General features: G+C 50.8%; 1 protein-coding gene across 1 annotated transcript; it reads right to left on the bottom strand.

Moving 5' to 3' along the window:
• Nucleotides 1-26,461: 26,461 nt before the first annotated feature.
• On the bottom strand, nucleotides 26,462-44,276 carry LOC115651602 (chemokine-like protein TAFA-5). The gene is made up of 4 exons (XM_030562685.1): nucleotides 43,913-44,276; nucleotides 35,928-36,080; nucleotides 34,285-34,412; nucleotides 26,462-28,916 (listed from the first exon to the last, which is right to left on the bottom strand). The coding sequence occupies exons 1-4, from the start codon at nucleotides 44,007-44,009 to the stop codon at nucleotides 28,908-28,910; spliced, it is 387 nt and encodes a 128-aa protein (XP_030418545.1). The 5' UTR covers nucleotides 44,010-44,276; the 3' UTR covers nucleotides 26,462-28,907.
• Nucleotides 44,277-61,992: the final 17,716 nt, after the last annotated feature.

Below are 61,992 nucleotides of genomic sequence, written 5' to 3'. Positions count from 1 at the left end.
CTCTGGGCAGATGGCACACACCCTCACTCCAACTGCTGCCCAGAGCGGAGGGGAAGCCAGTAAAATGAACATAAGACCGGTCATGCTGGGTCACACCAGTGGTCCATCTAGCCCAATAACCTGTCTTCCCACAGTGCTAGATGCTTCAGAGGGAATGAACAGAACAGGGGCAATTTATGGAGTGATCCATCCTGTTGTCCAGTCCCATCTCTGGTTCAAATAGATTGACTGTGATTGTGACACTCCCCACCCTCGTCCACTGCTGAGCCTGCAAAGTATCAGCAGGAGTGGGAGTAGAGGGGGAAGGGGATGCCCTGGATGGGAAGGGCTGGTGGGTTTGTTAGCTGCTTCCTGTGGCACTCGCAACTTTCCAGTCCAGACGTCAGGCAGCGCCAACAGGCAGTGTGTGACTAACTTACCCACTGCTTGCTTTAATCCATCATCAGCAAAGCATCGGCTTGGGTGCAAGTGAAAAATTACTTCATTTTAATTAAGACTGCACAATTAATTTGCAGGCCCCCTGCCAGGGGGAGGGATCAGCTTGTGCCACTGATGGTGCCATTGGCTCGCAGCACAGACTGCAGCAAGGGGAGGTGTACGGTGTGTGTGGCCAGCAGAGATATGAGCAGAGAGAGGGATACTGGGGGAAGAAGAAAGGGGCCTATGGGGAGAGGGGCAAGAAAGACAGGGGAAGGGAGAGGGAGGGAAAAACAGAAAGAGGGCTGAAGAGGAGAAAGGCTGAGCAATCTAGACAGGGCTGGGGAAAGACATGGGTGGGAAGGCAGGATGATAATCCACAGCACTTCCCCAGCCCCTCTCACCTCAAAGCACTACACTCATGGGGAAACTGAGGCATTGACTTGCCAGAGGTCACCCAGCCAGTCAGCAGAGGAGACAGGAATGGAACCCAGGAGTCTTGCATCTTCCCTGCAACATGTGCTCACTACTCAACCAGGCTGCTAATCTAACTTGAAGTGAGAGGAGTGGGAATGAGGAAGGAAATGGAGGGTGGGGGCAAGGCCCAGGCCTCTTTGCTGGCTGCAGTGTGCCTGGCGTACTGTCGGTGCTATAGAGATGGCAGCAAGGGTGGGGAAGAGGAGACAGAGAGGACAGGGAGGAGAGGCAGGAATTTCCTCTGGGCTGGGGCTGGCACGCAGCCTCTCCCAGTATTGCCTCGGAGGGAGCATTGCCCAGTACGATGGGTGGGAGTGCAGAGTCCCTCCAGGGAACCCCAGCAGGCGAGGGCAGAGACATGTGCGTCTCCCCTCCCAGTCCCTCCCTTTGCTCTCCATTCCCCTCCCCGGCCCACCTCAGCCACACGTGGGCTGGGGCTTGAGCCTTTTGGCCATCTTGGAGGCTGAAACCCCAAGTGAAAATCAGGAGGTGGGGAGGGGATGTGACTCTGCAGAAGCCAGGAGACAGCTTGAAATGAATCTCCATGTGGCCTGAACTCACCCTGTCTCATGTGACAGCTGGAGACAGAAGGGAAAGATGGACAGACAGACAAACCATGCCTGAGAGATGTGTTTCCATCCCCCGTCGCTCCTCCCTGGCTGATTAGCAGTGAAATAGCTTTTACTGGTTGCACTATCATTACATGCTGTCATGGGAAAAGTTGCATAGCAGGACCCTGAACACAAACACACAACCAGCTATTGCACACGTCCGCTGAGTTATTGTATCTCATCTCTCCCTCTTCCCCTTCAGCCTGTTTGTCTCATCCCTCGGTTCTGCCTTGGCAACTAACTTGTAAGCTGTGTGGGGCAGAGGCTGTCCCTTTGTTTGTACAGCACCGCGCGCACGAATCCCCACCTGGTTCGCCTCTTGGCACCACCATGGTAGAATCATGCAGAGGAAATGGCAGCTAGAAAAAGAAGAGGCTGTAACTGGAATCACTTTGTTGCTGTGGGGCCAACCAGGGCTCATGAACAGCATTTGGTCCTGCTGGCACTGCGGTAAATGAAGAAAAACTCCCCTGGACTTCACGGCCTGCAGGCTGGGGCTAACACACGGCGAATTACTTTGCTTAACCTTATTGACACAGACAGGCGATGCACTGGGCTGATCGCAAGTGTAGCATCAGAGTAACCGTTGCATATTCCCTCTCCTAGAGGACCTGAAGGGGGGTGAGTTAGTTGGTCTAACAGGCCTTTTCTATCTCTGCCCCCAAGCTCCTCTCTGTCACCTGAAACATGAGCCTCTCCTGGAGATACAGCACTTGCTCTCAGAGCACCTCTATCACCGCACAGGTCAGACATACGGCTTGATTGTGCTCCTGGTGGAATCAATGTGAGTGTTGTTGCTGACCGTGAGGATCTAATGTCATGGTGGAGCGCGTTCATATCTTTGTTTTCCTTCCCCTTCCCCAGCAGGGGCTCTCAGAGTCCCGTCCAAAGGAGGGCACCCCCCACCCCTGTCTCCTGTCCCATAGCAGCCGTTGTTCCTGGCATGCCCAAGGCCTAGGGTCTGACTGCCAGACAACGGAGCTCCCACTGACTCTGCACCTTGGCCTATGGGTCTCAGGTGAGGCTCCGAAAACTGGGGCCTAGTTTCTCCTCTCACTCCTACCAGTGATCAGCCAGGGTAACTCCACTGAAGCCAGGGGGCCTGATTCTCCATTACCCTGCACCCTCCATTGTGGGCAAAGTGGGCGTATGAGGCTGCTCTTCAGATCTGGCTTTCCTGTCCTCTTGGCGCTGGCTTTGTGCTGTGTAAATGGCCGTGCGAGGCACAGGGCAGAGGGGAGTCAGGGCCAAACTATTTGTAAAACGGGTGTGACTGAGATCAGAACCAAGCCTGTGCTTCGCGCTCCCTCTCGTCTGTTGCAAAACACGTTGTGATGGACTAAAGCAGAGACACATGAGCGACCGGGGAGCACACTGAATGTTGGCCATAAAACCTCACCTCCCATCTGGCATGAGGGGTGGGTAGAGGAAAGAGTAGGGGGCTGGGCCACCCAGTGCTTTCCCAATAAGGCTGCTGACACCCTGTCTCCAGCTGCTTGGAGTCCTGTTTTCCACGCTGTCCTTTCCAGCCTCCTCCTCTCCAATAACTAAGAAACCACAGTGCAGGCTCTGGAGTGATTTATTCCCCCAGCTTTGCCCTTAGCCTCTCTTCCCACTGCATCTCCTAGCCAGCCAGCCCTCTGCTGCTTAGACAATGAGCATCAAGTGACTGCTGCCGCTCATTCAAAGTAGCAGAGGCCCCGTGCCCCAGGCAGGGACCAGGGGACTGAGAAGACAGGCAGCCAAAGATGAGAGCCTTATCTGGCATGGAGGAGCAGGCTGACAGGCAAAGGCAGAGTGGAAACTGCAGGGGGCGGGGAGTTTGTACTCAGGACCACTCTACAGTAGGGTTTGTCCTAATATTGTGACACAAGCAAATTACCTGGAGCCTGAGATTAATTGTTTAAATGGAAAATCAATGGGCACAGCCATCATCTCTGTTCCAGCGTGTGTCTTCCATGAGAGAGGAACAGAAACCTCTCGTTGCTTCATTTCACCAGCAATAAAAAAACCTGCAGCTCATCAGCTTTGTCCTTGGCCTGTAAGTGACAGGGAGAACAGGCTGTGGGCAAGATTTCAGGACTCCCTTGGCTGCATTCGTCCGTTAGGGCTCACCGCTCCCCCCAATCCATAGAAGCTTTCCCCTATCCCTGTGGGGAATAAGAGAGAGCCCAGTCACGGTCTGTCTGCTGGATTGGAACCCATGATTTTCAGCTTTGGCTGCTGCCACTTGAGGTGAAGGAGTATGTCCATTAGCAGGTAGCAGTAGCAGGCTGTTATTCTGTGGGTGGGCCAGCCACCAGTGGGGAAGGCGACAAAAGTGGTACACCATCACTCAGTGCTTTGCTCTAGCTTCCTTTCCTTGACTCTGTCAACCAGAAGGCTCTGCTAGGCACACAGACTCAATTGCCTTAACATTTTTCTACTCCCTGGCTCCCTAGCACCAGGAAAACCCCCTTATCCCATCCAAAACCCTGAACTCCTCTTGAACCGCAAAATGTTCATGACTTTCGAGAGAACTCCTGGGTTCAGCTCCTAACTCTCTCTGCAATATTGGGCAAGTCCTTTCACCCCATGCTTCGGTTTCCCCTTCTGTAGAAGGGGAACAATACAGTAATATGTGCCTGGATGTCTCTCAAAGGTGCTGTGAGGATTAATGAATTCACATTCGTCCCAAAGTGCGAGTATTATTCACACACTGAACTTCCAGCCGGCCGCTGTCTGCTCAAGGTAATAATCTCTGGCTAACTTGCTTGATACTGGGTATTATGAAGTGGAGGGGCTGACCTTCTGATATTTCTTAGCAGTAAATGTCTTCAGACACTACAGCAGGGGTAGGCAACCTATGGCACAGGTGCCGAAGGTGGCACATGAGCTGATTTTCAGTGGCACTCACACTGCCCGGATCCTGGCCACCCATCCGGGGAGATCTCCATTTTAATTTACTTTTAAATGAAGCTTCTTAAACATTAAAAAAAACCTCGTTTACTTTACATATAACAATAGTTTAGTTATATATTTATTGACTTATAGAAAGAGACCTTCTAAAAACATTAAAATGTATTACCGGCACGCGAAACCTTAAGTTAGAGTGAATAAATGAAGATTTGGCACAGCACTTCTGAAAGGTTGCCGACTCCTGCAGTAGAGCTATATGAGAGCAGGCAGTGGCAATGTTATTGGCTCATTCCTGCAAGGAAGTGTTGCACCTGACCCAATCATTTGGTACTTTCAGGAATAACCTCACAGCAATGCTTTCCATTGCTCTGATGTCACAGAATCACACTGAATGCTGTCCAACACTATGATGTCAGAGTATCATCCAATCAGTGTGGCTCCCTGTCCTGATGTCATCTAACAGCCCCCATCTCAGAGTCACCTGCAGGGCTACTGTCTCTTTGTCAAGGGATAGTTGGTTTTTAGACAATAACCTGGCCAACCCTGGGTGTTTCTGAACGTGTGGCTGGTGATGCCCCCAGCTGTTGTGAGCTCTGACTATGGGCTCACCACTGAATTTGCACTCCATCAGAGGGTCCCTGGGTTCCAAGACCCCTGTGCAGGGAGCCAAGAGCATGGTCCAGGGTGATGCTTCTGGCAGCGAGGAGAGGAGAGTGGTGAGTGTGTGAGGAGGGTGGGAGAGGAGACCGAGGTCTCTTTTAAACGCATGATTAGTTTTTCTTTAGCGTAGCTCAGCCTTTGATAGATGGTGTTACACTGCGAAATGTCCTGTAATTACTCAGTGGGACAGTGGGGATTCATCAGGCACTGATCAATATTCACAGCATCCAATCAAATGAAATCCCTCCTCCCTCATCTGCTCAGCTCCCGGCACTCAGGGAACAGAGGCAGTAAAGAGAGGATCTATGCACTGCTCTGCTCGCAAACCACTGCTCACTGACACACTGCACACAACTCCACAACTGCGCACACACAGCACACACAGTTCCACCACAGCACTCTAGATGAGGCCTCATAAATGTTGAATAAAGGGGAATGATCACGTCCCTCGATCTGCTGGCAATGCCCGTACTTATACAGCCCAAAATATCATTAGCCTTTTTGGCAACAAGGGCACACTGTTGACTCATATCCAGCTTCTCACCAGCACAGCACACTCAGCTCCACCGCTATGCACACACAGCTCCACAAGTGTGCGCACATGCTCACCAACACAGCACACACAGCTCTGCAACCACATACACACAGCACACACATCTGCGCACAAAGCACACACAGCTCCACAACTGCACACACAGGTCCACATGCACACAGCTCACATAGCTCCACCACTGCACACACACGACTGTAAACACACACTCACTGACATGCAGCACACACAGACTCACAACGACACACATCCCTCTCTAGGCTTCAGAGCCCAAGCTCCAGCCGAGGCTGCAACTTCAAAGCGCTGTCCACACAGCTATTTTTAGAGCCCTCGTTCGAGCCCTGCTAGCCCGATTTTATTGACCCAGGCTAGGTGGCTTGCTGCTGTTGGTGCATAGATGTACTGAAGGATTTCCAGGGATTAGGCAGCTGGACAGCAGGTGTCAGGATGGAGTGTTAGACACGAGACCCTAAGACGGGGGCAGTGGCTGAGCTCTGTTCAAGCTTGAGGAGGCTTAAAACACCTGGGATTCAGAGGCTGGCTTCTCACAGCCATCTGGGGCACCTGGCCAGATCTACGGCTGGAGTCTTCCAAGAGCCTTCCTGCTGTCCTGGAACCTATAGAGGAGGCCACAGCCGTGACGAGCCAGAGCTGGGTGTGCTCCTGCTCTTTGCCCGCTGCATGGAAGAGTGCCTGGTGTGGGCACAGAGTCTATGCTGAGGCAGCATATTGCCTTGCCAGGAAGGAGGAGGGCCCTGGCCATGAAGAGACTAGGGAGGAAACGTCCTACAAGCACCAGGCTGGCTTTTGTCCAGGTCCGACAAGGACACCTGGAATGTCCTGGAGAAAGCTGCCAAGCACAAGTCAGAAATGAAGATGAGTGGGAAAGAGAGGGAAAGTGGGAGTCTTTTCTCTCTCTGTCAGGGGGAGGTGGAGAAAGCTGGACTCTTTCCAATTTTTCCACATCCTCTTGTAGTGTGGGGCCCAAAACCGGACACAGTACTCCAGATATGGCCTCATCAATGTCGAATAGAGGGGAATGATCACGTCCCTCAATCTGCTGGCAATGCCCCTACTTATACAGCCCAAAATACCATTAGCCTTCTTGGCAACAACTGCACACTGTTGACTCATATCCAGCTTCTCGTCCACTGTAACCCCTAGGTCCTTTTCTGCAGAACTGCTTCCTAGCCATTCGGTCCCTAGTCTGTAACAGTGAATGGGATTCTTCCGTCCTAAGTACAGGACTCTGCACTTGTCCTTGTTGAACCTCATCAGGTTTCTTTTGGCCCAATCCTCTAATTTGTCTAGGTCCCTCTGTATCCTAGTCCTACCCTCCAGCGTATCTACCACTCCTCCCAGTTTAGTGTCATCTGCAAACTTGTTGAGAGTGCAGTCCACACCATCCTCCAGATCATTAATGAAGATATTAAACAAAACCTGCCCCAGGACCGACCCTGGAGGCACTCCGCTTGAAACCGGCTGCCAGCTAGACATGGAGCCGTTGATCACTACCCGTTGAGCCCGACGATCTAGCCAGCTTTCTATCCACCTTATAGTCCATTCATCCAGCCCATACTTCTTTAACTTGCTGGCAAGAATACTGTGAGACCATGTCAAAAGCTTTGCTAAAGTCAAAGAATAACACATCCACCGCTTTCCCCTCATCCCCAGACCCAGTTATCTCCTCATAGAAGGCAATTAGGTTAGTCAGGCATGACTTGCCCTTGGTGAATCCATGCTGACTGTTCCTGATCACTTTCCTCTCCTCTAAGTGCTTCAGTGGGGGAAATTGATGTGCAGCTATGGCAGTGTTATCTCCTGCAAGGTGATGCACCTGTGGGAGTGGCCAACAAGGAGCATGGCCCTTTCATGCAATATCTTAGCTGCATGCTCTTGAGTGCTTATTCCAAGAGTGGTTTTAGTGGCTGTTGGGGCTGTAATCCCTAATTGAAGGATGCATTGATTAAATGCTAATGTGCCACCGAGGCTGTCAAGTAATTAGGGCTCAGCATTGATAAACTTTATTTAAAAACGAAAAAGGGTTTTAAAAACCCTAATGTGAATAGAAACTTTTTTTCTTATTTTGCACTTTCAGTAGAAAGCGTTGGATAGATTTTCTTTTCTTTCTTTCTTTTTTTAAATTCTAAACATTTTGCACCATTTGCAAATCAGGAACCAGAGATCAGTCTCTGACAAGCAAGAGCCGAAACCACCTGCAAACACACAGCTAAACACATAGGTCTTCTTTCCCTGGCCCAGCTGAGTGAAATGCAAAGGAAAAGCAAACAGCAGAGATGGAGAAAAGTCGACTTGGTTTTTAACACATCCTTCCATTTTCAATAACCGGAGGTGTTTTTCTTTAAAGTAAACCTATGAACTTAGCCTTGTCAGTATCTCTTCAATAATAATAATAATTCATAGATCTCAAAGCACTTTAACAAAGGAAGGTCAATATCATTATCTCCATTGTACAGATGGGGAAACCGAGGCTCAGAAGGAGGTAGCGACTTGCCCGAGGCTACATCATTATAATTCTTATTACAATAGTACCAAATGTGTTCATGGCCTGTCATGCAGGGTGCTGTATGCACACATAGTAAGAAAGAGTTGATGCCTTGAAGAGTTTACAATCTAAATAGGCAAGACAGGCAAATGATGAGAGAGGAAACTGAATCACAGAGAAGAGAAGTGACTTGCCCAAGGTCACCCAGCAGGTCGGTGACAGAGCTGGAAACTGAACCCAGGTCTTCCGATTCTCATTCCAGCATGTGATCCATTTGACTCTTTAAGTAATCGATAGTCAAAGAACTGATGGATGACCTTCTTCTGCAGACTCCACTAGGGTACGTCTACACTACAGCCACTACCATGGCAGTAACAGCACTGTAGTGCTGCAATACTGCAGTATAGACGCTTAGTTCCTACATTGACAGAAAGGGTTTTTCTGTCCCTGTAGTTAATCCACCTTTCTGAGAGGCGGTAGCTAGGCCAGCAGAGAATTCTTCCATCAACCTTCCCGTGTCTACACAGAGGGTTAGGTCAACTTAACTATGTCAAAGAGGGCATGAAATTTTTCACAGCCCTGAGCCATGGATCCTGGTTGAACTAATTTTTACATGTAGATCTGGCTTGTGTTAGGACCCCCTGTCTCTCTGAAAGCTCATAGAGGGAGCTGGGATGGAAACTGTGACTTTTTGATCTCCAGACTAGAAGTGATGGGAGCGACATAAAATTCCATGTGGTTTTCTTAGTTGTGACTCTTTGACTGAGCTGATTTTGAATGACACCGAGACCCACAGCACAGCAGTTGAGGAAACAGCAAACCAAACACAGCAATTTATGTGTGTCCATACGTGGGCGTGTGTGTGTGTCATGTACTTGCATGTCTTTAAGTGTGTCCTTGAGTATTTTGTGTGTGTGTGTGCCTTTGAGTGAGTGTGTGTGTGCGCGCTTTGGGGAGAAGTGAGTGCCTGGATTTGCATGTGTGGGTGTTTGCATGCCTGTGACTGCACTTCCAAATGTGTGTGTGAGATGTGTATCCATTGATGCCTGAGCATGTATATTTGTATCTGTGTGTGTGTGTGTGACACAGAGTACCCAGACAGGTATATTATTACACCTGTGTCCAATCATCTTCTTAGTATTACACCAAATGGGGTGGAGGGTGTGGGATCTCTGCTAAAAGCTCTGAACTTGCTGATCATCATGGTTATTGCGAGAGGTTTGTACAGGAAATAATTTGAGAGTTTGATAAAATGTAGAATTGTAGGTTTCAAAATGGTGGAAGTGAACCTACTCCCCTGAGGCAAGGCGGGTCTCAGGGCTCAGTCAGTCAGCACTGAGAACAAGGGACATCCCTTGAGCCAGCCCTTTGTTTTCTCTCTGGCTCACATGGAGATTTGAGCATTTTACAAGGACAAACGAGATCTTTCACTAGGGGACAGTGAGGCAAATAAGTCTAGGCTATTGACTTCACTTTATATTTTTCTTGGACTTGCAATCCTATGTTCCCAAACCCTTCTACTTGCTTTTAGTTGAATCTCTATCTCAAGCTCTGTTAAATAAACTACAGTTTGGTTTGCTATAGACACACCTAATGCCTTGTGCTAAGGAGAGTTTTGAACGGAGGTGAACCCAGGGAACTGGGGTGTTGTGCTTCCACGGAGGCAGCGGATAGACTACTTTATGGGTTTCCAGAAGATAAGGGACTGGGCATTAGAGGGTAACAAAGTGGGGTGTGTAAATTGCTAGCCTGTATTGGGAAAGAGTGGGGATTGGGGAGCCAGGAGTGGAGCCCCTGTGTTGCCAGTGGCTGGGGAAAGTTTCCTGATGGGCACAAGCTGGGGTCCCTCTGGCTGTGAGCCGGTGCGGACACTGAGCATAATCCCGAAAAGTGCCACAGTGTGTACGACTGGGGCAGCGCATGCAACTTGTGTGTGTTCATGAGGGTGAGAGGAAGAGGCTGGGAATTAGCAGCTAGTTTCCTCTGCTAGCAACTGGAGCGGCTGGATGGATAAGCGGGGATATTTGGGGCGACACATGCATATGATAAATGCATGTCCCTCCCTGGGCTCACGCAGCGTTATGAATCATTTCCCAGGCGCTGCTGTCTGCAGGAGGCTTGCACCAGGAGATGTACTTGGGGCTGGTGTTTAAAAGGTATTTAGGGAAGGTTTTACTGTCTGACTAGCAGGAGGTTTGCACGTGCTGCTTTATAACATTTCTCTCGGGAAGATGTGGGGTGGGGTGACGGCAAAGGAGCTGGAGGGAAAGGGAAATCCTGGGTGGGAGAAAGAGAGAATTCTGAGAGGAGGAGGGAATGGTGATAGAGGGAGCAGCCATCAACAGAGCGAGGATGAAAGTGTGACACATGTCTCTTCTTTCTCTGCTTCCCCCCCCATTGCTCAGTGCTCACATTGTGGGTCTCCACTGCAGTCTAGCCCACTGTTTCTTTCCCTCTCTCTCTCTCTCTGTCATACGCTCACATTGCATGGACAAACACACACCCCGACACACACACAGGCCTGGACTGCGACCAAATGGCTGCCCTCCCCATTTGTTACATTTGTCAATATCTTATTTTGCTTGCATTCGTAGCCCATTTCACTACGTTGATGCACGATTTGCATGCACCATTTCTCCCTGTTTGTAATATTGCAGCTGGGCTCTCACTTCACTTCACTTCGTTCTTATATCTCACTGACTGGCAACGTCCCGCCCCGTTGACCTGCAAGGGCCCGGCTGACAATGCTCTAGGAGATTTGAGGAAAAAGTAGCTCTCAGAAAGTCTAGAAGATTCCACGAGATTCTAGAAAGGTCCAGAACATTCTAGGAGGTGAGTGACAAATGACTCCACATATGGGATACCTGAAACATGTCACTTCAGACGTTCTCTTTTCCCTTTTGTCGCTAATGAGAAAAGCAGCCCCCTGAGCCTGGCGCTCCCCCAAGCCTGGCACCCCAGGCGGTCACCTGGGTCACCTGCCGATAAATCTGGGCCTGTATGCACATGAATGCACACACACACACACACACACTGCACGTTCACTCTGTCTTGCACACACCCAGCGTAATGCCCATACTTGCCCTCTTTGGAAGGGCTGTGAAGGTGGGGCTGGTGCCAGGCTCTGTGTCTTGCTACACAGACCACCCAAGCCTGCCAGCAGCACCAGCTGGAGTGTCACACAGGTGTCATCAAAGGCAGGGGAAAGATGATTCTTGTTTCACACAATCATTAACCTTTCTTTCTTGCCAAGGAAAGCTGCTCAGGGGAGGCAGGGCCACCTCAGGCTGTGCCTGAGACCAGGGCTTCTGTACTGTGTGAGCCCAGCTTAGCTGCTGCCAGGGACTTCAGCATCCTCTAGGCAAACACAACTGAAAGCGCCTGTGGGCTCGCCGCCTTTCATGTGGAGCCGAGTACCTGGGGAGGCTTGTTCTCTGTAGACAACTAGCCCCAAGAAGAGATCCCCATCTCAGCTCCTGGCTAGGGGAGCTGAAACCACTGGCAGGCTGAACAGAGAGCCTCAAACAGCCCCACGGAGCTGGGGGAGTGAAATATTACACCCATCACTTTCTCTCCCTTTCTGTCTCTCCCCTTCATCCTCTCTCCACTTCCCTTTCTCTCGCCATCTCCGTCCTTCTTTCCTTTTACCCAGCACGTCTCTGTTCTTCCCTTTCTCTTTGTCTCCCCCACTGCAAAAAACCCCTCCCTCTCTCTCCGTATTACCTACCCTTTCCCCCCACCCCCTCTGGAAATAACTGGGCCTAGATTTTCCAAAGGGAGCGCAGAAATTCTATCCCAGGGGTGGGCAAACTACGGCCCAGGGGATGCATCCAGCCCTTCAGATATTTTAATCCGGCCCTCAAGCTCCTGATGGGGAGCGGGGTCTGGGGCTTGCCCCACTCCATGTGTGCTGTGACTCTGCACAGCTCCCAGAAGCAGCGGCATGTCCTCCATCCAGTTCCTACACATAGGGGCAGCCAGGGGGTTCCGCATGCTGACCCTGCTCCAAGCGCCATCCCTGCAGCTCCCAAAGGCCAGAAACCATGGCCAATGGGAGCTGCAGGGACAGCATCTATGGATTGAGTAGTGTGCAGACGTGCTTGGTCACGCCTCCATGTAGGAGCTGAAGCGAGGATACATCACTGCTTCCAGGAGCTACTTGAGGTAAGCGCCACCTGGAGCCTGCACTCCTGACCCCCTTCTGCCCTCCAAACCCCTCCATCCCAGCCTGGAGCACTCTCTTGCACCCCCAACCCCTTATCCCCAGCCCCACCCCAGAGCTCACACCCCCAGCCTGAGCCACCCCCACCCCCCCAGCACCCAAACCCTCTGCCTCAGCCCAGAGTTCCCTCCTGGCGGGTCCCGGAGCGAGTGAAGGACCCGCCGCAGAATTACCACCGACGACCCAGAGCATGGAAGGACCCCCTGCCGCTGAATTGCTGCCCTCACAAATCCTGGCGCCCACGGTCACCTAAATGGAAGTGCCAGCCCTGCTCCTGCACCCTGAACTCCACATTTCCGGTCCCATCCCAGAGCCCACACCCTGAGCCGGAGCCCTCACCCCCTCCCACACTCCAACCCCCAATTTCATGAGCGTTCATGTCCCGCCATACAATTTCCATAACCAGATGTGGCCCTTGGTCCAAAAAGTTTGCCCAACCCCATTCTATCCCATTTAGGCACCTAAACAAGTGGCCAGATTTGCAGAAGGGCTCAACTTGGCAGTGGGTGCTGAGCCTGTGAAAATGGAGCCCTGAGCTCTTTAGAAATCTCTCCTAGCCCTGCAGCCCTTTTTGAAATCACTAGGGCTCAGCAAGTATCATAAAGTCTGACGCTTCGGTGGGGACTTTCCCCCTCGCTGCCCATCACTTAGCGATGGGTGGGTTTTCCACCGAGTCCCATAGCTGCTTTGCCCGGCATGATTGTCCTGGATAGAGGGGACTCCTCACCCTGTCCTTTGGCTATGCATCTTCGGGGCTGGCTGAGAGCCAGTTTGCCCACTGACAGCTCCCTGCCAAAGCCAAGCAGAGGGGATTATGCAGAATGCCCTTCAAGGTTAGCTTGTTTCTCAATTCTGTTCCCTGAAATGAGAAACCTGCTGAAAGTTTGAGACATCTGAAATAAGTTTCCAGCGCATTACAGTCCCTTATTACTGCTGTTTGTTTCTGAGACCAGGGGGATTTTCTGCGCCACTGAGCTGAGAAATTCTATCGTTCTTGCAAAAATAGGTTGAAACAGAGGCCCGCTAAGGTACAGGGGAACAATTAGGATGACCTTGAAGGCCCAGAGAGATCTTCTCATTGAGTGGGAGAGACACCTCCATTAGGGCTGCTTTGTCTGATTGGGGAAAGAGCCAGGGAGGGAAGTTTGAGGTGTCAGAGAGGGACTGAGAGAGGGCTAGGAAAAGGGAAACCCAAAGGGTGTGAGAGAAAAGCGGGTAAAAGCTAGTGGGGTAATGAGAGCCCCATTGAAAGCAAAGATAACATTGAGTAGGAGAGAAATGGGGGTGGGAGGAATGGAAAGAAACAAAATGACAATCACAAAGGCAAATTGAAGTGCGAGAAAGCGATCAGCAACATGAATGGCACCTGCACGCAATAAAGCCAGTGACTCATGCTGCAAGCTATTCACCATGGGACTGTACTCTGACTTCCCTGTGAGTGGTGTGCATGGGGGCTCGAAGGTAACCAGGAGAGGTGGTCCCCTGGAGTATCTGCATTGTCGACAGCTCTGACCCTGGGCAGCGTCTGGGGGATATTTGTGTGCGGCTCAGTCTCTGCCTTATGCGCACACGCTGCCTCCTCTCGTTCACACTAGAGCTGAGCGAAGAACTGATCTTTCAATTCAGCAGCTGAGTCGAAAAATCAGAAAGAGGAAAAAATCAGTTTGTCTCATGCCAAAACAGAATGTTGTTGGGGATTTTGGGGCTGAAAAGCAGAAGAAATGTGGTGCAGGTTGAATAAAATGATACCTTGGAACAGCATATTGAACTGTTTCCACCTTTTTTTTTAATGGCCTCTCTTTTTATTTAGCTGAAACTATTCAACAAATTTGACCTGAATTCACAAATACTTTCAGTTGCCTCAAAACTGCACTTTTCAGCCATTTCTGATTTGCCAATTTTTCCCCTCAGTTGTGCTGCACGGACACTCTGTTCCCAGCCACTCGCTTGGTCTCCCTCAGGGAGTGTGTCTGCACTGCACACTAAGCCGGGGTTTGTGGGACCTGAGCTTGTGGACTCAGTGGGTACAGTGGGCTTGCGGGGCTTGGGCTGCAGGGCTATGAAACTGCAAAGTGAGGAGAGTCTCAGAGCCTGGGATCCAGCCCAATCCCAAATGTCTACACTGCTGTTTTTAGCCCTGTAGCCCAAGATTCAGAGCTGCAGGGTTTTTTTTACAGTGTCGACATACCCAGTGTTTCCAAGCACATGCTTGAGTGTCCACACTGCACTATAAACCTGCATTTACAATTGCTGCACACTGCACTTCTCAGACCTTCTGACTCGGATCTATGGCTTGAACTGTGTCTACACTGCAAAGTGAAAGGGCGTCAACCTGAGTCATGGCAGGACTCAGACTCTGATCTGCCCCTGCCCAGCAGGAGCCTAGGACTGGGGTCCTGAGTGCTGGCTGACCCAAGTCAGACTGATTGGGGTGTGGATGGAAGCAGGGCTTAGGCTCAAACCCGAGTCAGAGCCATGGCTTAGTGCACAGTGCAGACATATACCTTGTCTCCCACAGCTTCTTTCCAAAGGGGCCCATGCACTGTCCTCCCCACCACCCCCCATAGCTCCAACCTCCTGCCCATGATGGTCTCCCATCTCGCAAGCCCCCCCAGCTCAGCACCATGACTGCCGCCCTCCAAGTACTTCGTGTCCCTTCATGTTGCGTTTGTTTCCCTCTCCGCCTGGCCCAGCGCCATGGTTTGAATTCAGAGGCCTGTCTGGCTTTTGCAGGACCCTGCACTGCAGTGGATCTTCCTGAGTTTCAGGATCTGGATCCCCAGAGCAACAGAGATTTGCATGGCAGCCAGGGCCGGTGACTCTCCAGCTTGTTTGAGAGTCAGGAGGTGTTGTCTCCTATTGGCTGCCCTCCAGCATGTGCTGGCTGCCAGAGAAGTGAGAGCAACTCTCTCGGGGGCTGTTAATTCCGAGGGTACAAAGTGGATAACCAGGCAATCAGTTGGTGAAGTGAGATCTTTCCACTTCACTTGCAGCATCTCCAGGCTGTAAAAAGACAAGCATCAAGGGGAACTTGTGTGTGTGTATGCACTGAGGGTGGGGACGCCCCCCTCTTGCTTTCACATGTTAGAAGGGGCTGAGAACAGGTGTTAATGGAGCAAGACACCGAGCAGCCTCAGATAGATGCACCTGTGTTTAATAAGGATTCTCAGCCAGTGATGGAGCATGCAGAGTCATCTCGAAATCCCTCCTTTTGGCTCATAGAGCTCGGATTCTCCAAGATGCCTGGGCCCAACCCTGCAGCTCCTCCAGCACAATAACAATCAGAGGCTAAGGAGATGGTGTGGTGATAAAAGGATGATTATGGCTACAGGAGATTGTGAGGATCATTGAGAGCATGATGATAGACCAGCGAGCACGGTCACTCGGATAGGGTGATGACGGTCTGGGAAACAAGGCAGTGGGATCATAGGCAAAGAACCACGGCTCAGGAGTCAGGACTCCTGGGTTCTGTTTTTGCTCTAACGCTGACTTGCTGTGTGACCAAGGCAGGATATATGCTTTTTACCTGAGCTAGTGTCCAGCCAGGAATCCGTACGCTTGTAAGTGTGCCACTGTTTCTTTAATGCCCACAAGTGAGCTGTCCACCTCATCTGAGTGATGGAGCCTCTAGCAGCGTGACACGGCCCTGGGAGCTGGGCTTGGTGCACTGTGGCCTGAATCACTAACACCTGTGAGGATCTAGGAGCCTACAACTGGAGCTGGTAGAGCTGTCCGTGAGCCAGCATCCACACCGCCCGCCATAAATCCTGGGAGACTAACCACCACAGGAAGTGCTGCCCAGAGAAGACCGGGTTGGCAGCATGCCCCGTGCCCCTGTTTGGTGCAGGACAGTGCACGACTGACGCATGGAAGGTGTTCCAGGAAGCTGTCTGTGCAACCTGGCAGTACCTGACCTGCTGCTGCTACAGCTGACCCTGCTCTGAACTCCGACTCTGTTCTTCAGCTCAGATGCCTGGCTTTTGACTTTTACTTCTGCTTCTCACCCTTGGCTTGACTCCTGGCTCTGGCTTTGGCCCTTGCTCCAAACCTACTCCTGCTCTAACCACTAGGCATAACTCCTGGTCTTATCCGCTAAGCCAGATTGCCCGCATCCTGGTCATGACAAACACCAAGTGTAGGACCTTTGGGCTTTCTCATGAGGTCTCCAATCCAAGTACTGACCCAGCAAAGAGAAGAGACTGATCTTGTGTAGACCATATGTAAGGGTTCACATAATTTGTAAGGCATTCAGATATAGATACCCGTCCATGCAAGATCAGATTGGGATCAGGCTATCTGACTTTGCATATGGGTCACTCATTTCATTCTAAGCACAATCTGGTCACCCAACCATTTTATATCAATGGATTTTTGTAAAAGTTTGTCTAGCAGACCAGCCTTCTCTTAAAAGCGCAATATATAATTTTTTTTCATCCCAAATTTATAGATAATCAGGTCCCTGCCTGTCTGAAGCAAACAATAAGTCTGTTCTATAAGACAATCAGAAAGCAGCTCCTTAATACAGTGCAGCGAGCAGCTGTCAGTCTCTGTTCCCACGTCTATCAGGGCAAAATGTTTATCTGGCATTTGGTGTAAAAGAAATAAAGGATTGTAACAGAACATTGTCATTGGATCAACACAACTGAAAATGTGTAGTAGCAAGGGACCATTGTCCTGAGACCTAGTTCTAATCCACTGGCATTACCTCTTAATGCATCCTTAGCACCTGTTGGACTGTAAAGCCCTCTCTTCCCACTCTTCCCACCTAGCCAGCTAGAAACTTCTGCTGACCAATCAGCTTTTATCATGTATTGATCAGAATTTGTCTTACTAGAATTAATATTATCCAAGCTGGCTTAGAACAGTGGTGTTGATCTGTTGTGTATGCAGGCATCCGGCCCCAGGGTGGAACACGGTGTCTGTTTAACAACAAATGGCAATGCTATGCAACAGCCTTAGGACAGGGAGGTTGTACCAAGCTGAAATTAAGGAAGGAAAAAATGCATTGCCCTATCTATATTCCTCTGCGCACATATGGTACAAGAACTAGCAGATGCTTGAAGTTACATGCTTTGCCGAATCAGGGCCACTGTGACCTTTACCTCTGTGCAGAGGCCCACCACAAGGCTAATATGCACCATTTAATTCTCACTTAAGCCCTCAAAATAGCAGTGTAGAGCATTTGTGCTGGACAGCTGGTAAAATCCACAATACACAGACTGCAAGTTGGTTGGGACCATATTCTGCTATGTGTGTGTACAGCACTTAGCACATAGCAGCCTGGATCTGAGCCTGCAGATGCCACGGTAGGATCAATAAATCATGTCTATGTCACAGGCTGGCTGACCCCTTTAACAGGCGATGGGCCTCAGCCCCCTCCCGGAACAGTGGTGGTGACCTGCAGTGGATGTGCCGTGTTCTTTGTCCTGCCGGAAGACAAAAGGGATTTCCTGTGCATGAAGCACTACTTGGCTGAGCTGGAGGAGAAGATTCTTGGATTGGAGGGGCAAGCTGAGTGGCTACTAAGAATCAGAGAAGGTGAGGAGTTCCCAGACAGGCAGGTTGAGGAAAACACCAGGTTCAAGGAAGAATGGAGCTGGCCACAAAGGAATTGGTGAGAGAGAAAGTCAGAGAAGAGGTCTGGCAGTTCATAACCACCAGACGCGGGAGATCAGGGAGGCATTCTACATGGCTGTAGCCATTTGAGGCTGGGCAGGTGGTAGGCACCAGAGAGAAGAGAAGCAGGAGGAACTCCACACAGCTAAAAGTTTTAAATTGGTACCAGGTTCTCAACATGGAAATGACTGAAGATACATTGCAAGATCCAGCAGATCCAAGGGAACAGATTGATGTACAGGACATGTGTGCAGTGGCAGCTCAGTGTAACCTATTAGAAAGTCAAGCTGACCCGCAAAGAGTTCTCCAACTGTCTGAGGAAGACAGAGGATCCTTGTGGGAGATTCAATGCTCCGAAGAAATGAAAGAACATTCTGCAAGGGACAGGTGGACAACAGGACAGGGTGCTGCCTTCCTGGAACCAAGACATGAGAAATCACTCTGGGATTGGCTAGGCTCTGAAATCGATGGGCAAGGATCCATTGGTGATGGTTCCTATTGGCATTAATGACACTGCATTGTGGGATATCTCCCAGGTAGTAGAAGATATTGGGGAACTCAGAAGCATGCTGTAGAAGAAGAATGTCCAATAATTATTTTCTGAGATCCTTCCTGTCCCACGAGCAAAGGAACACAGAAGGCAGACGATTCTGGAAGTGGGAACTGTTGGCTAAGTGTGTGGTGTAGCGTGAAGGGCTCTGGTGTTTTGGAACATTGGTCCCCTTCTATGGGAAGAGGGGGCCATATAGTTTGGATGGCCTCCACCTCAGTAGGAGGGGGACGAATCTCCTTGGGGACAGGCTGGCTAGAGTAGTCAGGAGTGCAGGGGATAAATGAATAGCAAAAGAGGAAGGCAAAAGGAGGGAAGATATGAGCAATCTGGATCACTTGGTAAACTGGATTCAAGCAAACACTATGCGTATACGGCTAAATGTAACTGTGTGCATCTGGGAACTAAGAGTGTAGGCCTTACTTACAGAGCGGGGGATTCTATCCTGGGAAGCAGTGACTCTGAAACAGATTTGGGGGTTGCGGTGAATGATCTGCTGAACACGAGCTCCCGGTGTGATGCTGTGGCCAAAAGAGCTAATGCGATCCTGGGATGCATAAATGGGAATTTTGAGTAGGAGTACAGAGGTTATTTTACCTCTGGATTTGGCACTGGTGCGACCACTGCTGGAATCCTTTGTCCAGTTCAGGTGCCCACAATTCAAGAAGGTGTGATTAGTTGGAGAGGGTGCAGAGAAGAGCCATAAGAATGATGAAAGGATTAGAAAATCTGCCTTATAGTGAGAGACTCAAAGAACTCAGTCTATTATCTTAACAAAGGAGAAGGTTAAGGGGTGACTTGATTACTGTCTATAAGTACTTACACGGGGAACAAATATTTATTAATGGGCTTTTCAATCTAGCAGAGAAAGGTCTAACATGATCTGATGGCTGGAGGCTGAAACTAGACAAATTCAGACTGGAAATAAGGCATAAGTTTTTAACAGTCAGAGTAATCAACCACTGGCACAATTTACGGAGAGTTGTGGGGGATTCTCCAGCCTGACCATTTTTTAAATCAAGTGGGATGTTTTTCTAACAGCTCAGCTCTAGGAATATTTTGGGGGAAGTTCTCTGGCCTGGGCTATGCCGGAGGTCAAACTGGGTCGTCACAGTGGTTCCTCTTGGCCTTGGAATCCACGAATCTATGAGCCTGTGATAAGATACTTTCCCCAGGTGGGAAAAAATTATTTTGGCCATGTGACAGGAAAGTCATGTGACAACTCAGGCCAGGCCTCAGGAATATAAGGGAGAGGCCTGAGAGCCTCCTGAGGGAGTTTGAACCAAGTAATTGCCAAGTAGTCAGGGCTGAGAGTGCAGGAACCTGGGAAGTAGCAGCTGGCTGGAGGAAGCGCCTGTAGGTGAGTGCTGCACGGAGCAGGGCTGGCTTCTGAAGTGATGAAGGGACTGTTGGGGTTGTAACCCAACTCTGGGAAGGAGGGCTGGGGGCTCCTGGTTCAGGGAAAGGCTGGTGGTGGATGCTCCCTGGATTAGGGGGAAGTGTTGGAGCCTGGAGGGCCAATGTCTGGATGGGGTGAATGAATTGGATCCCCCTCCAGAAGGGGAATGTTCTAGAGTGATATGGACTGAGTGGAGTTCCTGGGGGGGTTCTGTGTGAGGGGGAAACTGAGGCAGGGTGCTGCAACGCCACCCCAACCCCCAAGGAGGTGCTTGGGAGGCAGTGACCTGTTCCTATTTCAATATAGTCAAAGAGGTCTATGTGACTTAGGTGCCCAACTCCCATTGAAAGTCAATGTGAGTTGGGCACCTAGGAGGTAGGACTTTCAAAAGTGCCTGAGGCCCAGACCCACAAAGGTATTTAGGCTCCTAACTTCCAGTGATTTCAGTGGATGTTATCTTTGTGCATCTGGGCCATAAGTGATGTAGGGGCACTAATATTTCAACGGGACTTGTGCTCCTAAGTCATTTTTCAAAATCCCACCCCTAGCTCCCAGCGGAGATCAGGTGAATCTGGAGTCAGGCGGTCTCTAGGAAATACTGTAAAGCCTTCCTCTTTCACAAAACCTTTCCCATCATCAGCATGACACAACACCCCCTCCCCCACACTGACACCTGCTTCTACCCTGAAACCTCTACCAAAAAAATAAATAAATGGCAAGTTGATGATAAAATCTTGAAAACCAAACAAGCCCCATCTGAAGCGCAGTTTTGACCCCCGAAAAGGACCAGTGTCAGTGTCTCCACAAAGTGCACACATGACTTCACTATTGCTATTGATTTCAGATGGCAGGATAAAGCAGCTAGCTAGCTGGGTGTGTATGTGGCTAGATAGATGCATAAACTCATTTAGGAATCTTTGAAATCCCACTTTGGCTCCAGTCACCTATACTGTAACTGGACTCTTCCCTAGAAGGAGAAGAGAGTGATGAAAGTTGTCAAGTGATAGGAAAAGCCAGAGTGATTGATAAGCTACTTCACAGTTGAAAGATACTTTGTGGGCTGTGGGAGAGTTTGCTTCACAGCTTGTGTATTTAACTCTGCCTGTTTACTTTGTAACTGATCAGAAAAGAAATGAAATTGTCATGCTGATATATTTTAATTGGTCCATTAGAATTGCTAAATAAAATAAATTTTCCCTGGCAGATGCACCCACTGGAGCGTGAACTTTCATTTCTCATTCTTGGTTTGAGCAATGCAAAATTATTTCTCCTGCCTTCCAAGAAGATTTCAATTAAAATTCAATGTCTGATGCTGTCTCCATCCACATATGCTGCCTTTTGCTGTGTGTGATGGTTCAGAGATAGGTCTGTACCAGCTGGGGCTGAGACAGTCTGGTGGGAATGGGAACGTGGCATGCTAGATCAGCAACTTGGGCCCTGGAAGCTGCCTATTAGATAAAGGAAAGTTGATTGTGGTTAGAGTCTACAGTGGAAGGTGGGTGACTTATGAATTAAGTGGATGTGGTTTGTGGGATGGCTTGCACAAAAGTGGTTGGGATCAAATAATTTAAAAGAAAAACCTTTCCTGAATCTGTGATTATAAGTTAGACAGAGATGTGTTAAGCATCTGAATTAGGTACCTAGGGCTTGCCATATCAGATCAGATGTGAAGTCCAATATACTTTAGCTGCGTACACATAAGAAGATACTTTAGCACTGATAGAAAAGCTAATATGTATCTAGATGTGCAATGTTATGTGTCGGGGGGGTGAAGCGAGGGGGTGCCTTCCTGATCCCTAAAGACAATCAGTTTATGGCATGAAGCATGAGAACTGATTTTAGTTTTTATGCAGCTACAGAACAGAACTGTGAAACCATTGCAGGACTGATCTACAATTATCTGTATTCAGACTTTGCAAATCTGTTTTTTAGACTGTAAGCTTTCAGGGGACATGGACAGTTTGCTTACGTGCATGTGCAAAGACTAGCATAGTAGGGCTTCAGTCCTTGACTAGGCCTCTCGGGACCGTCACCAGGACCTCTAACCATAATAATATTTGTGTTCAGGTCTTACATCCCCTCAGTGGTGGTTGCATCTTTCAGGCTTGATGGGAATAATTGAAAACTCTGTCAGTTTATCTATATTCCTGTTTAATCCAGGATGATGATTTACCCACCCAAACCAAACACACATCTGAAATGAGAATGCAGATGGGGTTGCATCTGCTCTGTAGGATAAACCTGTGCACAGATAACCTGGGATGCATGGTAACTCTGTGTGTGAGAGTGCTTCAGCATTGCCTTGCTGCTTGCAGTTAGTGGTGAGCACGATTTGCCACTCGTGTCTGTTTACCGCCTAACCTGCGCCTCACCTTATGGCGTCACTTGCTTTCTGGTGCGTGGCGTTAGGCACCGCTGGTAATCAGCTGCCTCCAACCCCTCCGGGAAGCCAACAGCTGTGAGATGCAGCGGTGTGCTGACATCAGGAGGTGCTTAACATGCTGCCAATGAACAGCTGGCACGCACGTTTTAACAGAGCTCCTCGTTCCCCGTCAGCTGCTGGCTGGAAGCTTGGCAGCTCTGGAGAGGTGCCAGCACATGAGGAGAAGGAGAGCCAGAAGCTTTTGGGGGATGACAGCCAACAAGCCAAGAGAACTTGCATTGCCAAAGCACAAGGGATGAGAATGCCAAAGCAATGCCCAAATAAGAGAATCAGCGGTGCCAAAGCAGTAAAGCTGGCAGTGCCGAGACCGGATTGCTGGCAGTGCCAAAGCAGGAGAGTTAGCAGAGCCAAGACAGGCAAGCTGGCACAGCCAGGAGGCAGTGTTGTTCTCACCAGTGCACAGGCATTGTTCTTAATTCCATAAAAAGCATCTAGTAAAGTCCCAATCAGTCCTGCTACGGTTGTTGCAATGCAATTTTTCTGCCTCAGTGGCTCAAAGCAAAATAGGTTTCATGCTGTCTCTGGCGTTCCTTTCTGAGGGAGAACAATACTGAATGGAAGGCAGGGCTTGGCACAAGGGATGTTTAGTGGGCCGGGTGGCAAAGATGAGACTTAACTTTTGAGCCCACCAAATGAGTCCACTCAACTTGACAGTCTGGGCTACTCCCTTTAGTGAGAGATGAGTGACAGAGCAAGCTTCTACCACACAGCCCCCAACTCTGGTTTGGAGGGATCACCTCAATCTCCATGGCCCTTTAACTCCTAGGTTCCTGTCGTGCAAAATATGGAGTCACAGCCCATCATAAAGAAATCGGCAACAAAGTATAGAAACAAAGAGGATTCCACCTAGCTTGAGTACCAGCTTTCTCTGCTTTGTTTACCAGGGGCTGCGCCCTGGCTGGAATTCAGTACAACACAGAGACACCTAATGGCTGAATAACATACTGCAAGTAAATATATATTCGGGGCCATCTCCCAATGTTACCCACTTGTGCCAATTGTGGGTATGTGCCCCTGCCCCGTAAGAACAAGAGCGAGAGGCCTTTAGCTCATTTCACAGTATTAGAAGGTTAGGGCTTTCAGCACTCCCTACCTGGGCAACAGCTACCCAGGTAAACTGCAAGAACCGTGTACCTTATTACCAATCACTTGAGTCTTCCGTGCTGTCACCCCCAATTCATTCTGACCCTCAACGCTGCTTTAGCTGATTTCTTTAGGGTAATTGACATTGTGATCTATGGGTGGGGAGTGGAAGAAGAAAAGGTAAAAAGACCTGTAATAAATATTTCAATCCTCTAATTTTAATCTGGAGCACTAATGGAATATATAATCAGCTGTTTTTTTATGGTGCATAATATTCACCGGTTCAGGGAAATACATAACTGTGGTGATATTGGCTTCCTTTATGATTCCTGGCTGGTGCAGGAAGTTGTATTGGTGATGTGATAGCAGGGGGTTTAAGCCGGTTTCTGACTCTGTACTGAGTTGATGCCCCCTGCATGATGTCAGGGGGGTCTGTGTTGTTGGAGGTGGCCTCTTTTGGATGTTACACATTATAAGAGCACTACTGGTCATTAATAATTCCAGGCAGGGGGCATAAATTCTTGCGTCTTGACCAAATTACCTTCAACGGGGTAATTACAATCTGCCTTCCTAAAACTTCCCCTGTCCTTTTCAGTTGGGTGGAACAATCTTCACTTCCTCTTCCTGCGTAATAGCGCTGTGCGGTATTGTCAAACAGCTCCACCCCAGAGGTGGCTGCATTTCAGAGGTTGATGATTCCCATATGATTCTCTATTTATGAAAATACTTTGGGCTCTTCCTGGACACAAGGCATTGTTGCCATTCTGTGGAGTGCTTTGTGATTAGTTGGATCAGGGGCTAGTTGGGAAATATTTAGTTCAGAGATGCTAAATAAATAAATGTTTAAACTCTTGTAAGATGATCATGGAGATGAGCATGATTTAAGTCTTAGACAGACTAGGAAGGTAACTGTGTATTAAATTCCGTGATGACATTTTTGGATGAAATGGTTACATTTTAAAAAAGCATGTTTTTTTTAAACAAAGTAATGAAAATACAACTCCTTGGGTTACTCCACGGCTGAAAGGCATCCCTAATAATAACTGCACCTCATCAGGAAAGGCAAGATAGGAAACTGTGTAACCCAGTGGGTAGAGCACCTACGTAGCTCTCCAGAGAGCCGGGCTCTGTTCCTGGCTCTGCTGTGTAGCCTCTAACAAGCTAGTTACCGCTCTGTGTCTTCGCTTTTCTCATCTGTGAAATGAGTGAAAGATACTCTTCAAAATGCTTTGCAAAGGAGAGAAGCACTACGAAGTTAGGAACGTCTTTGTAACTCAAATAGCTTCATTGCCAACTGGTCCTCCCCAATCAAAGAGGGGTGGCAGCCCAGTTCCTAGCAAACAAATGTGTACGTTGCACATCCCAGCTCCGGGCTGGCACTAATTGGTGTAGCAATTACCATAATGGTGCTGTCTGTGCAATACTGTGGTGGCCATATCTCTCTCAGACTGTGAACTCTTTGGGGGCAGGGACAGCACCTAGCACAGTGGGACTCCTGGCCCATGACTATGATGATATAAATAATTGTATGGCAGCCTCAGCGGAGAAGCTGAGGACAAAGGAGAGCCTGATCCAAAGCTTGGAGCCAAGGGGGAGAGTCCCAGTGACCTTAGGCTTTGGCTCAGCCCCAGCATGGGCCTGGAGACCAGCTGAGACTGCTTTTCCAGATGAGGGACACTGCTCTCCTACCAGTCTGTGTTTTATGGATAATTAAAGGCTTCTTGTCTGAACTGCTCTGTGCCTGGGCTGCAAATTGCCTCTCTTGGTTTGAAGCTGCTTCTCTAACAGACCCTCACGTAGAACCACCCCTCACGGTGCCGGGATAATGACAGAGACTGTTGTAGGGGGAAATCCAATCAATGGTAATTAGGTGGAGACAGGAATTAGTGCCTTGAAGACTGACTCTCTGAACTCTGGTTGCAGTGGAGGTTGGGGGAGGGCGATGAAGCCCTGTAGAACAAGGCAGGTATTTAAATGCCGCTGGCTAGCTGCCCACCCAGCTCCCTTGGTGGCTTGCCCAGTCAGAGGAGAGTTCATTGTGCACCTGAAGCACATCACAAAGAGGAGGGGGCAGCTTCTGTTAACCCTGCCACTGGCCTGGGAGCTATTGAAGGACCATGCTTGCTGCTTCCCATCCCCAGCCGCATGTGTTCATTCACAGGCAGCAGCCTAGCACAGAAGGAAGAGGCGGTGTTTACGGCTTTGTAAGGGGACTCGAGGCTTTACTCCCAGTCCTGCCATCCAGATGGGAGAGGGGGAGGGGGACAGGACCTTGGATGTGTACAATAGGGGCAGGTTCTCAAGAGCTCAGCTGCCACAGTTGACACTGGATTTTCCAAAAAGCTCAGCTACCATTGTGAGGCTTATGGATGGATTTTCATCATAGCTGTGCACTCTTCTGCAAACCTGGCTCTTGGTCTCTCTGGGCCTGTCTTTCCCCCTCTACATGGGGAGCATAACTTCCTACCTATCTTGGTGGGAAGTCAGAGGGATAAATTCATTAATGGGGGAGGTTGCTTGGATATTGCAGCGGAGGTGGGGCTATAGAAAAGCCTAGCCCTAGCCCACTCCCTCAAGCTCAGCCGCCGGAAAACACAGCCCTGTACCTAAGTGAGGTGAAGGGGAGAAGAGGGCTTTTGAACCTCCGAGCAGCTGCCGCAGTTCTCTGGCCAGTGCCTTCTGTTCAGCTTGGTGGGCTCTGCCCACAAAGTCCAGAAAACCAGAGCCAGCCACTGAAATAGGAGGTGGTGGCTGCAGGATATTGGAAGGCCGTGAAGCCTGAAGCAGTGGGTTCCCTGTAGGGCTTCTTCTTCACTCTGCCTATTTGTGGAGGGATTGCAGGATCAGGGCCAGGACCTCTCATGGCGCTGATTCCTTCTAAGATGTGCCTGTTATGTAGCAGCCTGCCAAGCCATTGCCAAGAGCTCCCAGGAGGTAATCTCCTCTTCCCCCAGCCTGCCCTCGCTGCGGCAGTGGGGATGGGGGCAAACCATCACCAGGGAAACAAGAGTCTGCCCAGAAGGGGCCTCTTTGATTAATAAAGTTAGAATTTTATTTCCTTACATTGTTGACATCACAAGTTTTTTGGAAACTTATTACAGTGGAAAAAAATCCATGGATCAGAATCCCACTCACAATGAGATGGTGGGAGAAGAGAAGGACCCCTGTTAATATTTTCAAGATGATGGAGTGGGGCTTGCTAAGGACGGGGATCTTCCCCTTAGCAGCAGCCAGCTCTTTATGCCACGTGAGAGAGGACTGGGCCAGGTCACCCCTGGGCTGCAGGGAATGAAAAGTGGAACCCAGCCCATGGCCCAGCCTGCAATCCCCAACTACAAAGCCACTCTTGGAACCAGGATAGGAAAATGCTGTAAATCACCAGCCAGCTGCCTGTTGACTCTCAGTATTGGGGGCACAGAGTGAGACCCCTCTTGGACAATGCTGCCCCACTATCTAGCATTCAGAGATGCCCCAGCAGCAGGGATCAAGGCTATCCTAGTTTAAATCAGTGCCTCAAGGACTCCTGCAGACTTTGATCCATGTTGGTCTTGCTCAGTCTCCCCTTGGCCTGCTCTCTGCCTTCTGCCATGCTGTCCTCTTGAATTGCAAGTGACCTTTCCTATGGGCCTCCTTCTTCCCATGCAGACCTGGCTGTTCTGCAGGGCCCGTCTACACTAGTGACCAGATGTATTTCATGTGTGTTGATGGCTCTGTACCTGTTGGTACCTTGCAGAAGGACATGCAAGGCTCTGATATCCAAACTTGTCCACAGCTGGGGGATGTCTGCACCCACAGCTTTGGCTCAGGTGCCTCTCTAAGGATAAGCTCTTCAGGGCATGGACCTTCTCTTCTTCAGCTGTGTAGTTCTGACCACCATAGAGTGCTCTATACAGCAGAAAAGGCCTGATCCTGAGAGGTGCCAAGCAACTTCAGCTCCCGTTAGCTTCAGAGTGGGTTGTAGGCACTCAGCACCTCTCAGGCCTTGTCAGACAAGGATTTGGAAGGTGTTAACAGCCTGGTGTGGTCAAGGCAGTGTGCTTTTAATATGTTTTACACTGGTGCCTTGACCCAGGCTTTAACATGAGCCATGCAACGTGTGTTAAAAGGCACTCTGCCTTGTCTGCACCCAGGCCGTGAAACCAGTTAGCCAACGCCTCCTAAATCCTGGTCTAGACAAGGCTGCAACATCGAGCCCGTGAGTGCTTCCCCAGCACCCTGGCCGGCTCCCCTGACCTTCCTCTACTGTCCACTGTGGATCAGACCAGTGTGCGGCAAACAACCCAGCAGCTCAGGGTCTCAGCACGTCCTCACTCCACCCTCTCTCCCCCCTCCTGCCCATGCACATGGCGAATACCTCCCCAGACTATACTCCACCAACAAGAACTGACCCCCGCCACCCTCTGGGAATCTCTAGCCAAGGTTTCATAGCAGGAGACGTCAGCGGGAAGGTGGAGGGCAGCTCGTGGGACCCCAATTCGGAACATGTATTCTCCTCCCAAGAGCGATGCTTGCCCAGTCAAGGCCCCAAAACACCACCATGGGACCAATCAAAACAAATGAACATGCTCAATTGAAAGATTATTTTTCCCCACCCACCCAGTGATGAATTGACTGCAAGTGGGTGACAGGCTGAGAATTTATCCGTAGGAATAATTGGGCCATTTGTTCTGAGATGCGGAATAAACCTGGGGAAATTGTGAGCTGCTGATGGACAAGTGGCAAATGGAAAGGAAAGAGAAACTCATCGAATCAGTGTTTCCCTATGGAACAACTCAGCAGCCTGTGGGGAACCTGTGCTGCTGAGTGTGGGGTGGGGGCTTGGTTCAGACAACCCCACAACCTCAGGGGACTCTCTAAAGGGCTGAAGGTGAACCAGTGGGGTAGAGATGAAACGACCTTAGCACCTTCTCTCCGTGCTGTCCCCTCTGCATCCTCTCACTCTCTGGAGATTGGGTGAGGGGAGAAATACAAAGAGAGTTTGCTTCCAGGTGGTGGAGAGACATTCCCTAACTTCAGCTCCGTTGTGGTTAAACGTCAGTCTGTGTCCATCTCTCCTTGGGTCTCACAGGCTGGGCTGCTCCCTAGTGAGCCAGCCGCAGCAAATATGCCCACTCTTTAACCCTCTGGGTGCCAAGGGGCTGCTCCCTCTGTTCACAATGAAAAGATTTGCAGAAAGATGCATTTCAGTTAAAACCCCTCTGGATGACAGAAATCCATTAGATAGGGATAAACCCAACACGTCTTTCCAGCTGTTTTGCATCATTCCAGCCGGCAACAGAGCGACACCCCCTGTCCAGGAGGTTCTGTGTCCAGTGTGTGGGCTGCAGAGCAGAGACTTGCCAGGCCCTGCTGCAAGGAGACCGACCCACGGGGATGCAGACAGAGGGGCTGGCCCCTTACCCCAGGGCGGCGGTATTTGTACTGCTGCGGCAGCCAAGAGTGGAGGCACCAGGCTCGGGCTGTCAGCTGCTGCTGTCAGGAGACCTGGGGAAATAAAGCACACAGGGAACCTGTGAATCCCTCCCTCCTTCTCTGCCTCCTCCAACAGCCCTGAGTTCTTTTGGGCAGGTCGGGTCCCTGGACAGGGGTTTGTGCACCCAGATACCCATCTGCTGCCTCCTGCCAGGGGCATCCCCACTCTTCAATTAGCCCCTGCGCCCCACTGGAGCATCACCTTCATGCTGTTAGCTTGACCCAGCTAGGGACACTGTGGAAAGGCCTTTTGCAACCCTGGGATGGCAGGGAGAGCCTGGTGCACAATAGCTCTGCCCCCTCCGAGAAGGAAGGGACCCCAAATGGCGGATATCAGCAGAGCACGGGAGGGCAGGGTGGGTGCCAGCATACAAGGACGGGGGTGAAGGCTGCAGGGTCCAAATGGGGGATCAGAGGGGGACCACTGAGCAGAGAGCCCTGGACAATGTGTGTGTGGAGTTCGAATGCCTGTGTCTAGCCATAGGGCAGGTGCCACGAGGCAAGCTCGCCCCGCTTCTCTGCCAAGGCGTCTCTGCCCTGGCCTGGCGGGATGAGAGGGGAGGTTGGCCTCCCTGCCCGGTCAGTCCTTGGCCTCGCTGTGGGCAGCTCCTGGGTCATGCCACTTAGCACTGGCTGTATATAGGATGGAGCCCAGGCACCTCTGGAGAGCAAAGTCCTACATCTTTGGAACAATGTGGCCAAGTGGCAAGGCAAGCATCCCTCATGCTGCCCTAACCGTGACATGGCAACCCCACCTCCAGAGATGGGAGTTAGGTCAGTCTCCATCCAGTCAGTCCCGGCACCTCTGCCAAGATCTGTCAGTTGGTGCCAGTATGACAGGTGTGTCCACTAGGAACTAGAGTGAGACCCATCAGCTTATTGCACATGATCTTCTGATGGCAATGGCTTTTGGTCACTCACTCTCTGCACTGGAAATGAATACCAGTCCCTGAGCCATCATCTTAGCTCCCCGTTTCTTCAAACAGTTGTGGACGACGTCATGCTCTTGGAAGCAAAGGTCTAGCGAGGAGTCTGGCTGCGCTATACAATCAGCTCTGTGCAGAGTCGCCCGGACAGACCAGCCAATGTAGCTCTCTCCTGCCCTACAGTCTCACCTGCTATCTAAGTCGGGGCCTCCCCTGAGCTGGGGCTGCCAGCTGACCCTCTCTGCCTGGTGGTATTGCACACAAATGTCTCCTGCAGATTAAGCCGGGAGCAGCAAATCAGTTTCACATGGGAATGAAGTGGTGATTTATCTCAGGTCCCCAAGAGCTGGCTGGTGCTTTACCCTGGTTGTCCTCTGAGAAACTTGTCTTTCAAGGCCCTGATCTCCTTGCTGAACTGAGACCCAGCCAACTCATCACACAGTCCACAGCTTGTGCCACAGTAGGGGCTCCCGCTCCTCCCACAGGAATGAACTCTGAATCTCAAGGGGATCAATAAGGAAGGCCCTCCTGACAGCCCCAGGACAAGAGGCATAGAGTTGGGGGAGAGAGGTGGGTTGTGCCTCCCAGAGAGAGGTTGCAGGTGTGTCTGTTTACTGTGATCCATTTGCTCTGGTGGGGAGGTTTCTCCACTCCAGAAGGCACGTACAGTTCTACGTTTCTCCCAACTCCTGGGGAAAAATGTGTGGATTCCACACCGTTGCCCAGTGCATCTGAATATTGAATTATGCAAAACAGGGCTGTGCAAATGGGGCAGGAGGGCAGTTCTGAGAGGCTGTCTGATTAAATATGAATGCGCCGCTCTTTCCCTTGGTCCCACTCCCAGCATCCCAGGGCGGATTTATCTTTCCTTCGCTGCCTGGAAATGGCACGCAGTTGGCTGTTGTTCTCTGGAACGGTCAGGATCCTTCTACGCTGCACGCCAGCCTTTTGCACCGGAGAGAGACATGCAGGGAAATCAGGCTGAGTCAGAGGGATGGAAGGATGGGATCCCAGCCCAGCAGAGCCCCAATATTCTAGACGAGGTCTGGGCTCCCCAGAAGTGAGCCACCGCCATGGACAAGAGTCCTGACATTACAGACAGGGCTCCATCCATACCCTCTCCACCCAGACTTCTCTACAGGTCCCAGTCTCTCAGAACCAGCTTCAATCCTAAAACCAAACCAGTTACAAACTGGAGAAAAGACCTCTGATCCAAACCCAGGAACTCAGCCTTCTACAGAGACTCAGTCCCAACCATGCAGATAATGCCCTGACAATACAAAGAGTCCCATCCTTTTTAGACAGGACTCCATGGTCATAGGGGCATAGGCCTGGAAGGGATCTCCTGGGTCAAGTCCCCTGCTATCATCAGGGCTGGCGCTGGCAGCCCAGCTCTGCAAGGCAAAGCCTGGGCAGGGACACACAGAACCCCGACAGGACATCAGCTCTGGGATACAGTGTTCCTGAGGCTGCAGATCAGGACCTGACCATGTTAATTAGATTTGTGATTTTGCACATCATTTGACGGTGGAACTCACTACCACATGATGTCACTGAGGCTAAGAATTTAGCAGGCTAAGAATTTAACAAAGGGATTGGACAGTTACATGGATACCATGAATATCAAGATTTAGCATACAGTAGTTATTGCTAACAAATGTTTTGGAAGGGCTAACCTCATGCTTCATGGCTTCAACTGATCTCTCTTAAGGGATCAGGAGGAAACATAATGCAGACTTTCCCCTTAGCCGCCCATTGCAGGGTTCTTGCACCTTCCTTTGAAGCAGCAGGTGCTCGTCACTGTTGGCAACAGGATACTGGGCTAGATGGGGCCCCTAGTCTGACCCAGTGTGGCTGTGCCTATGTAACTAAACAGGAAACTAAACTGTACTTCAGAGTACTGAGATCAGCCCTTCACATGGGCACCTCATTCTAAACCAGCCAGAGAGCCACATTTCTGCAAAGGCTCCGTCCAGCCCTAATTCCATCCTGTGCAGCAGAGGGTCCCTCCCACTGAGCCTTGAGACAAACCTGATAATGTGGAGATGGCTAGCGGCCAGGACAGCCGTATTCACACGGCTGCCTGCTTGCGAGACAAATAGCTGTGGCCTGGTGAGGTCTGTCTCCCCTGTGCTGCGGGGAGCGTAATTTGCTCTTTTCCAAATCTTAATGTCTCTGACATTAATAAAATATCCCGCTGCACTTCTGAGGCTCCCGCCAGCAGCATCCAGCTCCCCATTCATTGTTATTCACTTGCTGAGCTGACTGCAGAGCAGACTCCTGGGCCGTGCGCAGAGGGAAGCCACACAGCTGCTTCTGGATTCGAGGGCTCCTTCAGAGGATGCTGCCAGAGGAGCATGTCACTTTGACAGCAAGATGCACAGACCCTCCTCCACCTGCATCCCCTCAGCCCTCCCCACAGCAGAGACCAGGGCTCCAAGTCTCCCTCCGGCTGTCTGTGAAGGGAAAGGCCGAGCAGCCTGACTGAGATGGGCCCCAGCTCAAACCCTGGATCTAGACATCCCCAGATTTTCAGGAGATGCCTGGAGTCTGAACCTGGTTCCAGATCTGAACCTCACAGCTGGCCCCCATATCTATAACAGACCAAAACAGAACCACCAATCTCAACATCCCCAATACATGGGGTCAGAAAGGGATCCAAATCTCGATCCAGGTTTTACAGCTCGGGCTTGTCCACTCCCCACCAGCCTATAAAATATCCCCCAAGTTCCTGTGGGCATTAGGAAAAGCATGTACCTGTTGGAAGCTGGCTCCCTTCCCCACCTCTGCGGCACTGCTGCTGTACCATGCCCTACAGCACCCCCTGCTGGGAATGGCAGGGACTGGAATAGTTGGCAGCTCCCCCACAGTCAGTGATCTTGCCTCCTTTTTTACAGTTCCCATGCTGGGAGAGGCTGGCACTAAACCAGCCGGGAACCAGTCTGCAGGTTTCAGATGTTTAAAATGACAGCATGTGTTGGCTGTGTACAGGTCTAGTCCAGGCTGCAGCCTGTGGCATGGTGGGGGAGCCTGGCAGGCAGTCCTAGTGGAGAAGAGGACCTCTCCTTAGGGAAGACAGAAGAGAGCAGGTGCCAGAGCCTGCTGCCTGTATTCCCTACACTAGAAACAAAGCCATGACGCATGTGTACTTGGACAAGGCAGAACCGAACTGGGTCCACTCTATGATGATGCAGGGCCAGGGCTTGTACCAAAGGGACACCTCCTGTTTATCCCATCCCTGGGGAAAAGACAGAGCTGAGTGGAGTCTGTGAGCGGGGGTTGGCAGGTGGGCACTAGACCTTTTCCTCTCCCTGGGTGATGGAGCTGGGTCCAAGAGCAGGGCCTGCAGGATCTACTATTCTCTCCCTGGGTTAGCAAAGCTGATTCCCTTAGGTGTCAGCAGCTGCCTCCCTGTGCTCTCAGGGCAAGCGGAAGGAAAGTACCTCGTGCTGGGATTTCATTGCAATTTTCCATCAAAGCCCACTTCAGCCAGAGGTCTGTATTTCTTGGGGCCGTTTCTCCCATCGGGGTCTGTGCACATTGTGTGGAGCAACCACAGTGCTCTGCCTGCCTGTCTGGAATAAGAGACAGCAAGCTCCCTTTCCCGCCATGCAAATATTCCCCCTTCCCTCCCTATACCTAAAGACTTGACCTTCCCCATACACATGTGCCTACTAGGAAAGGGATGGTCTTGTGGTTAATATCCAGGCCTAGGAGGCAGGGAGATCTTAGCTCTCATTCTGACTCTCCCACTGAATCCGTGTGCGCAAGTCACTTCCCCGCTCTGTGCCTCAGTTTCTCCATCACTCTAAGATGGGATAACAACTAGGCAGACCTGTCCCACCTCTCATAGGCTCATCTGCAAGGTGCCTAGGCCCAGATCCTTAGGCTCCTAAATAGCTTTAACTCCCATTAAAATCACTGGGAGTTAGGTTCCTAAATATTTTTGAGGATCCAGGCCCTAGATAATATGGTTCTTTTTAAGCCACTCTCATGATCTTCGGGCACTTGCCTCATGATCTTTGAATGCTTGGGGTTGACTGTGCAGGAAGAGGCCTGGTAATGCCCATCCCCACTAAAGCTATGATAAGGCAATGGGAGTGAAACCAGTTTCTCCAGCAAAGGAGCATCCAGCCCTATGGAGACATGTTTATAGCCTTTCCTTATTGCCTGTCCCGATTGGTTCCAGGAATAGCTCTCTGGGCAGAGCAGCTCAGGTTTTACTGGCAGTGCTCCCAAATGCATGAGCTGAGGGGTGGGGGGGTGTCCTCACTCAGCCATGGAGACAGACACACACCCAGGTGATTCACCTTCGTTCCCAGCTAACACCAATCCCCCTCTCTCCAGATACCTTCAGACCAGGACACCCTCCACCCCCACCCCCCCCCGCACCCCCGGCTGCTTCCTTCTCCCATCTCAGTCGGGTTGGTTGCAAGGAGGCAGGAGTTACTTACTGTGACAGTTTTTATTCGTCCCAGTCGTCTAGTGCAGCTCCAGCCTGAACGATTTATTAACAAAGTGCACTGCTCTCCTTCGTCACAAGGCTCCATCCCGCACCACTGCTTACTGGCAATGAGCTGAGCTGCCAGAGAGAGCGGGGCAGGGAACAGAGCATGGGGAGGGAAGGGAGAAATTATAAGGTTTATGAAAGAGGGTAGGGTACAAAGAGGAAAAAGATGGGTGTATATAGGGATGGATAGAAAGGGGTGTGTGTGTGTGTGTATAATATATAGGAGAGACAGATGTGTTTGGGGATGGATGGAGAGACAGATGTGTATATAGAGGTGAATGGATAGATGGGTATATATAGAAATGGAGAGACGTATGGGAATGGATAAATAGATTGGTGTATGTATAGCAATGGATGGATACATAAATGGATGTATATAGGGATGGATGGATAGAAAGGTGTATATATAGGGATGGAGAGACAGATGTATATAGGGATGGATGGATAGATGTTTATATAGAGAGACAGATGGGTATATATAGACATGGAGAGACAGATATGTAGGGGGATGGATAGATAGATGGGTGTGTATAGGGAAAGAAAGATGGGTGTATATAAGGATGGATGAGTAGATATATATGAGGAGCGAGACGGCACAAGATTAAACAAGAACAGGAACAATTAAGGAAAGTAAAATCAAAGAGTGGAAAGAAGGTTTGAGTTATCCAAAACAAGGAGAGCAGGAGATAAAATAAGAGCAAAATAAAATGTGTCAAAGGGGCAGAGGAGAAAGGGAGAGAGAATTGAGGCCATTGGGGACAGCTGATGCAGAAAGTTACAATCTGTGTCATTGTAGCACCTTTGAGCAGCCTCTTGTGTTCCCCACACCTGCCACCTGTGAGGGACACATTCCCTAAGCAAAGCAACCTGAGATGACATGTCCCTCCCTCCCCAGGGCTCCACATGGCCCCTGACAGCTGTGGGCATAGCAACACTCCTGCTTGGATCAGTGGGGCTTTCTTTGCAGCACTCTGTCCAGCGGGGCCTTGGCACAGCTCATGCCTCTCTGCAATTGTGCAGTGCCCAGGAGTGGAGAGGAGTTAGCTTGTGAAGCAGGACTTCCCAAGATGTTCAGAGTCAGATTTTCAGGGGCTCGGCACCCACAAACAGGCTAGATTTTCCAAAGAGCTTTGCACCTCCACCACCATGGTTAGGGGGCTGCAACCAATAGGTATAAACTCTGATTCAGCCGGATGTTGCTGGAACATGAGTGTTCTCAATGAGCAGGCGTGTGCGTGTGTGTCACCATGGACCCCATCCAGGTCTGTTTGACTGTGTGTCATGTCACCTGTACGGTTAGCAGCTCCCAGTGATGATAGGGGCCTGTGTTACTGGGCCAGGCAGGGGCGCTGAGAGCCATTGAACTAAACGCTAAACCCTGCATGTGATGGAAACCACTTCAAGCCAGGGGGTGCAGCCTCACCCCTTGTTCCAGCCCCTCTGGGAGCAGAAGGATCTGAGTTTTGTGGCTGCTGTCATCATAAAGTCCCAAGCAACCATGGCATGCATATGAATGAGAACCAAGAAGCCACAGGCAGCCCCATAGCCCTGGACCATAGCTCTCTGGAGCAGTCAGAGATCTCTTACCATCCACACAGGCAGGTTTTGCCTTTGTTGTGCCTGCGACTTGGCCTCTCTTGCAGGCACAGCGTGCTGTCTGCCGGGCGATCATCCTCCTGGGGTGGCTAAGGTCTCTGTTCAGCGCCGTAATCTCACACATCCCCACCTCCAGCTCCTTCCCTGCAACAAGACACAGGGACATCCAGCAGCCACTGCACAGTCAGAGCATCAAGGCAGGGCACCTGCGCTCAGAGTGCAGCCCTTGCAAGAACAGGAGGTGGGAGTCAGGGCGGCTGCGTCCCATGCCCAGCTCTGTCACTGACTTGCTGTGTGTTCTGGGCCAACAGAAGCCACTGATTTTTGAATGTCTCTGTTTCTTGGGAGCCCAGCCAGAGCCAGCTAGGGCCTGTTCTCAGAGGGGCTACCAGCATGATGCTCCCATGGACTTTAGATGGGGGAAGGAAACTTAAACCCTACAGAGGTCCAAATCCATCAGTCCCTACTGAGTTCAGTAGAAACGGTTCCTCCAGGGGACTTGTGCCTGAGTCAGGACAACTCTGGAGATGGCCCAATCTAGAGAAAAGGCTTTTCACCTCCCCACTGGCCAGGCACCGAGTACCTTCCCTCAGCTCCTTTCCTGTCCCATGGGGCCTGGGAGTGGCTTACAACATAAGCAGGATGCCTCTCCCCTGATCAAGGGGAGGACGGGGAGTCATTCAAACAGCTCTACTGTGATCCCAAGCACAGTTTGAAGCTGTGGAATCTCTCTGTTTCTGACAGTCCTGCTCCCTCAAATGAAAGAAACCCACCTCTTTGCCATTTACCCTATTAGCTGGATAAAAACACTTGCTAATTCCCTTCATATTTTTCCAAATTGCACAGATGAAAAGAGATGAGATCACTGGGATTTATATGGAAGCATTTGGCAGACCTTTTCCTATTTATTTGGCCTGTAATATATAAATTCAATCTGGATCTCCCAGAGTAAGCTATTTGTTATCCGAGTAAGTACATGTGGGTGGGTAAGATGTTTCTATTAGAATGGCATTCGTCAGGTATGACTTGCCTCGGACAATGTTGTTTTATGCCTTTGTTTTGATTAATTAGGGCCCGGTCCTTTATTCCTCATGGCAGTTGTAGCGCTGAAGTCAGTGGGGGAAGGATTCCAGGAGCAGGCCCTTCATTTGGGCATGTCTACACAGCAAAAAAACCAACATCTCTGCAGCGAGGAGTCTCAGAGCATGGATCAAATGACTCAGGCTCCTGGGGCTGGCACTGCGGGGCTAAAAATAGCTGCGTAGATGTCTGGGTTTGGGCTGGAGTTGGGGCTGTGAAACCAGGTGAGCGGGGAGGGTCTCGGCGCCGGGGCTCCAGCCCGACCATCTACATGGCTATTTTTAGCCCCGCAGCGTGAGCCTGGGTCTGTTGGCCTGGGCTCTGAGACTCGGTGGGTTTATTTTTTTGCTACTAGTAAACGGTTTATTTGGGGGGGAGGGTGTTGTGGGGTTTTCTGGTTGACTGACTTTTTAAACTTTGGGAAGCTAGCTATCAAGAGGAGTGAGGAGGTGCCGTGGTCAGGGCTGGGACACTTGGGACCTTGGGCAAGTCACTTAGGCTCAGATCCTCAAAGGTATTTAGGCACCTAATTCCCACTGATTTCAATGGGAGTTAAGCTCTGATCCTTATGTGTCTTAGTTTCTCTGTGCCTCGGTTCCCCATCTGTACAATGGGGATAGAAGCACTGCCCTATCTCCCAGGGGCATGAGGATAAACACATTAAAAATGGTGAAGCGCTTTGAGATCTATTGTTGAAAAGTGCTACAGAAGAGCAAGGTATGATCATTCAAAGAGTGTTAGGCAGTCAGATGTTATGGTGATGCTGGCCATGTAAGTACCTATGATAGCTAGAGATGGGTCTCAACTGGGATTATTTAGTCTGCAGAAGAGAAGAGTGAAGGGGGATTTGATAGCTGCTTTCAACTACCTGAAAGGGGGGTGCCAAAGAGGATGGATCTAGGCTGTTCTCAGTGGTAGCAGATGACAGAACAAGGAGCAATGGTCTCAAGTTGCAGTGGGGGAGGTTTAGGTTGGATATTAGGAAAAACTTTTTCACTAGGAGGGTGGCGAAGCACTGGAATGGGTTACCTAGGGAGGTAGTGGAATCTCCTTCCTTAGAGGTTTTTAAGGTCAGGCTTGACAAAGCCCTGGCTGGGATGATTTAGTTGGGGATTGGTCCTACTTCGAGCAGCGGGTGGGACTAGATGACCTCCTGAGATTCCTTCCAATTCTAATATTCTATGATTCAGTTCCCGAGTGTATAGAAAGCAAGAGCTAAACTCTGATCCAAATGGGCTGCCCATAGAATGAACCGAACCAGTGAACTCTGTCAATCTTAACACCTCCAAGCGCTGGCGCTGAGTTCTGGCCCCAAAAGCAGGTCTGTATTTGATGGGTCGGGATCATCAGGAAATATAAAAAACCCACTGAAAATATTTTCTACGTATGTTTACACTTCAATAATAACCTTCAGCTCCCACTCAAGTGAACAGGAGCTGGGCATTGGCCACATCATAGAATCAGGCCCTTAATTCATAGCAAACGGAGGGCAAAACATTACAAAGCTTTCAGAACTTCTTTGATCCTTAAATCTATGGTCCTCATGTGGCCTCACATAACAATAGTGTCTGAACACCTCACAGCCTTTTAATGTATTTATCCTTAGTCTTTTCTTTCTTTTTTTTATTGATCTGAAAATATAGGTACTTCTTTCTTCAGCAACAGCTTCAGCTTGCAGTCATGCTGAGTTAGTGGGATGCAGCTGCTTTGTTCTTCTTGTGTGGCCTGCTGGCTGGAGCATCTCTGTCCTGACAAATACTGAGCTGGCTCCTGCTCCCACTAACAGGAGAATAAAACACGAGGGACTCCATTGAAGACGAGCGAGGAAGGAGAGTTTTATTGCACTCGCTGTCTGGTCTCTTCCAGTCACACCCAGCGCTCCTTCTGGATGAAAGCCAGCAGAAAACCTACACTGCTATACCTTGTGCCAGGCTCTCTGCCGGGATTCCTGGACAGCCTGTCTCACCAGCACAGCCACATTTCCACAGAGCGAGTGCCCTGCCCCTCCGGGCAGACTCTGGAGTGATGTGATCAGGCCTGACTCTCTTCAATGCTCAGCTGCCCCTCTAACCAGCTGGCCAGAAACTGCTGTGGGCCCGTGCTCTGCTCCACCTGCCTCTCCCCTGAACTGCAGGCTGCTTGGTTTCAATGCTGGGCCCAGTTTGAAACGTGCCGGGGTGGGGCACTATGGAAAATTCACTCTACTCACAGCTCAGGATGAGCCTTGAAGACATGAAGTGGCGTCTCTTTGGGTCAGCCTCAGGCTCAAGGGAATAAGCCATCCAGCTCAGACTGTGTCTTTCTGTCCACTGCCTGGATGCTCAAGTGTTAGAGCGACTGCCATGGATGGATGGATAACTAGCTAGCATGGTTTTCAGACACAAATTGACTCCATCCACTCCTATCAGCTAAACCAGCTTAGAAACCAGGTTAGCTGGAACCATTATTCAAGCCAAGTTTACGCCCAGTTCCTTACACTCGGTTTGGAGGCCAAAGCGGGCTCCCAGCTTGCAACCTGAGTCGCAGATCCCTTTAACAGAAAGACCGTCTCATGGACCCTCCCCTGTCATCTGTGCTTCTGAGGCCGAGATGGACACCCAGCCTTCTACCTAGCCCTGGGAGCTATTGACATGCAGTTCCCCATGCTGCGAAAGGCTTTCAGTGCAGATGTGGGGTGAAATGGGGCTCCTGGAGGAAGTCAGTGGCAAAACACCTGCTGAGTTCAATGGACCCAGGCTAGTAAACTTGGCATTTAAAGTGGAAAAGCGGGGGAGTTCGTCCCTGGAAGGGTCTGGGTAACTGAGACAATGTGGGTTTTAAATGCACATCAGAGGCAACACTGCCAAATGCCAATGGACAGCTCCAGTTTCTACTTGGTTATGAATCCAAAGCCTCTGTTCCTCGGGGCAATTATTTAACATGCTGCTCTCCCTCCCATTACATTGAAATTAATTGTGTGCCTGGCATTCAAAGTGTTCCTAGATTTAAAACAGCCAGTGCATGGAACTCTAGATCTCTCTTTGCTCCTGCTTCTAGCTCCCCTCGCAATCAGCCCCTTGAAAATAGCACTGAAGAGACAGGGCATTTTCTCCTCCTCTCCTCTCCTCGGGTGATGTGAGTGAGACATCTTCAGGAGCATCAGTCTGTATTAGACAGAGAAAAGCACCACATGGAGAGAGACAGGAGCAGGAAAAATTCACTGGGCTGAGATGTGCACCCTATGGACCATTCCTAAGTGATGGGTCAACAACACTGACAACCCTTCATCATTACCGAATTTTTAAAAATGCACAGACCAGTCACCGGGGAGAATCTGTTAGGGAAGGGAGTCTGTGAATGAATATTAGGGGCTTCAGCCATCATTCCCGGCCTCTGCTGGGTGCAGGCAGGGTCACTGCTGAAGAAGCAACCCTATGGTCTGCTACAAGCAGTCACAAGTGTTTTATAGGCAGCTCCAGCGTGAGCCATGTTTGGCCTAGTGTTTGGTCGCTTTGAAGCCAGTGCTGTTTGCTGCCCACATCCAGGCATCCTCTGGGCCAAATATTGGTTCCAATGAAATCAATGGGAGATTTGCCATTGATTCAGCAGGGATTATGGTTTGGTTTGGGATATGCCTTGGGAGTCTCTGAGATCTGCATCAGGGGGATTCACCATTCCCCCTGCCCACACATACACTGCCAATTAGCTGTGGCCATTTGGACGATGGGCAATTTCAATAATGTCTGGAGGAGACTGTATGAGTCACACGTTGCAAAATGCTCCAACACAAGAATGATGGCAGCTTGGAACGCATCTAATATGGATCCAAACTAAATCCTCTTCTACAGGAGTGGGCACTGCCAGCTCTGCATTCATCACAACTGCACACTCCCAGGCAGGCAAGAGAACTGCTCTGAGTTGTTTTATTCCATCATAAGCAGAGTGAGAAGAAACTCTCGAGCAGAGCAAGGGCACTGAGAACCACGGCTCTGAAAACATTAAGGTCTCTCTGAAATTGCTCTGCTCATTTGCTTCAAGGGAGTGATAATTTCAAAATTTGCTCAGAGCCATTCAAATTTTATGCTCTCTAGGTACCCAGCAAGAGAGAGGGGGGGTCTTTTTGGACCACTGGTTTTTAAATCAGAACTCCCTCTTGAAATTACTGGAAACCACTTCCCCCTCCACCAGGACCAGGCATGCACACATCCACCCAGCTACACGCACACACATTGAGCATTATACTTTGCACTTGCCTAGAGAACATTAACTGATTAATCCGCCCAACCCACATCTGATGTAGTTAAGTGCAACTGTCCTCATTATAGAGACTGGAGCAACTAAAACACACGTGTGTCAAATTGAGACCGGGTCAAATTCTCACTTACTCCACTGTGAATCAGGAGTGACTCCACTGAAGTTACTCTGGATTTACACCAGTGTCACTCAGAGCAGAAATTTGGCCCAGAAAGGTCACATGATTTGCTCAAATCCACCCAGTGAGTTAATGGCAGAGCTGAAGTTTGAATTTAAGATTTCCTGGTTCAATCCGCACCTCTCTGACTAGGCCTTCTCTTTACCCATTTGCTAAGCAGGGATTTCTGGTTTAATATCTTAAATCAGAAAGACACTGGGGTTCCTTACCTCTGACATTTGCAATCTGCTGTGGCCCCTTACCTCTAACAAGGCTTTACAAATTGCCCAGCGGGGGGCTGTGGAGTCAGGAGCTTTGCACCCTCTAGCTGTCCTATCTTATAGCTCTGCCAACCCAGCTGATGCTTTAGCAGTTCTAGCCTCTAGCCATGCCTGAGGCCAGGCTTGAACTTGTCTCTTGCTTGGCTGAGTAATGCTGCATCATTTGAATTATTGCACAAATGTTTAGTTACAGTTGGTAACTGTGACATTACGTATGGATCCACATGGCTCAGCAACGCTTCTCTCACGTCCTCATTTGCAAGTGCAGCCTCTGGAGGTGAGGGAGACGCGGCCGGCTCGCTGAAGCGCTCAGCGTAATGGTGCCGATTCAGGGGGCGAGCAAGCGTCTTGGCACGGTTTGTTCAGGTTGCTGCCAGCCCCGGCAGTCATGCAGCAAATTAGCAGCAAGAAAGCGGAGGAGAAGATTGAATGGCAATTCAGTTACGTAGCACGGGGCCTGTCCTTTGAGGGGCCAAGCAACCTCAATTCATGCTGGAATCATAGAATATCAGGGTTGGAAGGGACCTCAGGAGATCATCTAGTCCAACCCCCTGCTCAAAGCAGGGCCATTCCCCAACTAAATCATCCCAGCCAGGGTTTTGTCAAGCCAGGCCTTAAAAACCTCTAAGGATGGAGATTCCATCACCTCCCTAGGTCAAGGGGCACAGCACCCCTGCAGGATTGAGCCTCACAAAAGGGGAGTGTGCTCAGCCATTTTTCACCCCAATTTCCATACCGTTTTAACAGCTTCTCTTCTAGTTTCGCACTGTCTTTCCTTGGGTCCTGTGTGAAACCCTCCTCCTCCGTGTTGGAAGCAATTGGGAGACAGACCAAACAGTGCTGGAAGTGAATTTCATTTCAGCTATAAAAAGGATCAGTACTGTATGAGATACCATCAAAAGATGAGAGAGAGAGAGAGATTCCAGCTCTCATCCAATATAGATGTCTGGCCATCTCCAAGACACGCTCTGGAAACCAGCTGGGACAACACTGGAAAGTGGGACACTGAACTAGACCAAGTTCAGTCACTGGAAACATACAGTGCCCCCGAGTTTGAAGGAAAAGGGAAACTGACAGTGCTCTTCAGGGTTTGTTTGTGTTTTAACCTGGCAGTTTTCCTTTCTCTGTCCTACTTTCACTTCTCTCATCCCACCCCCCTTGTCTGGGAGAAGAGTCACCCTGGGAACCCAAGTTGCAATCCACACTGTATGGGACTCTGTACAATTAAAGAGAGTTCATTCCCAAGGCAGCTTATTTTAATTTATCCCATGTAAATATAACAGCCCCAGTCACCGTGGCACTAATATTTTGCACTTTGTAGCACCTTTCACGTAAGCGCCTTTACCCCTGTTAATAAACAGTCCTCAGTAAACAATGATCTTCAGTTCACAGATGGGAAACCAAGGCACAAAGAGACTAAGTGACTTGCCCATGGTCCTACAGGAAGTCTGTGGCAGAGCCCAGGGTTGAACCCAGACTTCCTAACTCCCAGTCCTGCGCTTCAGACCTTAGAGTCAACTTTTTCCCAGGGTATCGCCACATCTTCAGGGAGATATTGTCTTATTTGCACATCCCCACTCATGATAGCACAGACCACTTCCCTTCCCACTGGCTGACACCACAACTGCCTTGCATGGAGAGAAATCATTAGGGAAATACTGACTGTATCTCTCGCTCTTTCTAATGTGATTTAGCAGCTGGTAACAGGGAGGAGAGGCAGCCCCATCTCTTGGGCCAGCTCTGACCTAGCCCCATTTGACCCAGTGCAACATGCAGGCCCAGCATCCTCGGGAGGGAAGAGCAGCCCCAGTTTCCTCACTGAGTGGCTCAGCTCACAAGGCTTACCAGGCCCTCAGACACCCAGTTCACAAAGAGGTGAATCCTTCCCCTACTGCAGGCCAGTGTCTCTCAGATCAGTCCACAGTTCTGGACAGGCACCTGGCAGCTAAAGACTGAGCCTAATGGGAGACTGAACCTCTTCTCCTCTGGGGAGCCCTTACTGGAAAGTTTGCCCCCAACCCTTACAGAAGGAGATGCTAACTCTGCTATGCAAAATCCCAAAGAGGAGAGGGATCTGTGCAGGTTGCATGGCACCAGATGGCTCTGATGCAGGCTCGGGGGGGGGGCATGTGGCAGAAGGCGACACAACCCCTTTAAAACTCCCCCTGCCCCAGCTGGCACAAGCCAGCAGCCTTGCCAGGCATATGATACAGCAGAGATGTTACCTTCCTTAGGCGGATGAGAATACAAGAGCCAGAAGAAGAGGAGGCAGCAAAGCGTGGCACCAATCCCTGCAGAGAGCTCTCTCCAGCCGGCCAGCATCCTGAGTGGGCTGGGAGGGGGGCGGGGAGGCAGGGCTGGGCCCCCTCTCACGCTGCAGGAAGTCCTGGTTCCCTCTAAATCCAACTACCAGGGACGTCTCCACCTGGCACAGGGCAGCCCAGCATGGCTGGGGAGCAGCTGCATTCCCTTCAGAGGAGAAGCAGGAGCAGGTGCAGGGGCGCTGGAACCATTCGTACAGTGAGAGCTGTTGAACCAAACTGTAAACCCTGGATGTGATGGAAACCACGTCAAGCCAGGGGAGGGGGGGCAGCAGCCCCCCTAGTTCCAGCCCCTCTGAGCAGGAGGAAGGCTGCAGCCAGGGAGCCCCCCAGCTCCAGCCAGGCAGGGGAGCTGCAGCTCCAGGGGCACAGACTGGTTCCTTTAGTACCTGGGACACCGCATCCCAGCCTTGCAGGCGGACCCCACGCGCAGGGGGAGGAGGGGATCTGCCCCTCTCGAGGGTGGCTCCTTGGCACAGCTGCCTGCACCGTCCTGTGCTCCTGGGCCAGGCGGGGTCAAACTCTCCCCATCAGCGGGTTGGATTTGTCTAAAGCCCAGTTTCTTCCAGCGGCTGAAACCCGAAAGTATCCAGAAGATGCAGCCGGTGCACCCGGCTTCTCTTTGGGGGCCAGGGCTCCAGCGAAAACGCCTCTGCTGCCCGGCGGGGGCTGGAGGGAGCCCGGATCCCTGGGCAGCTCCTTTGCATTCAGCCCGCAGAGCTGCGGCTAGTATTTCCCCGCGGCTTGATGCAGTTTGCCAGGCGAAAGCCAGGCGGTAATTCTCTCCCCGGCACCGCACGCAGCAACTCTGCGCTTCCCTCCCGCAGGTGGGCAGGGAGCGAGGCGGGCGGCAGGAGGATTCACGATACGGATGGGGAGGGGTAGCAGCCTCCCCCTTTCCCCCGGCTGCACCTTGGCAAGCTGACTTGCTCCGCTGGGCGGGTGGCCCTTCCCGGCGGGGGGGGGGGGGGGGGCGCCAAGGTCGCTGCCCCGCACTGGACTCGCTAACCTGTGGCGGGTACCCAGGAGCAAATAGCCCCCGCCATCCTGGCTCGGCTCAGCAAGCAGCAGGGGAATCCCGGGAAGCGCAGCCGGGATGGGGGTGGGGATCAGCCCCGGTAAGTGTGTCCTCCCCCCGCAAGCTGAGACTTGCCACAAAGCCCCCCTCCCCCACTGCTCCCCTCTCTTGGGGTGTCAGCTCGCTGCAGCTTGCGGATTGCAAACCCCCCTCCCCCAGTGCTGCTGCAGCCCCGCGCCCCACGGCTAGGAGCGGCGCCGTCTCTGCAACCAGCCGCGGGGAGGCCCGCGGCCGCTTCTGCCTCCTCCGAGCATCCCCCGCGGGCGGCTCTGGCAGAGCCTCCGTCTCCCCCCTCCGCCCCGGCCGTGCAGGGAACTCCCACGCCCGCGGTCGGTGCAGCCGGGGCTGCCTCCCGCCCCCCGCCCCCCGCGGAGCCGCTGCCCTGGGGCGGGGTCCTGGCGCAGGGGAAAGTTTCTCGGCGCGCGGCGGCGGCTCCCGGGAGCCCGAGCTCCCCCATGGGAAGGGGTGTAGCTGCAGCGCCTCCCGCAGCCGCCCGGCCTGAGCTGCTGCAGCCTCGCCGGGTCCGGCTGGGAGGCGCCCCCTGAGCCCGGGAGCAAGGCCCGGGCCCGCACGCAGCACTTCTCAGCTCCAGCCCGGCCAGAGGGGGAGCCCGCGGGATACAGCCTGGCGGGGGTGAGCGGCTTGGGGCTGGGGTGCCCAGCACTGGGGTCTGGGGGGAATGCCCAGGGGAAGGCCGTGGAATGTCCAGCGCTGGGGGGTGGGGCTGGGATGCCCAGGGAGAGGTACTGGGATGCCCAAGGGGAGGTAGTGGGATGCCCAGCGCTGGGGGGAGGCTGGGATGCTCAGGGGGAGGTAGTGGGATGCCCAGCGCTGGGGGGAGGCTGGGATGTCCAGTGGGAGGTAGTGGGATGCCCAGCACTGGGGGGAGGCTGAGATGTCCAGTGGGAGGTAGTGGGATGCCCAGTGCTGGGGAGAGGCTGGGATGCCCAGGGGGAGGTAATGGGATGCCCAACGCTGGGGGGACTGGGATGCCTAGGGAGAGGTATTGGGATGCCTGGGGCAGGTACTGGGATGCCCAGTGCTGGGGGGGGGCTGGGGTGCCCAGGGGGAGGTAGTGGGATGCCCAGCACTGGGGGGAGGCTGGGATGCCCAGGGGATAGGCACTGGGATGCCCAGAGAGAGGTATTGGGATGCCTGGGGCAGGTAGTGGGATGCCCAGTGCTGGGGGGGGCTGGGATGCCCAGGGGATAGGCACTGGGATGCTGAGCTCCGGGGCAGGGAGGATGATGTTGCTGGGATGCCCAACTCACCCCCTGGGGTGGCTGTGGCGCTTGACAACAGGCCCCTCTGGCACAGCTGTGGTGGGTGGCTGCTGGGGTGCGCGGCCCTCTCCTGGGCCAGCTGGGGCTTCTGTTGTGGTGGCCAGGCCTCGCACAGGGGGAGATGCGGCAAGCCTGCAGTGTTACCTGTCTAGTCCAGCTCTCTAGCTGTGGGAGGATGGCTGCTGTGTGATCACTTCTGTGGTTTCTTTTTGTGGCTGAGAGCTCCAGACTGCTTGGGTCTGCTGCACGGTGCAGGGGGAGGCGGAGTATTCTAGGGTCCCGAATGGCAGGACCTCTTGGCTGAGACTCCACACGCTCACCACATCTGCCTGACTTAGGTCTTGATGGGATATAAGGCCCCTGTTCCCAGAAAACAAGGGGTGAGAGAGAGAAAGGTACAAAACTGAAGATGGGCTTGAACAAACTCCTGGCCCAGTCTCTAACCCCCACCCCCCCAAACCTGGATCTGGATCTGAATTGACTCCTATCTTTATAATGGGCTGGACCAATCCTTCAGGTCTGAACACCCCCCACACTGGGACCTGGATCTGGACGGGGAAGGTGTTGGGGCATCCATCTCATCCCTGGCACCGATGGAGAACAGACACCAGCCTCCCGCCCCTCCGTCTAGTGCCGCAGATTCCGTTCAAACACAGTGACAGGAGCTAGTTCATTACCACAGGCAGCTCCAGTTTTAACCCCCACTACACATACACCTTCTCAGCCCTCTTCTTTGATTTGGGGGAAATCGATACGTGTTTTCCGCCACAGCAGCGCCTGTGACTAGTTTGTTAACTATGAGGACTCCTGAATGAATAGCGCTCAGGCAGGTAATTTACCAGCAGATCTGAGAGGGGATAAAGGGAAACCAATATAAATAGTCAGTAATAAAACTGTTTACTGACACCGGGCCTTCTTTTAATGAGATTTGTATGCAGGGAAGGGCGCCTCTGATAAGCTCTCCAGCTTACAATTATTGACTCTTGTCCAGTGGAGCCACAAAGCAGGGAGAGTCTATCTTCATAAAGCCCCTGATCACATTAATCGGGAAGGGAGCTGGAACAGAGTTGAAAAGGAGCCAGGGCACGAGTCAGCATTATTAGTGCTGCTAGGATGGGAACTAATGCTACAGCACAGTGCCAAGACCACTGCACTCCCAGGCACCTTGCATGAGTGGGCGCGAGATGCAGACACATCTGCCTTGAAAACACTGAGAGCTCTAGTGATTTTGCAAGAGGCAGTGCTAATGATTTTCCTGCACGCTTCAGGAGTTATGCAGCCTTGGCCCCAGACTGCGATGATGATCCTTGACCTTCCTATTGGGCCTTGCACCTGAAGTAAGCAGGAGTAGCCTTATTTTACTGATGGGGAAACTGAGGCACAGAGAAGTTATTGGCATGCTCCTTAGAGATGATAAGTATCTGCTTCTCTTCTTGACTTCAGCTGGACATTTTTTTGGGGGTGGAGAGGGGGGGCTCAGCATCTCTGAAAATATGGCTGGAGGTGTCTTGAGTTGCTTCCAGTAATTGAGGCAGCCAAAGTCAGTGGTTGCTTTTGATCTGAGTGAGTTGCCCAATATCGCAGAGCAAATCAGTGGCAAAGCTGGGAATAGATCCTAGACTCCTGATTCCCTTTTTGCTCTACGCACTAGACTACACTCTCACCAGAGGTGAGACTAGAACTCAGGTGTCCTGACTTGCAACCATCAGAGGTACCCTGGGCTGTAGGAAGCTGTCCTGCACCCATTGGGGAATGGATCATGGGCTCGCCAGCCTTTCCCCACTCTCGTGATGCTGCATGCACTTCCGCGCCCTCCCATATCTCCCTCCCTCAATCTGTTCCCATCTAACCTGGTACCAACAGGGCTTCGGCTTGGTTAATGCTGCCCCTGGTGGGAGGCCACCAGCAGCACTGAACTGATCCTTGCTCAGAGAAATGCTTGCTGCATACATAACCCATCACGCTGATCGCAGTCCATGCAGCTCTGAATGGGGAAAAGTAATGCAGCAGCCCCTCCCCAAATAGCAGTGCCGAGATTGCTGGGTAGATGAGTACAGGGAGGACATGGACTGGCAGATGCCTTAGTAAGCTAGCAGGATCTGGACAGCTGTCTCCATTAGAGCGACCTTGTTATGGGTTGGACTGAACCTTATTGAACTGGGACGGGGTATGTGTGTGTAACTGCTGCCCTTCATTTAAGGCAGTTGGAGCTTAATTGTTTCTTACTTTATGGAACAACAGCTGAAACAATAACAGCCTCCACCCAAAACACAGGCACATTGGAGGGGTTTCGCTGGCTATTGTTCTATGTGGGTTTGTGTGTCTGTGCAAGAGAGACGGAAAGGCCAGAGGAACAGAGACAGAAGCAGGCAATAACACAAGAGAGCAGGGGCCAAAAAGCCCCTGTACAAGTACTGGGAGTATGGCCCTGAGAAAAGCTTTTGGGCTAGGTGCTGGCTAGAAAGGGTCTTGGATTCGGAACTGCAAGTAAAGAAACTGTCTCCTGTTGTTTGATTCCTCCTACATTCAAGAAAATAGGACTTTGCACATTCTCTGTAAATAATCAGCATTGGATCAAAGAAAGCTGTCTCCCTCATCAATTTCTCCTCCTACCGGAAACAACCCTCCGCACCCCAATTGGGCTAACAGCTCAGGTCAGAAAGGGGTAACACTTTCATTTGCACTGAGGGCCCAACACTTGCTCGTTCAAGCTCAGAGTGCGGGCACCAGCAAGCAAAGAATTGCTGTGAGTTGCTGCATCTCCAGGGCAAGACCCCTTCTTAGCCCCATCACGAACGGTTCTTGTCTGTGCAGTGGCTGCTGGTGCTAGCTGCAGAGACCTGTCTTTGCTGTCAGGAGCACTTGGAACTGGAGCAGCTTGTGTGCGTGGTAGTAGTGGGCGAACCTTGGGAAGCAAACGGGGGGCAGAAGGAGAGGGTTTCTTTTATAAGGTGCTTGCCAGGTGGGAGAGAGGACTAATGAGGCCCAAGTTAAAGTCAGTGGGGAGAAATTAAGAGGGGGAAGAATTAGGGCAACACCCTCCTCTAAAAACCAGAGGAGAGGAGATCAAAGGAGAGCCGAGGAACGGAAGGAAAGCATGTTTCCTAATTGTGCTTTGAGCTTCTTCTATCTGAGGTATGCCCACCTGTCCTTTCTCTGCCCAGCCTCTGGCATGGAGGCAGGTCCTGCTGAGGCAGGCATGCAGCTGGGTGTCTCTGGCATGGAAGCGTTTCCTTTGTAGACACTGGTTCTCCATGGGAGCACCCACAGTCAATATTGACGAGGGTTCCCTTGAGCTCATCCTTCCCCAGGGCAAGATCAGGGTTTGAGCTACTCTCAGTCCCTCAACTGGCCTCACTCGTGGAGTCCACAGCCATCCCAGCGAGGTGGCACTTTGCTCCCATCTCAGTCATTGGGAGTTGGACTCCAGGGGGAGCAAAGTTAGGCCAGTGCTGAGCACTTCTGAAAATCCTCCCCTGCGGGTGGAGCAGAGGCAGCCCCTTAATGGCCCAACCTTCATTGCTCCCCCAAACCTCGTGCTGCCTCTGGGGCTTAGAGTGTGGCTCTGCTCTGAGATGTGACTGTGAAAATGGCACCATGGGGTTCTCTGACTGTCATCTCTGGATGGATTTCTAATCAAGTTTGCTCAGCTTACTAGCAAAAAAAAGGGGGGTTTTCCCCCTAACTGCCAGCCCTCCAAACTCATGTGAGCTAGGATGCACTCTCAACTCCCCTTTCTGTTCTGAAACCCATTGGGATGCAGGACATCTCCGCTTTCACTGGGGGAAAATTCTCCTTGGGCAGAGAGCCAGCACAGGCCCACATACTCCTTAAAACCTAGACTGCTTCAGGGTATCAACCAAGCTGTAACTACTAAGGGATAAGGAGGAGATTTCCCTGTGGAGCTGATTATGCCACATCTGCCAACTGTGTGGTTATCTGCACCTTCCTCTGAAGCATCTAGTGCTGGCCACTGGATCCTGGGCTAAATAGCGCATCCAGTCTGGCAATCTGTGTATTTTTTTTAAATGCCACCTCCTGATGGTGGTTATTTATTGCTGTTGGCACAGAGGGGCAGGAGGCGTGGTGATCAGATCTCTGTGAGAAGTCGCATGGGTCTTTGATGACAGCGCTTTAGCATTCCAGGAGCATCACACAGCCCCAGGCCCTATAAAATACACCTCCTGGGAAAGAAGCCTCAATCAGGCAGTGACAAACCAATCCCCAGATAACTAGCTGCAGCCCCACATTCAGGGTACATCTACACTAGCATGACCAGATAGCAAGGGGATCAGGACAGGGGATGAGGGGCAATAGATGCCTATAGAAGAGAAAAAGCCCCAAATATCAGGACTAGCCTTATAAAATTGGGACATCTGGCCACCCTAGTCTACCCTGCAAAGTGCAGGTGTGACTGTAGCACAGGTAGCTATACCAGAGCTAGCTTTAACCTAGCTAGACTGGGTCACAACAGTAGTGAAGATGTGATGGCGCGCCAGGGGTTCTGGGTACGTGTTCAGGTTGCTAGCGTGCACCGAAGCTCATGCTGCTAGGTCTTCACCACTATGGTTAGCTCCACTGGGTTTGCTACAATCTCACCTTCACTCTGCACTGGCAATTGTGGGCACCCCCTTACTTAACCTTTCTCCAGCAAATCCCTTAATGTCTCTTTGGAACTGAACCCAAATCCCTAGTCAGTGCGCTAACCCCATGACCATTCTTCCGAGGCCAGCTCTTGGCTCTGCTATTGGCTTGGGCCTGGGCCTAGCAAAGCACTTAAGTACATTCTTAACTGAAGCATGTGAATCATCCTCATGCCTTCAGTGGGATTGTTCACATGCTTACAGTTAAGTTGGCACATCAGTTTTTGGCTGGCTTGGTTCCATGGCGCATGGATGGGAACCTCCATCCCCCCAGACGTCTGTGGGTTCTGGATGTAGATGCAGCTGGCACCTGTTTTGATTGTGGGCTGAAGCAATGTAGCTCTGAACAGCTCCAGAACCTTCGAGGCAGGTGTCTGTCATCACCCGGGTCCAAACAGTGCAGCTTGTGAGCGTCTGGGGGAACGTGATTGTGAAACCAGCTAATATTTAATCCAGGGAAAGGCCCAAAGTGTGGGATGGGGCAGGGGTTGAAATCTGAGCTCTAAACTTTGTGGCTCACTGAAAGCAGTCACTCTACCTCCCAAAAAAGTCTAAGAAGGCCTCTGTAAATGTATCGTACGTTATTTTGTATCATATCAATTAGACAGGAGGGGAAAAAAAAACGCCTGACCTGCTAGGCTGACAAGTATTTTGATGCTGGAGTATAATATCCAACAGTTCATCTGGGGAAACTCATTAACGAAATTAGCCTCCCGCAGGTGAGCTCTGACCCAGGGAAAGGACACAAAGGAATAGCAGCTCTTTTAATTTAATTTTAAATGATTTTGAAACAGTCTCAAGTGTTCAGACCCCAGACACCCTCCAGAGCTTTCATTTATTTTAGTTTCAATCTGAGTGGCTTGGAAAGGAAACGCCACATTGGAACAGACTGGTGACTTATCTAGGCTAGTGACTAAGCCTGGCTGTTGGGGAACTGGTCACAATGCAATGAACTAGGCTGTGCCCTCTCATAGGGCGGTAGGAGTTTTTCACACTTTTATCACTCAGGAGGAAAGTGGGCTATAATCTGTTTATCGCCCGTACCTGTATGGCTCCCACTGTTGTAGTGTGTGAGCACTTCACAACCTGGCAGCAGGGCAGTGCTATTATGATTTTATGGATGGGGAACTGAGGCCTAGATCCTCAAAGATATTTAGGATCCCAGCATAGTTAGGAACCTAAATACCTTTCAGGATCTGGACCAGAGAGATTAAATAATAATAAGTAGCTCTTAGAAAGCGGCTTTACAGAGGAAGGAAGCATCGTTGTCCCCATTTTACAGGTGGAAAAAAAGAGACACAGGAATTTAGCTGAGGTCACCCAGCAGCAAAGTGGAAAATAGAAGCCAGATCACCCGAGTCCCAGTCCAGTGCTCTGTCCACTAGGCCATACTGCCACCCTTGCCCAAACTCACCCAGGAAGTCTGTGGCAGAGCAGGGATTTGAACAAGGGTCTCCTGAGTCATAGTCTAGGGCTCTACTTGCCTGGACAAGCCTTCCTCTATCAATTCCTCTTTTCCTAATTGGCACTGGATAATTTGGGTCTGAATCCAGTGCCCATTAGGTGGAAAGACTCCCACTGACTTCAGTAGGCACTGGATAGTGCCCTTTATGGCTATTAATCAATAGCCTTTGCAGCTCTTATAACATGTAATTAGATGTTTAATTCAGCCTCAAGCTTCCAGGGTGTGTGAGCTGATTGGCTGGCCGAGGAGTCAGACCAGCAGCTGCACTTTTAAAATGGTTTTAGTCCTTACTCGCATGATAGATAATGATTTGATTTCTGTAGCAGCTTCCATAACACCAAGGGGCTTTGCAGTGTCGTAGCCTACAGCATCATAGAAGAAAAGTAGCTATGGTCCTTTTTGGTCCTTTTCAGACATTACCTACCCGATCTTCACAGCTTTAAAGAGGTCACCAAACTGACTTTCATGTCAAGTGATAATGTGGAGACCACCTGGGGAGAGGAAAAAGAAGGCAGCCTAGAGAAACATTTCGCAGAACCATCGAGAAAGACGCCATCTCCATCAACATAACACTCGGAAGCTGGCACAGACCAGCGCAAGGCTGAAATAAAGGGCGGAAAGTGGTGGGCACCCGATGATCCTGGGAGTGCAGGAGGAGAGCGAGAAAAAGAAGAGGTAATGATAGCCATTGGGTCAGTGGAGACTCATTAACTCAGTTATGTGATTGGTGATTTTTTATTACCCATGTCAGGTGACTAGGGCTAAGACTGCAAAGTCTAATCTCTGAGTAGCGCTACCGCGTGTCATGACTTTATTACATCCTCAGTAGCATCCCTGCCCCTTGGCCCTGATCCAAAGCTCATTGAAGTCAATGGAGTCATAGTGACTCCAGTGGATTTTGGATCAGGCCCCCTATTGTTATGCATAGGGGTGAGGCCCAGTAATCCTAGTTCTAGCGGCACCTCCACTGGTTGTTCCGTGAGATGAGAAATGACCTCATTAAGACTCCAGTTCAGCAAAGCACCTGGGAGGAGATTTGTCATAGGCACAGAGGGCAGCTGGGTCCCAACTCCCATTGGAAGTCAATGAGAGATGGGTGCCTCCCTCCCAGATGTGTCTTTAGCACTCTCCTGCATCAGCGCGTACTCCACCCAAAGGATGCCAGTCCCACCGAGGCCAATGGGATGATTCACGTGCTTAAAGTTAAGCATGTGCTTAAGTATTTTGCTGAATCAGGGCCTAAGGTCTTAAGTCCGAGGTCCACTGACATCAACGCAAAGCATTGGAGCAGGCCCCTTCTAGGTAAAGAAATTCACACTAGGAGACTTACTCTGGGGCAATATGAAGGCAAGCCAGCCTTGATGCCATGTGTTTCTTCTCCCCCGTACCACCTGGATGCAATGGAGCATGGGGACTGAATTTCCTAGGCTGCAGTCAGGCCTTTAACATTATTTTAATGTATTTTTTTAGTCTTTATTACATCAGCACTCTCCTCAGGTGTGAATTTGTGACCATTAATCAAAGCTCTCCACTACCTGGCCATCTCTCAGGCAGAGACTTTGTGCCCATTATAATGTCGATTAACTGTGTGTTGCTGGTGGAGAGGGAAAGGAGACTGAAAAGAGATAAATTGCACAAAGTGCCTGACTATATCTGGATGTGATGTTATGGTACATTCCGAACTAATGTGTATTTTAATGTAGTGGCTCCTCCTAACCTTCTTATAAAGGTCACCCCACATGGGGTGAAGTGTTCTCATTTGAAGGAGCCTCAGCCTTCAGCGTAGGAAGACTGATGTGTCTAATGTGGGCAGGTGAAATACATGAGATCCCATTTCCATTGTGACGAGGGCTCTGGGGAATGATCTCCATTTCAGGCCAGCTGACACTAGGACTGTTAGCTGTGGAGTACTGGGCTGTCAGCTGACATGCGCCACTAAGATAGATCAAAAGGGTGCTGGATACTAGCTGGTCTGGGAGGACAAATGGCTTTTTGGACAAAGCCAAACAGTTTTGTGAAACAGTTTCATGTTTGAAATTTTCGGATTTTTTTTTCGACCAAAGGATTTGAAATGAAAATGTTTGATTCTAGTTAAGAATCAGTCTGGGGGCATGACGCTCCTTTCTCGCCAGTGGAGAACTGAAGGGGAGGGGACGGCGGAGAACGGAGGGGAACCCCTACACCAACTATTTTCCCATTTCAATTCTGTGCGTGATGTGAATAAAAATAAAAATAATAAAAAATGGTTCAAATCCAATCCCCAACTAAATCATCCCAGCCAGCGCTTTGTCAAGCCTGGCTTGAAAAACCTCTAAGCCACAGAGCACCTTCACTAGAGCCCCGATCCTGCCATCAGCTCCATGTTGGCAGACCCCTGTGCTGGGCTGGAGCCCCATTAGGCAGGGGTCTGCCCTCTCGGAGAGCATTGCAGGCTAGAAGACTAATGCCACCAAAGAGTGATTTTTACTGGCTTAGTGTATTTGGGGGCTTCTGGTTGGGGGTGAACAGTAACATGCTTTGTGGGCTCCCACCACGCTCCCTCTGGCGAGGCAGCAATTTCTAGCAGCTGGATGATCTTTTTGGTGTGGCAGCATTTTACGCCTGTCTCTTGGGACAAAATGTGGCTTATCATCTAAAAAGGGAACATTCTCTGGTTTCCTTTCAATAGCATCTCCCCCCGCCCCCATTTTTCCTCCAAAGATTTATCTCAGCCCATTTCCTTTTAATGGCAGGAATCATTTAGGTCTCCGTTATTACAGCTTTTCAGGCTTAATGCTTTAATAAAGTCCTGATCTTATCTGCAGAAGAGGGTAGCAAATATGGTGGCATTTAGCGAGCTGTTTATTGTAATGATTGCGGGACAAGAAAGGAATAATACAATTTCCCATGTTAGTTCCATAACGGCTTGGTTCAGGATCGAGGACCAGCCCTGAAATTTACTCTCTTGTTATTCAATTTCACTAAGAAGCTCTTGGAGTATGTCTTTAGAAAAATAAAAGATGGGGAGGTGGGAATACTTTAAAATTATTATTATTTATTATACATCTTATATGATAGCACCTTGAAGCCCCGAATAGGGTCCCATTGTGCTGATGCTAAATACACCCACAGCGAGAGGCAGTCCCAGCCCCAAAGAATGGCCGCTCAAAGACAGATAAAGGGTGGGAAACTGAGGCATAGAGAGGTCAGGTGACTTGCCCAAAGTCATACATCAGGCCAGTGGCTGAGCTGGGAACAGAAACCAGGGCCCGTGACTCCTGATCCATTAAAAGCAGATCAGATAACAGATTTTAACCAGAGTCTGATCTATAAACAGGCTCTGGACCCCCAGGCATGACTGGGAGAGGTGCTGAGGCACCAAAGCTCTCCTTGATGGCAGCTGGAGTTGTGGGGGCTCAGCACCTGTGACAATCGGAGCCCCCACGAACTAAATTCTCCTCTGCTTACGTTGCTGAAACTCCACTGAAGTCAGTGGGACTGCACCAGTGTAAACGAGAGAATTTAGCTCTCTCTCTTCATTCTCTCTAGGTCAGTGGTCCCCAGTCCTTTTCTGGTTGAATTACAATGGATTAGGCTCTTCCACTGGGACCTCTCAATCCATGCCAGGCAAAGTTGCCACCATCTTTGGAATCTCCCCCTGCCCGCCCCTTTCTGTTTTTTTCTCTGTTGTCCTTTCCTGCCTCTGGTCTGCCTTGTGGACTGATATCCAGATCTTCAAAGATCTATTGGTTTAGTGGGATTTAGGTACCAAACTATGCTTGAGGATCTATGCCTGAGTCCCTCTCTGCTTTATACACACAATGCTTGAAAGGGACATTGCAAATGGTCACTATCCCATTGGTACCAGTGAAATGGCTTAGAAACACTTGTGTGATTACAGCCCAGGTTGGGGAGCTGGGGATGGGGAGAGGTTCGTTCCGGATAAGAAAATGCAGCTTCTTGGTATAGACCCTTTGGAATGTCCCACTGAAGCATTCACCCAGCCCGGGTTCACCCCCGTTTGTTTGGTTACAGTGATAATTAAAGCTGGGTGATCTTTTTCAGCTGATACATTTTTTTTCAACAACAAAGGCAGATTTGGGGCATTTTGCAAATTTGTGGCGAGTTCAGCAAATTGCTTCGGTCACGGTGGGACACGAAATTGGCAGTGTTGAAATGGTTCCTAATATTTCGATTTTTCGGGTGATGTTCACAAGGGCAAGAGGGAGGCAGTGCCGCTGTTGTGCCCAATAGCCCCATGCTTAGGGCATTCCAGTGGGATGGGAGAGACCGGTTTGAATCCCTGCTCTGGAGCCGAAGCTTGAATGCAGATTTCCCCTATTCCTGGTGAGTGCCCCAGTCACTGGGCTACGGGGTATTCTGGGGTGGGGCTCTCCATCTGTCCTGTTGAAACATTCCACTGCGTATAAAATACTTGAACATCCATTGGGCCAGAGAGACTCAATCTGCAGCCCTTGGACCGCTTACGGCCCAATCAGCATAGAGCTGTGGCCCATGTGACATCCTCAGGGCCAGACAGGTAGTATTGGATGTGGCCCACAATGGTAAATAGGTTGAGAACCACTGCTCTATAGCATGTGTGGTAGAAATGCATTGTTAGATATTGGTATGCTCTACAACAGAAGAGGGTCACTCAGCTCACCTCTCAGGGAGCAGGTCCATGTTCCATAGCTCACAATAGTGTCATGTCCTGGCTACTGTGCATGTGAATTCCTGCCCTCTACTGGCCAGAATGAGATTTGCACAGCCATGTATCACAGGCCCCGTATGGCCGAGAGCCTGCAGAGATTCTCGCTGCAGTGGCAGGGGCCTGTTGCTTTGGTACAGGAGGCTCAGAGTTCTTCTGCTTTTGGGATAAGTCCTGAACAGATGCCACATCACAGCAGCCATTAAATCTGAAGTGTTACGATATCCTGTTAAACAACATCGGCTGTCACTCACGAGTGGCCCCTTTTGGCCAAATCCACCTTTATTTTGCCATGGTAAATGACTTCTCAGAAACAGTTGAGGCAGGACATCGATGCCATCAGCAACCCTGCTCGGGATAAAGTCATCAATTCCACGTAGTTCCATGCTCTCTCCTTTCCTTCTTGGGTCCCTCATTCCAGGTCTTTGTTCCACATCCGGCTCTCAGGAAGTTGATGGGTTAGAAGGGTGTCAAACAGCCGCTTCTCTGTCCTGGCACTGCATTTGCATGTCCGGTAAATTGTCTAGCTTCCTTCTAGGTAGTCGGGGGGTGGGGAAAGAAAGACAGACAGTGAAGACTTGCTCTGTGCAAAGGCAATTGGGTAATGCTGACCTGGGTGTGCCATAAGCAGCCTTTTGTATGTCTACTTATACACAGAGCCTTTGGTTTTTTTTAACATAAGAAACTGAAGCACCCCCTTTGCCAGAGAATTCAGACATGATGAGCTCTCTAACACTGGTTCCCCTCTGCTCATCCCCAGAAGCTGTGTAATCTCACGCAGCTTCCTTCCTCTCCATTGTGCAGGCTGATGTAGTGATAACAGAAAGAAAAACCCAAAGACCCTTTCTTTCTTTCAGATCTGGCTGGCACATTAATTGCATTCTTCAATCTGGCGCTGTCACAGTACAATTAAAATTCTAATAGATCAACAATTACATCCCTGTACTGCGGGGAAAGATTAAATTGATCCCTGTTAACCCCGGGGCTCTGAATAGCAGGGAATTGGGATGCTTTCATGGGATGCTGTTACGCATTGTGAAATTTGGCCTGGTCTACACTACAAAGTTAGGTAAATGTCTGTTGCCTTGTGTTAGCCGATGTGTGCATGTATCCACACTCAAATGTGTCTCTGGCTGATGTCAGAGCCCCATGACAGCAATGCGGTGAAACCACCTTCCCAAACGGCATACGAATGTTGACTCAAGTGCGAGTGTAGACATTGCACAACCTGCATTTACCCTAACAGTCCTCCAGCAGCTGTTCCACATTTCCTGTGACAGTGTCTGCTCTGGTCACAGTTTAAAACTCCACAGAGCCCAGGAGTCACAGAGACCGGAAGCCCCCTCCCCTCTTTAAAGCCCCTCACGTTTTTGAAATGCCTTTTGTTGGTGAGCTCACCCTTGTTGTGGCAATTGCCCAACCGATCTGCCAGCTCCACACACTATACGTGCCCCTGCCTGGAGTAGACAGGAAGTATTGGATCTTCTGGGCCCCTGGGAAGAAGATGTAGTGCTGAACTACAGAGCGGCTGCTTTTACAACGAACCACGTCAGACTGGGTGCTGACCCTGCCAGCACCCCGCAGAACACCAAGGCGTCTGAGACGGAGCCCCCTGCTGTGAACAGTGAGGAGAAGTGGGGAGATGTGGCAGGGGACTCTAGCCATGCTGCAAGCTGGGACCTGTTTGAGCCTCCGCCACAGTCTAGCCAGTCCCACCAGGCGAGCATGAGTGAGCCTAGGAGGAAGGGCAAGGGAGCGCCAATGTATGTGCACACATTTTTCCTTACAGTGTTTACATTCAAAGATGGCAACTGGCCCATCTCCCCAGTTAAGGTAGCGACTTTGCATTGTATTTGTAGGAGCAGAGCCAGAGGTACAACAAACAGAAGTTGAGCTGGCATCTGCTTTTCATTCCCCTGTTGAGTTAGGCGGGGAGTGGCTTGGGAGCACTTTGTTTATGTACACAGGGCTGGCCCTTTTATCCTGCCAAGGGAGCTTGATGACACTTTCATAGAGATGCTCTGCAATCCTCTCCTGAAGGTTTCTAAGGACCTTATTTCTCCACTGTGATACGGCACGTTCCCGTGCCACTCTGCAATGAGTTGGGCTTGCACCATCGCAGTGAACAGGCTGACGGCCTACAGGCCTGGGCGGCTTCGGGATCCCAGTAGGAGCTGTGCTGTCTGTGCCTTTGTGACCCTCAGGAGTGAGAGATCAGTTAAAATCACTTCCACCTGAAGAAAATAGCACCAGGATTCAGTGTCGATGCCCTACGGTTGTACCTGAGTAACAGGGACCGAAATTTTATCGCTTCGGGCAACAGAAAATTCTCTTCAGGCCATAGTCACCATGGCTGGGGCTGGCGAACAGTGCTGTCCAAAGATGAAGTGTCAATTACAAGTGTTCATGGGAATAAGGGAAGGGGGCTTTGAAACTTTTCTTTCCCTTTCCATTGCGACTGTAAATCCAACAGCACATCTGTCTTTATCAACAGCCTCTGGTGTGATGGCCTTAAGGGTTGCCCCCTCCATGCCCGCACAGTACCTGACCCTGAGGAAGGACGAGGGAGAACATATTCTGTGAGATCCTGCAAGCCAGTGCTGCATCTTCGGACTGGGAACAAAGGGCCTGGAGGGCCAACATGACCAAAAGTATGGAGAACAACAGAGGACAGGAGAAAGGCCTGGCAGTCCCAGCAGGACAAGGAGAGGGAAATGCTGCAGGACATAATGGGTCTTTCCAGCGACAATCAGAGCCCTTGAAGACATCTCAAGTTGGGGACCCAAATTCAAGTTTGAAAAGCTGGGCCGTCAGCTGTTGGCGCCTCAGTTTCCCATCTGTCAAACAGCAATACCAACGCTTCCTTTCTCTCTCTCTTGGTCCCGCCTCAGGGCCGGGACTGTCTCTTTCTCCTTCTCTGGGTTTGCACATCATCCAGCACAAGAGGGACCTGACCTCAGTTGGGGCAGGGAGGTGCTTCTGTGATAAATATCTGACTGCCGTGTGGGGGAGAATGGGAAAGTGGCTCACAAAGGAAGAGAAGTGAGTCAGGCTGTGTTCTCTGGGATTTCAGCTACCAGTGCACGGTAAGATTGATCTATAGCATCGGCCTGCCTTTTCCCTAAGGAGACTTGCTGGGGAAAATATTCTCATCACCAGAGAGCTTTGGAATGCAGTGAGCTCAAGTGCTCTGCATGTCCCCACATACTTTGTTCACATAGACCCTAGAGTTAAGGTGATGCATGGCAGAGGTTTGGTGGTCAGTGCTCTGCCCCCGGGTCACGTCTTGTCTTTCTTCTTTCAGCTCTGATCACCGCCTGTCCCTTTCTATTCCTGACCAGCCTTGGAGCTGATTGACAAATATAACCTTTCGCTGAGCAGCGACATAGCCATAAGCCCCAGCGAACGTTCTGACAGACGCCCACAGAGAAACGCAGCTGTGCTGAGTGCCGGGGTTTTGCGTGTGACCATTACCAAACATTATAGGCCAGCGTGGCTGAAAAGGAAGGTTCAGAAGACACGAAACAAGCAAACAAGGTGCCTTTAACCCTGGGCATGTACCCTCAAAAGCCCACATCAACCATGGCGTGGATGCAAATGGCTTTCTCAGTCCCTAAAGGGAGATTAAATTGTGCTGTGAAATGCCCAGGTGATTTATCACTCTTCATGGCATGCTCAGCTCTCATGGCAATTTCCAATTGTTTCCATGGCAGAAGCCATCGCTGGAGGAGGGAGAGAGCCAATCAGCAGCCCACAAACAGCTGACAAACTGCCAGAAGGGCTCATCAGGTGGCTGGCTCTCCTCATTCAGGGAACGTAGGTGGGTCCCACGTTGCACCTTTTCTGGTCTGTTTCGGGGGGAGGGAGGGTTATGCCGTTGTGGCTTTAGCTACTGGGCAGCTTCTTAAATCAAAGCCTGGGACTTGATGCTGGGGGTGGGGCATACGCAGAAGCCTCATTGCACCTGTCTGCGCTGCGTGGGCACCCATGTGGCCCAGCTTGAACATCCAAAGTCCTCTCCCCGCCGTAGTGTGGGGGAGATGTCCTGGAGCTGGCCCCTTCTCTGGTTATGTCAAAGTGCCGGTGAGGCATCTGGAAGGGATGGCTCCATGGCCTTCATGCTACGTGGTCGTGCGGTGCTTCCTTGGGCAGGGCCAGCAGGCAGAGGGATTTTAGGGAGAAGTTTGGGACTGTATCTGGATTAGATTGGGGAGGTGCACCAAAATTATACAGGATTTCTACCTCCTTGGGCTGTATCGGAACCGGACCAAGAAAATTGGCCCTTTTATTTTTTTGATCTCGTTGGGTTTGTGCCCAGGTGTTTGAATCTGACCCCATTTCCCCCGCCCCAGATCAAGGGTTGGGGAGGAGCGTGTGAAGCTCCTGGGCCCCTTTTTGCTTTAAAGCCGGAACAGCTCCACTTTCGTGTAGATATGTGACCGTGACCTATGCTATAGGAGAACCTTACCAGCTCGCAGCTTGATCTCCGGAGATCCCAAGCAATTGCAGTTCCTGCCGAGGCCATTGGGTGGTGCCGCAAGCTCTTTGTGACGGGGCGAGGGAGAGGAATTATACCCTGGTTCATGCAGCTCCCAGGGGATGGACTCCTGGAAACCACCAGCCAAGAGGATGACAATGGCTGGGAACCAGAGGGTCAGGACCGTCTCTAACGATTCCTTGCATGGGTCATCCATTGAGTTTGAATCTAGGAGCTTCAGCTGCACAGCACAGGCCTCTGTCTCTTGAGCAAAACGAATAATTCCTTTAGACAGTTGCACTAGTAGGCAATTGCTTTCTAATGGATGCAACACACATTTGTCCACTGTAG

This window comes from Gopherus evgoodei, chromosome 4 (genome assembly GCF_007399415.2).
Source record: "Gopherus evgoodei ecotype Sinaloan lineage chromosome 4, rGopEvg1_v1.p, whole genome shotgun sequence".
Classification (NCBI taxonomy): Eukaryota; Metazoa; Chordata; order Testudines; family Testudinidae; genus Gopherus; species Gopherus evgoodei.
Note: the sequence above shows the minus strand (reverse complement) of the source record. Positions and strands in the feature narration are given on the sequence as shown.

Excerpts from the sequence above, each read along its gene's own strand:
- LOC115651602 (XM_030562685.1), bottom strand. The coding sequence starts at position 44,009 with ATGCTGGCCGGCTGGAGAGAGCTCTCTGCAGGGATTGGTGCCACGCTT. Across the intron at positions 36,081-43,912 it reads TTCTCATCCGCCTAAGGAAG|GGAAGGAGCTGGAGGTGGGG; the intron begins GTAACATCTCTG and ends GTCTTGTTGCAG. Across the intron at positions 34,413-35,927 it reads AAAACCTGCCTGTGTGGATG|CTCAGCTCATTGCCAGTAAG; the intron begins GTAAGAGATCTC and ends TCTCTCTGGCAG.